Below are 72,089 nucleotides of genomic sequence, written 5' to 3' on the forward strand. Positions count from 1 at the left end.
GTATGTGAACTGAGAACTTCAGATGTACAGCCTGGGTTTAGGAAAGTCAGAGGAACCAGAGATCAAATGGCCAACATGTGTTGAATCATGGCAAAGCAAGGGATTTCTAGGAAAAAAATAAAACATCTACTTCTACTTCAGTGACTATGCTATGACATAGCATAGTCATAGGTGAATGACAACAAATGGTGCAAAATCCTTAATGAGATGGAAATACCAGGCCACCTTACCTGTATCTTAAGAAACCTGTATGCGGGTCAAGAAGCAGCGGTTAGAACCTTACACAGAACTGACTGGTTCAAAACTGGGAAAGGAGAATGACAAGGCTGCATATCGGCACCCTGTTATTTAACTTCTATGCTGAGTTCAGTTCAGTTGCTCAGTCATGTCTGACTCTGAGACCTCATAGACTGTATCACACCAGGCTTCCCAGTCCATCATGAATACCCAGAGCTTGCTCAAATTCATGTCCATTGATTCAGTGATGCCATCCAACCATCTCATCCTCTGTTGTCCCCTTCTCCTCCTGCCTTCAGTCTTTCCTAGCATCAGGGTCTTTTCCAATGAGCCAGTTTTTCACATCAGGTGGCCAAAGTATTGGAGCTTCAGCATCAATATCAGTCCTTCAGTGAATGAATAGTCAGGACTGATTTCCTTTAGGATTGACTGGTGAGATCTCCTTGCAGTCCAAGGGACTCTCAAAGTCTTCTCCAGCACCACAGTTCAAAAGCATCAAATATTTGGTGCTCAGCTTTCTTTATGGTTCAATTCCCACATCCATACTTGACTACTGGAAAAACCATAGCTTTGACTAGACAGACATTTGTTGCCAAAGTAATGTCTCTGCTTTTTAATATGCTGTATAGGTTGGTCATAGATCAATGCAGATGTAGGACTCTGCATACATCTATGCAGAGTACATCATACAAAATGCTGGGCTAGATGAATCACAAGCTAGACTCAAGATTGGCAGCAGAAATATCAACAAACTAGAATGTGCAGATAATACCACTCTAATGGCAGAAAGTGTGGATCACAATAAACTGTGGAAAATTCTGAAAGAGATGGAAATACCAGACCACCTGAACTGCCTCTTGAGAAACCTATATGCAAGTCAGGAAGCAACAGTTAGAACTGGACATGGAACAACAGGATGGTTCCAAATAGGAAAAGGAGTACGTCAAGGCTGTATATTGTCACCCTGCTTATTTAACTTATATGCAGAGTACATCATGAGAAATGCTGGGCTGGATGCAGCATGAGCTGGAATCAAGATTGCTGGGAGAAATATCAATAACCTAAGATATGCAGATGACACCATCCTTATGGAAGAAAGCAAAGAAGAACTAAAGAAACTCTTGATGAAAGTGAAAGAGGAGAGTGGAAAAGTTGGCTTAAAGCTCAACATTCAGAAAACTAAGATCATGGCATCTGGTCCCATCACTTCATGGCAAATAGATGGGGAAACAGTGGAAACAGTGGCTGACTTTATTTTTTTTGGACTCCAAAATCATTGCAGATGGTGACTTCAGCCATGAAATTAAAAGACACTTACTCCTTGGAAGGAAAGTTACGACCAACCTAGACAGCATATTAAAAAGCAGAGACATTACTTTGCCAACAAAGGTCCGTCTAATCAAGGCTATGGTTTTTCCTGTGGTCATGTATGGATGTGAGAGTTGGACTGTGAAGAAAGCTGAGCGCCAAAGAATTGATGCTTTTGAACTGTGATGTTGGAGAAGACTCTTGAGAGTCCCTTGGACTGCAAGGAGATCCAACCAGTCCACCCTAAAGGAGATCAGTCTTGGGTGTTCTTTGGAAGGACTGATGTTGAAGCTAAAACTCCAATACTTTGGCCACCAGATGTGAAGAACTGACTCATTTGAAAAGACCCTAATGCTGGGAAAGATTGAGGGCAGGAGGAGAAGGGGATGACAGAGGATGAGATGGTTGGATGGCACTATCCACTCAATGGTCATGAGTTTGGGTAAACTCTGGAAGTTGGTGATGGACAGGGAAGTCTGGAGTGTTGTGGTTCATGGGGTCACAAAAGGTCGGACATGACTAAGTGACTGAACTGAACTGAATGACAGAAAGTGAAGAGGAACTAAAGAGCCTCTTAATGAGAGGAAAAAAGAGAGGGAAAATGCTGGCTTAAAACTCAACATTAAAAAAGCTAAGGTCCTATCACTTTATGGCAAATAGAAGGGGAAAAGGTGGATGCAGTAACAAATATTCTTTTCTTGGGCTCCAAAATCACTGCAAATGGTGACTGCAGCCAAGAAATTAAAGACACTTGCTCCTTGGAAGGAAAGCTATAACAAACCCAGACAGTGTATTCAAAAGCAGAGACATGGCTTTGCCAACAAAGGTCCGTTAGTCAAAGCTATGGTTTTTCCAGTAGTCATGTACAGATGTGAGGACTGGACCATGGAGTGCAGAGTGCAGAAGAACTGATGCTTTCAAATTGAGGTAATGAACAAGACTCTTGAGAGTTCCTTGGACTGCAAGGACACTGAACCAGTCTATCCTAAATGAAATCAACCTTGAATATTCTTTAGAAGGACTGATGCTGAAGCTGAAGCTCCAGTCCTTTGGCCATATGATGTGAAGAGCTGACTCTTTGGAAAAGACCCTGATGCTTAAAAGATTGAAGCCAAAAGGAATGGAGGGTGGCAGAGGATGATATGGTTAGATAGGCATTCTAGACAGAAAATTCAGTCGACATGAATTTGCAGCAAATTTTGGGAGATAGTGAAGGACGAGGAAGCCTGGTGTGTTGTGATCTAGGGGGTCACAAAGAGTTGGACATGAATTATCAACTGAACATCAACAAAAAATAATTGACTTGCAATATTATATTAATGATTCTATATTTCTATATATTATGAAGTGATCACCTTGCTATGTCTAGATACCCTTTGTCACCATACAGAGTAATTGCAGTATTATTGACTATATTCCCTATGCTGTACGTTACAACTCTGTGACTTTTTTTTAATAACTGCTAATTAGTGCTTCTTACAGGCCTTTCCAAATTTCTCCACCTCCTCACTATCTTCCCCTTTGCCAATCATAGTTTGTTCTCTGTATCTATGAGTCTGTTTCTATTTTGTACTATTGGCTCATTTGTTTTGATTTTTAGATGTGATGTATAATTGAAAACATACAGTATTTGTCATTCTTTTATTGATTTCACTTAGATTCCTCTAGTTCCACCTTGTTGTTACAAGTGATAAAATTTAATTTTGTTTTTTAGTGGCTGAGTAATATTCTGTTGTATAGTATCTATGTGTGTCTCTCTGTGTGTGTTCAGTTCATTCGTTCAGTCGTGTCTGACTCTTCGAAACCCCATTGACTACAGCACGCCAGGCCTCCCTGTTCATCACCAACTCCCGGAGCTTACTCAAACTCATGTCCACCAAGTCAGTGATGTCATCCAACCGTCTCATCTTCTGTCATCCCCTTCCCCTGCTTTCAGTCTTTACAGCCTCAGGGTCTTTTCCAGTGAGTCAGATCTTCATATCAGGTGGCAAAAGTATTGGAGTTTCAGCTTCAGCATCAGTCCTTCCAATGAATATTCAGGAGTGATTTCCTTTAGGATGGACTGGCTTGATCTCCTTGCAGTCCAAGGGGCTCTCAAGAGTCTTCCCAACACCACAGTTCAAAGGCATCAATTCTTCTGTGCTTTCTTTATAGTCCAAATCTCACATCCATACATGACTACTGGAAAAACCACAGCTTTGACTAGATGGACCTTTGTTGGCAAAGTAATGTCTCTGCTTTTGAATATGCTGTCTAGGTTGGTCATAACTTTTCTTCCAAGGAATAAGTTTCTTTTAATTTCATGGCTGCAGTCACCATCTGCAGTGATTTTGGAGCTCCCCACAAAATAAAGTCTCTCACTGTTTCTGTTGTTTCCCTATCTATCTGCGGTGAAGTGATGGGACTGGATGCCGTGATCTTAGTTTTCTGAATGTTGAGTTTTAAGCCAAATTTTTCACTCTCCTCTTTCACTCTTGTCAAGAGGATTTTTAGTTCTTCTTTACTTTCTGCCATAGGGTGGTGTCATCTGCATATCTGAGGTTATTGATATTTCTCCCTGTAAACTTGCTTCTTATATATTTACATCTTCTTTATACACATATGTGTATGTATGTATATATAAAGAATATGTAAATATATAAGATATGTAGATATGTGTATAAATATATATAATAACTTTTTCCTTATAAAATCATCTATCAGTGGACCCTTAGATAAGTTTCATATCTTAGCTACTGTAAATAATGCTGTAGTGAACATGGGGATATATATATCTTCTCTGTCATTAAATAGAATATATATCATTATATTTTCTAATGCTAAATGCTCAGAAGTTTTATTGCTGGATTGTATGGTAGTAGCAGTTTTATTTTTTAAGGGATCTACATAATGTTTTTTATATTGGTGTACCAATTTACATTCCCACCAATGATGAGTTCTCTTTCCTCCACATCTTTGCCAATTTTTGTGTTTTTTTATAGCCATTCTGACTGATGTGAGGTGATATTTCATTGTGATTTTGATTTATATTCCCTTGATGGTTAGAGAAGTTGATTTATTCATCTATTTATTTGATCGTGCTAGGTCTTAGTTTTGGCACACGGAATCTGCAATCTTCATTGCAGTGTGCAGTATCTTTAGTTGTGGCATCTGGGACCTGAGCATCTTTTCAAGTGCTTATTGGCCATCTGTATATCTTCTTATGAAAAATGTTTATGTCCTATACTAATCTTTTAATCATATTGGTTTGCTATTGAATTTTATTCTTTATATGTTTTAGATATGAACCCCTTATCAGATATATCATTTGCAAATATCTTCCCCCATTTAATAGGTTATCATTTTGTTTCATAGATCACTTCCTTCACTATGAAAAGTCTTTTAGTTTGATGTTGTCAGATTTGTTTATTTTTACTTTTGTTGCCCTTGCTTGTAGAGACAGATTAAGAAAAAATAGTGCTTAGACCAGTGTTAAAGAGCATACCACCTACATTGTTTTCTAGAAGTTTTATTCTTTTAGGTATTACATTTAAGTCTGTAGTCCACCTTGAGGTTATTTTTGTATATTGTATAAGAAAGGGGTAAGTTTCCCTCTTGCACATATATCTGTCCAGTTTTCCCAACACCATTAATTGATGAGACTTTCTTTTCCCCATTTTATATTACTACCTCACTTGACATAGACTCTTTGACCATGTAAATGTGAGTATATTTCTGAACTCTTCATTCTGTTTCATTGATCAATGTGTCTGCTTTTTGTGCCAGCACCATACTGTTTTGATAACTGTAGTTTTGTAGTATAGTTTTAAATCAAGACACATGATACCTCCAGCTTTGTTCTTTTTTCTCAATATTCCTTTGGCTATTTGGAGTTTGTGATTCTATACAAATTTTAGAATTATTGGTCCTACTTCCATGAAAAAATCATGGATATTTGCAGTATTTAAATTTAAAAAACATATTTTTTTATCCTCATTAAAAGCTTTGTTTCCATTCCCATACTGGTGTGTTGGTAGGTATATCAAACTTTAACATGAAAGTGAAATTTGCTCAGTTGTGTCCAACTTTTTGTGACCCCATGGATTGTAGACTGCCAGGCTCCTCTGTCCATGGAGTTCCCCAAGCAAGAATACTGGAGAGGATAGTTTTCCCTTCTCCAGGGGATCTTCCCAACCCAGGAATCAAATACAGGTCTCCCATATTGTAGGTGGGTTCTTTACCATCTGAGCCACCAGGAAAACCCAAGAATATGGGAGGGGTTAGCCTATCCCATCTCAGGAAATCTTCCTGACCCAGGAGTTGAACAGGGGTTTGCTGCATGGCATGAAGATTCTTTACCAGCTGATTTATCCTAACATAGGGAGGGATTAGGGGCAGGTCCCCAAGGGGGATGACAGAGGATGAGATGGCTGGATGGCATCACTGACTCAATGGACGTGAGTCTGAGTGAGTTGGTGATGGACAGGGAGGCCTGGCGTCCTGCGATTCATGGGGTCGCAAAGAGTCAGACATGATTGAGTGACTGAACTGAACTGAACTGAATCAAGACAGAAATCCTGTCTACCTTCTTCCTCCCCAGATTTGCTTATTTTGAATTCCCTCCTCTTTTTCAGTTCATGGTTCCTCTTTCTTTTTCTCTTTGTTTCTTTCATGACTTTCTTCCTCCCTCCCTCCCTCCTTCTCTCTGTCTCTTGCTCTCTCTTTTATTTATTTTTTTGTGTGTAATTACAACCAGAGATACAATATAAAATTTTATATGTCTATATCTACCAATATACACATATTAGAGTTTCTTTAGGGTTTAAATCAGGGCTGTCCAATAAAAGCTTCCTGTGATAATAGAATTATTCCATAATCTATACTGTCAAATAATGTATTCACCAGCAGTTGAGATATATCTAGTGAGACTGAGGAATTATACTTTCAATTTTATCGATGTTATATAAGTTTAAATTATTTAAATAGTTACATGTGGCTAGTATTGGAGAGTTCCAGTCTATTCCAATAAATGGAGTTGCTTGGGAATCATTTATGCACATTTAAATGTGAGCTAAAGTCAACTTGCTCTCTAAAACAGAGTTTAGTTTCTGTACTCAATTACACATACAATTTCTTATGGATGCAACTATTCCTTTACTTCCTTGATTATATTTAGTATTAATAGGTTTTTACACTTTTTGTGTACTGCAGTGGGTGACATTAGTATCTCATTAACCATTTAACCTGTATTTGCCTTCATCATCTTATATTGCCCATACCTTTATTTGCCAGTCATGTTTTTTTCTATTACCTTCTTATTTTTCTGTTGAAGTATTTATTTACCAGCTTCTGATTAAAAGGTATGCTCATATTATGTTCTTCCAGAGAGGAAGTAGGTCTCTGTTAGTTTAAGTAGTCTTTAATGATATTTGAACTTGAGCAATAAAAAATTGATGTACTTGTCTTTAATTTTAATGAATTTGAAATTTAATTTTAAATGAATCTGAAAATATTTTTTTCATGTCCATGAAAAACTGAACGATGATCTTAGTTTCATAAAAATATAAATAATTTGACACAGAGCCATCTTATCTAGAAAAATGACATATGTCTCAGATGATTGATTTTTCATGTTTGTAAATAGCTTTTGTACATTTCTCCAGGTTTATTTCCCAGTTAATAAATATATTTGCTAATGTAGATCATACCTTTTTCACTTACTTATATTTTTAATTAATTATTATTGGTGGATAGAATGATGTTCACTTTTAAAATATAGATCTTCAGATCAGTAAACACAGTGAGTTGCAAACTTCTGAGCTAATACAGGATTATTGTTGTAAGCCACTGAGTTAAGGACAATTTGTTATGTAGCAATAGAAAACTAATATGATTGAGATGTCTTTAATTTTAATGTAAATATTTCTAAAGCTCTACAAGTATATAAACTATTTTCTTTATGCTCTTATCAAATGTATTTCATCAAATTAAAGAATTTCTTTTCTTCTCATTTATAATTGTTTAAAAGTGAATGTAGAAATATATTTAATAATTTTTCTGTGACTAATATAATCACAGAATATAATATAAATAATGGTGTTTCTCTACTATAGTAAAATTACTCTGTAACTTTGGATTTAGTATTGTTTTATTATCTAATACTGAATCTCCCTTGCATTTCTGAATTATGACTACCTGTTTTATCATTATTTTATACTAAGACAATTTGTACTTGTAACTAATCTGTGAAATCTATGGTGTCTGTTTTCTCTCATTTTCATATTCTACTGGATATGCTTTGAATCATTTTAAGGTGATGGGCAGAGGTGCTTAAAGGAGTATGCGTATGTTGATTTCCTATCTGGAAGCTGTAACAAAATGCTTTTGAAAGTACATCATTGCCCAAGGATCTTGAGATAAATTAAAAATGGGGAGGTGTAGTCATGAGCAGGTCTCCCCAGGAAGCAGATTTGGAGAGAGTTGAGCATGTAGCTAAGGCACTAACATCCATGGAAGGAAAAGGAAGAAGGCAGGAGTGGGCTGTGGGCAATGTGAAGCTACTGTACAATGTCAGTCTGGGGAGTTCTGGACTTGGAGTGTTTTTTTGGAGCTGTCCTGTGTTGGCCTGAGATGACTCCACTTTTATGTATCCATGTTGTGTAGTCCTAGCTCATGGGTTACCCAGGACAAGAGTATGAGATTGAATAAGGCAGCTCTCTGCAGCTAAGACTGTCCCTGAAGGAGCTGATCATATAAAACTGTCTACTGTCAGCACTCGGAGAAGCTGGAGCAGTGTGCTCATTCTTAAAGTGAGAGTTTGTTACACCCTTCAGTCTTTGCCATGGGTATGTATGGATAATGAGAAAACTGTTAGGCCTGAATGACCTGTTTAGATAGGGTCAGCACTGATTTTAGCTGACTTATATGAGATAGTTAGGTACTCCAGAATAATCCCAGGTACACTAAAAGGGACCTTGTGTATATTGTAGATGTAAAAATAGTATGTGTTGCTTTGTAGCTCATGCCTCTAAATTAATTAGTGGAGGTACTTGAAGAATGACTGTTCGACATTTTCAGTGTTTGTAATTTCTCACTTCTCTAAAGCCTATGAGTCACAGTGATGGTCAAAATAACCTTCTAGGTAGTGAGAATTGGAAAATTGGCAGATATCCTGAGCCACAGTTTCTCAAACTGCAAATTTGTGAAAACAAAATAAGCATTTGGTGTCCGAGGTTTTAGCTGCAACAGTGCCTGCCCCCCTCCAACTTTGTGCCACATGGGTGGTGTAGACAGGGCAATGTCAAGTTTAGTTCCCTTACTTCTTTCCTAAACTTCACTTTATCTTTGTTCCAGCCTTCCTCAAATGCCTAGTTGATAAAGAGATTGTTTTATTCTGCTCAGCCTAAGAATTTAATTTGTAGAGAAGATCAGAAACCAGGGAATATTTGATTTATGCTAGTGCTACATCCAAGGACTCTGTAGAAGAATAATATGCTCTTTTATGAGACAGTAGTGATATCAGTTGGGGTACAAAATGGGAATGGTTTATGGTTTGGCTATAGGCTTATAGTCCAGAGACCAAAGACTTAAGTCTCTGCTCATTTGTTAGCAGACTTCACACCAACTCATTTCACTTGTATTGGATTTATTTTTCCAGTCTCCCCAAATGGAAATGATAAACTATATTATGGGGATTTATGTCACAGTTTCACACTGTTTCTTCCATTTATTTAATTCAAAGAACTTCCCATATACCATTTCATTCATTTGTATCTCTGTAAAAGCAGCATGTCTTGCATTAAAACCCTTCTGCAGGGTAGGAGGTAGATGAATGACCTAGGGTCATTATTTTAATGGATGATACAGTGTATACTGAAAACCCAGTATTTTGAAGTAAGATACAAAAATGCTTGCCATACTGCAAACATTTATGTTGTGGCTGGCAATGATATCCTTAATAGGTGGTCCAATTCTAAGATAAAATCTGGCTTATTTCATCTGTTTTGTTTTTATAGTTTTCTTATCAAATATTTTTGATTTGGTAACAGATAATTTATCCCTTCCAGGAAGCTTTAATCCTTGTTTAGTTCTCAGATTTAAATATTAAGCACACTGAGTGCGAATTTTACCTAAAGTTTATCTTGTTGAAAAGACATTCTCTTTACTCATATATAGTCACTCCTGTAAACATCCGAAACTATCAAGAGCCCTATAAATGTTATATCTCAAATAGACTTTATGTGAATTAGATTTACTAAATGTGTAAATAAGCAATAAGTTAAAACAGGGTAAGTTGTTATTGATATGCATAGCTTCATATAAATATGACAATAAATGATTTCTCTTGTATTTCCTTTTTAAAGAGAAATAAGATATACAGGAGACTCAATATTTTTAGCAATCAGAACAGCCTTGGGTAAGATTTTTTAAAAGATAAAAATAAGATTCTAAGAAGACCACTGATCTGAGAGTCTGAAGACTCTCAGAATAAGCAGGACTTTAAGTCATTACATTTGCCTTTAGGTAAGTACTGTGTATTGAGAGGATGTTGTAATCTTATGTGGATTAGAGTTAAAAAACTCTCAGTCCCAGGTATTTGGAATAGATTAGATTCTTAGTTTCCACTTAACTAAATCATAATAAATCATATCACTCTCTCTGGATTTTATTTGGCTTTAACTTTAAGGTATATACACCTCTTTCTAGTGTCACGTCTTTAAACAGTGGCCTCAACCTTTAGACTCAAATGAGAGAATGTATATGAAAAACATTCTGTGTATAAATCCACAAATTATTTTTATTATTTTTATTGTCTTCACATATAATGCAACCCTGATAACTCCCTTTAGAGGGGAACATTCATTAATAAAACATAATTCTAGAGATAAAGATAAAAGTTTTATTCCTGCCTTAGAGAATTTCTTTGATGGTCAGCTGCTCACCTAGTTTTGCCTTCCTAGAAGTTACAATTCTGAATTTTAGAGAGAAAAACAGTGCTGTTATTTCTTAATGAGTACTCACTGGGCATTAAATTAAGGGCAGTAATTACAACAACAACAAAAATCTAAGAAAATATGACAATCCCTGCTTGAATTCTAAGACAATATGTCATCTCTTTATTTTAATTGTTACCTCTATGTCAGTTAACTGTTTCCCCCTTGGCACTTGATATTTTTCCTTACTTCATTGTAGGATATATTTTGATTTGTGGAATTTTCTAAATGATATGGAGGAAGTCTTTCTGCAGCTTTGTCAGAATCCTTCCCTAACCTATTAAAATTGATTAAAATTGGAGTTTGAAATATCTACTGGTGGGAACTGGCTATCCATTTTTCTTTGGGTGACTTAATATTAATGAAATTAATTACTAAGCTGGAGGACCCACCAGCATACATGAAAAGCCTCCAGCCTACCATTCCAAGCATAAACTATTTCAGCTTGGTTTTCCAATCTATAGTATCAAGATATGAACCAAGTCCTTTGCCCATTTCTTTCTCCAGTAATAACTGATTTCTAGTAACAGTTACCATTTTGGTTAGTTTATTTGATTTTTATTTTTCTATGTTTATTCTTCATACCTCTCACCTCTGATTCCATTTTTTCATAATTTACAGTTCAGTTTTAAATATTTAATACTAAAATATTTCATATTTATATATTTAAAAGAAATTAAACCACACTTTTTATTCAAAATAGATAAACATACACTTAAGCTGAAAATATGGCCTGGCTCCCAGTTCAAATCATCTGACTTTGGGGACATAATTATAGGCAGAAACTGTGACTTAGGTCCAATTATGTACTGGGCCCAAGTTGGGTGCCTCCTGTTTTTCAAAGATGAATAGCCAAAATTAGAATTTAAATTGTAAGTTCAAAGAAATTCAAGGTATATCTGGTTTCTACTAGTTAAAGTGTCATATGGGAATCCAGAGGGGAAGACTCCTATGTCTTTCACATCCTTCCCTGACTTGACCCAAGCCTAGGTGTCTCAGAAGCTGGTAATTAAACACAGTTCTTCTCAATTACTTATCTTTGTTCTTCATGAAAACACTTTATTGCTGTAATGTATTGATGTTCAGTTTAAATGAACATAACTCTATTCTCCTACCCTGCATATATGGATGGGAGTGGAGAGGGAAGGGAAATGGAGGGGAAATGAAAACCCCTTGAAATCATATAGTAATTAGTTTCTCTATTTGAAAGATCTAAGTTTAATTAAATAGCAGTGATAGCCAGCAGTAAACTGCTACCCCTGGGAGAGGGGAAAATGTCAAATTTCATTCTGGAAAGACTTTTACAAAAACACAGACACAACATTGATTCAGTTTTATTTTGAAGATTTATTTCATACCAGTTCAAGCTACTCAAGACTAATTCAAACCTGTCTCCCAGATGCAATAAGTGAGAAGAACTAAAACTCGCTGTCAGATGAGTTTTGTAACATCTCACCTTATCTAAATATTGTATACTGATGTAAGAAATAATACTACCCAAATCTTTGTTAAGAAATTTTTAGCTCAAGAAAATACATATGCTATTATGACATTGTATGGGTATATTATATGTGTATGTGTGTGTGTGAGTGACAGAGAGAGGTTTTTGTTTAGAATGATCCATTTGTGTATATAAGCTTCTCAGATGGCTCAGTGGTCAATGTGGCCTGCCAGTGTAGGAGACATGGGTCAGGAAGATCCCTTGGAGGAGTAAATGGCAACCCACTCCATTATTTTTGCCTGAGAAATCCTATGCACAGAGGAGCCTGGAGGGCTACATGACCATGGAGTCACAAAGAGCTGGACACAGCTTAGTGCCTGAATGCAAGCAGTGACTCCTTACTGCTCAGGACATATTTGTGAACACATAAATCTCCTTTTCTTACCACATAAATGTAACAATGGGGAAAGTTATTTTAGCTTTCTTAAAGGAAAGTCTTGCTGCTAAATGCTATGTTAAATGTTTTCACTCACTACAAGAGGAGAAGCAACGTGTTTGAAAAACTATACAGCAGTTCCTCTGAAACTATACTGAGTCCCAGAATTAATTCAGGGGATAAAGAACTGATTATAAGGCCAAACCACAACCTACATGTTGCAACTAAAAAGTAAACAATCACTTCATTCACTATCTAACTTTTCCTTGTGAACTGACAAAGATCCACCATAGAATGTAATACCAGGGAACCTATTACATACATACCTAAAAAATATTTATAGAACCTTTGATTCCTTTCAAGGCAGATTTGAATCAAAAAATTTTGAACTAAAGGCAGTATATCTCAAAGAAAATATACGAATGACAAATAAATATATAAAAGATGGCCCACATCATATGTCATTAGGGAATTACATGTTAAAACAACTGTGAGGTATCACTATACATCTGTTTGGCCAAAATTCAGGAGACTGACACCACTAGATGCTCAGGAATGTGGAGCAACAGGAACTCTGATTCAGTGCTGCTGAAAATGCAAAATGGTCCAGCCATTTTGGAAGATAGTTTAGTATTTTCTTACAAAGCTAAACATGCTCTTACCAAGCTAAACATGATCCAGCAAACACTCTCCTTGTTATTTGCTCAAAGAAATTGAAAACTATCATCCACACACAAACCTATACACAGATTTTTATACAAGATTTATTTTGGCTTCCAAAGCTTATAAGCAACCAGGATGTCCTTCAATAGCTGAATGGATAATTGAACTGTGATACAGTCTAGACCATAGAATATTGATCAGCAGTAAATATGAATGTATTACCAAGGCATGAAAAGATATGGAGAAACATTAAATGCATATTACTAGGTGAAAAAGGCCAATCAGAGAGAATTATGTACTGGAGGATTCCATCTATATGACATTCAGGAAAAGGCAAAATTATGAAGACTGTTAAAAGCCTGTGGAATTGAGCTGCATAAGTTGCTTGTATATTTTTGAGATTAGTTGTTTGTCAGTCAAAAAATGGGCCAAAGGACTAAATAGATGTTTCTCCAAAGAAGACATACAGATGGCTAACAAACACATGAAAAGATGCTCACTTCAAAACCACAATGAGGTACCATTTCACACCAGTCAGAATGGCTGTGATCCAAAAGTCTACAAGCAATAAATGCTGGAGAGGGTGTGGAGAAAAGGGAACCCTCTTACACTGTTGGTGGGAATGCAAACTAGTACAGCCACTATGGGGAACAGTATGGAGATTCCTTTAAAAAATTGCAAATAGAACTTCCTTATGACCCAGCAATCCCACTGCTGGGCATACACACCAAGGAAACCAGAATTGAAAGAGACACATGTACCCCAATGTTCATTGCAGCACTGTTTATAATAGCCAGGACATGGAAACAACCTAGATGTCCATCAGCAGATGAATGGATAAGAAAGCTGTGGTACATAGACACAATGGAGTATTACTCAGCCATTAAAAAGACATTTGAATCAGTTCTAATGAGGTGGATGAAACTGGAGCCTATTATACAGAGTGAAGTAAGCCAGAAAGAAAAACACCAATACAGTATACTAACACATATATATGGAATTTAGAAAGATGGCAATGATAACCCTGTATGCAAGACAGCAAAAGAGACACAGATGTATAGAACGGATTTTTGGACTCTGTGGAAGAGGGAGAGAATGGGATGATTTGGGAGAATGGCATTGAAACATGTATAATATCACGTAAGAAACAAATCGCCAGTCTATGTTCAATACAGGATACAGGATGCTTGGGGCTGGTGCACGGGGATGATCCAGAGAGATGATATGGGGTGGGAGGTGGGAGAGGGGTTCAGGATTGGGAACTCATGTACACCTGTGGTGGATTCATGTCAATGTATGGCAAAACCAATACAGTATTGTAAAGCAAAATAAAGTAAAAATAAAAATTAAAAAAAAAAAAAAAAAGCCTGTGGCTGCCAGAGGTTTTACATAGGGAGAGAGGTTGGAGGGGAGAGGGTAATAAGAAGAGAAGGTAGTGAGGGATGACTAGGCAGAGCATAGTAGATTTTTAGGGCATGAAAATGCTCCATGTGATACTATAATGACAGATATAGATAATCGTACATTTATCCTTACCCATAAAATGGATAACACCAAGAGTGAATCGTAATGTAAACTGTGAACTTCGGGTGATTCTCATGTTTCTGTGTAGGTTCATCCTTACTAATCTGTTAAGTGATTTTGTTAATGGAAGTTATATATGTGTAAAGGCCTAGAGTATATGGGGCATTTCTGTACTTCCCCCTCAATTTTGCTGTGAATCTAAAACTGCTCTAAAAAATTAAAGTGTTTCAGCAAAAATTCAGCATTTTGCCTTTGGTAAGGCAGATACCTCTAACTCTGCTACCTAAAGTTGATACAATATAAAATAGGAGCAAACACCAAAATCATGAAATGATATGATTCACATATTATAATAAACAATAATGTTAATGACATCAAAAGCATACGCCTGCTAATTATATGAATTGATTTCCTTCTTTTGCTTGGCACTAACACAATAGCAGCAACCAAAATCAAATTTACCAAAATCAAAAAATCAGAATAACAGCAACCAAATTTTTCTAGTGTTATCCATTATACTAAAGGAGTATCTGGTGAATACACAGATGTTCTTTCAAGTGAATGTGAATTACCCTTGTTTGAGGCCTCAAAATATCGTCTGACAAGTTGGCAACATTTGACCTTTAAGAATTTATACTAAGATGTTAATTTCTTTTTACCCATTATATGGCAGTCACTTCTTTCTACCTTCCTCTGCCAAAGTTGCCACACAGTACATGTTCTGTCTCTCCTTGGGAAGTCTTGTGCATCTTTGGAATCAGTAAACACAAGTTTACTATCCTCAGTTCTCTCATGAGTTCAATGAAGTCATGATTCAACAGATTATCTGGATTTTTCTTGGTACAAGTAAAGAAGACAGTCTTTTCAGTTTCCTACAAATTATGCAGCAGAAGTAGTGACTTCAAATACATTTGTTCATGGTTTTAATAGGTGTGTACTATTCATTGCAAATATTTTACCATAATTTATTAACAATACTGATGAACATTTTGTCTTTTTCCAAAAAGTTTTTTTTTACCATTAAGAAATAATATTATAATAGTCACACTTATGTACACAGCTTAACTTTTTTTATTTAGAATTGTTTCCTGAATAAAATTACTTGGTTAAAAGAGAATAGGGTCAAACTGCAGGCTGCTGGGTTTGAATTATGTTCTGCCATTGATTGCATTATTTTCAGGTAGTTATTAAGCTCACAAAGCATTTTTTGCAAAATGTTTTCATATTTTTTGGAAAACAGGGATAATATCTATAAAATTTTGTGATATGTAAATGAGATAATCCACATGTAGTGCCTGAGAGTAGATCATCATAAGCTAAACATGCAATTATGGTTAGTTATTATAAACCAATGATGAATCTTTTTGCAGACTCTGCAAATGTCTTTCCAAAATGATTGTGGCAAATCACATTGTACTAACAATGCATAACAACAAAGTCCTGCACATTTAAGTGGTTGATTTTTTATTTCATCTAGGAAACACAGTTTTCATATATATATATTGTATGGTATAACATGAGCAAATCACCAGAGTTTGTATGAAGACAGATATGAAATACCTGGGTTCAGATCCTGATCCTATATTTGTTACCAATGTGGACTTGGAAATTTTTCTTAATTTCACCACTTTTCACTTTTCTCAGTCTTAAAAATGAGAATAATAATAATTACTTTTAGTCATAGCAGGCATTAGAAATAATATAGGCAAATTAATTAGCAGATTGCATACTCAAAGTGAGATTCTCACCTTTAAGTATACATTAGAATTACTGGGAGATCTGAGGATGTGCAGTTGTATACCAAACTAGTCTCATCAGGATTTCTGGAGGTGGGTTTCAAGTATAGGTATTTTTCCACAGCTCCCCACTGGGTGTTAACGTCCTTACCCATGTTATAGCAACTAATATGTATAAATGATTTCACAATTTATAAATAATTTCATTACCATAATTTAATTTGACTACTATAAAAGCTTTGTTTGTATTGAGAATTCCTACATATTTAAAAAAGTAAGTAGATTCTGAGCTATGATAGCTAGCAAATTTGACACAAAGTCCTTTGCCTTGCTCTGTCTTAGACTTAGTGTATTGCATATATTGGCTTATATGATGGTCCTGAATCTGTATATATCTCTTGCTACATTTATATTGTGTATGGCAGAATCTGTAGCACAAATTCTCCTTACCAGAGCCAGTCAAATTCTTTTACAAAATCTTTGAAGGTAATGCTCAGGTTTTTATTTCCTTCCTAGTTGGTGCCATGATCTTATATACACAGAATATCATCACATTGCTCATAACCCTGCTTTGTCTGTAAAAGCATCCCATTCTTTGTTTATGAACACCAGGAACCTAAGTCCATAGACACCCAAAAAAGCTAAGTCTATAGGGTCACAAAAAGCTGGACATGACTGAAGCAACTTGGCATGCATGCAAGAGGAAAATAATTGGATGGGGTTTTGGAACGGGAGACTTTTACACAGAATCCAAGAGAATAGGCTTGTTGATGAGTAAAGAGGTAGTCTTCTGGATTCTGCCTTAATGCAGGGATCAGACTAACAGGCACTTGGACATAATTCCAAAACCAAAGAAATATTTTTTCTGCATAGGTGACTAAGCTAAATCTCTCTTTTTCTCCAAGCTACTGTGTGCTAGTCTGTGCACCATTAAGGTAGCCTAAAGGAAGGATTTTTGTAAAGCAGTGTCATATGCCACTTGCCAACACTACCTAAAAAGCTATATGCTTTTCGTGGCCCCTCTATATATTCTTGATTGAAACTTGCTCATGTGGTCCAATAAGTTTGTGCAGCTCAGTTCTGAAATTGATTTCGTATCATAATCTCTCTTAAATTAAAAAAGAAAAGGTCTTTTTTTGGACTGCTGAAAAATTATGTTTGGGACTCTTTCAAAGATATGTGGGGTTCCAATATACTGGTTAAAATAAGAATATTGGTGATATAATGAAATAGCTTGAAAGGAAAATAATATACACTTAAAAGAAATAATATATCTTTGATAGAAAAAAATACATCAACACTACTAACCAAGATTTAGCTTATGTAATGTAAAAGCTCTAACTGAATTTATGACCAACCTAGACAGCATATTAAAAAGCAGAGACATTACTTTACCATCTAGTTAAGGCTACGTTTTTTCCAGTGGTCATGTATTGATGTGAGAGTTGGAATATAAACAAAGCTGAGCACCAAAAAACTGATGCTTTTGAACTGTGGTGTTGAAGAAGACTCTTGAGAGTACCTTGGACTGCAAGGAGATCCAACCCATCCATTCTAAAGGAGATCAGTCCTAGGTGTTTTTTGGAAGGACTGATGTTGAAGCTGAAACTCCAATACTTTGGCCACCTGATGGGAAGAACTGACTCATTGGAAAAGACCCTGATGCTGGGAAAGATTGAAGGCAAGAGGACAAGGGGACAACAGAGGATGAGATCGTTGGATGGCATCACTGACTCAATGGACATGAGTTTGAGTAAATGCTGGGAGCTGGTGATGGACAGGGGGTCCTGGCATACTGCAGTCCATGGGGGCACAAAAGAGTCAGACATGACTGAGTGACTGAACTGAACTGATAACTATTTTGATAGTCAGCTACCCATAGGTGTCCATATATCCTTTTTGGAGATGTGATAATATTATGAAACACCAAAGACACAGGCAAAAAAAAAAAAAAATTCTGCTGTTGATTCAGTTTCTTTTACATTTTAACTTAATAGTGGTACATTGAAAATGAAGACTCTGTATGCTATAGTATATATTTTAATTACACTTTTATAAACCTGAGTGAAATATAATTAAAATGCACTTATTATAGAACTATAATATGAAAAGTCTATTATATTCAGGCACATATTATAGAAAATGTAATTGATTTCTTAACCAAATGAGGAACTCCTCTACAAAATCAAGAAAATAATTTGTTTGCTGGGTAGATTTATTAGCAGTTATTCTTGTCCTAGGTTAAACAGTTGAAAAAAATAAAAGTTTTATAAGATAGCAGTATTAATAAACATACAGCGATTCTGCTTCCTACCCCCAGAATTGTTTTTACCCACAGTTCACTTCAGGAAAAGCAGGTTGACTCTACTGTTTATTTTAATAGTTCTCACTCAATATATATCTTGTTTTAATATAAATTTATTTATTGGTTTTGCCATACATTGACATCAATATATATCTTAAATGTACCTTGTAGGTATTGGCTCTGATATTTCATGCTGGTACACTGTAGTACGATCATCACTTTAGAACAAAAAAAACAAACACAAGACAGAATTCAGGATGGTGCTCCATGACATGTCACTTCCAAAAAACATAAAGTTTCCTTTAGCAGGAACGTAATATACTTGTTATTGTGGCTAGATTCTCATTGAATAAGACAAGAACAGTCTGCATTCAACACCATCTACAATTAGTTATTTAAGCTGTACCTAGACAAGGCAATTATTTAATACTAATACAAACAGTTCTCTTTTTCTTCTTTTTCACTCTACCATTAAAAATCCAGAGAAAGATTAATAATCTTTCTTCAGAAGTTTTCTTAATGAGTCAGACCTTCTTGGTTAAAAATATTTTGATGAAATATTTAAGTATAATTCAATAATAATAATAAAAGCTAGCATCTATGAGTGCGTGTGTGTGTGTGTATATATATGTATATATGTATATATATATGTATATATATATATGTGTATATATATATATATATATAGAGAGAGAGAGAGAGAGAGAGAATGTATATATGCTTCCCAGGTAATGATAGTGGTAAAGAATCAACCTGCCAAAGCAGGAGACACAAGAGACGGGGTTTTAATCTCAGGGTTGGGAAGATCCCCTGGAGTAAGTAATGGCACCCCACTCCAGTATTCTTGCATGGAAAATTCCAAGGGCAGAGGAGCCTGGTGGGTATAGTCCATGGGGCCCCAAAGAGTTGAATATGACTGAGCAGCTGAGCACACCTTGTTAAATATAGAGAGTATATATGCAGTTTCCTTTTAAAAAAAAAGTAGACCAATCATTTGATATAAAAATCTGATTAACTACTTTCATTTGAGAATAAAGTAAGATAAAACTAATTCCATGCTCAAAATAGATTAAATGATGAGGTTAGGTTTCTCAGGAGAGATATTTATCAGTATTATAACTTCTAAATCTATAATCTTTGCATAAATATGTTAATCAAATAGGTAGGCTGCCTGTATTTTTCAGCATAGATGTGATATTTTACACTTGAAATTTTCCAGTTAATATCAAGCAAAATATTGCTGGTCTGAAGTCTCTAGGAATAATTTGAGTTCAAGTTTTTACTTTCCTTTCTAATACCTGACAATTTATGATATGGACTTTACCCTGGAAATTTCCTCATTATCTCTAGAATGTCTGCCTCAGGGAGCATGGAGTGGCTAACTTAGTCTACTGTCAGTAAATTTCCAGGACTTGGTTGTTTTCAGAATAATGTTTTGTGTGTGATTTAGTCAGTGATGATAAGCATGCTAATTCAACATCCCCAACCTATTTGGCACCAGGGACCAATTTTGTGGAAGACAATTTTTCCATGGAGCGAGGGTCTAAGAGAGAGTTTTAGGATGATATAAGCACATTACATTTACAGTACACTTTATTTCTAATCTAATACTGTCACTGATCCGACAGGACAGACATACCAGTCTGCGGCATGGAGGTCAGGGACCCCCACACTAATTGGTCACTTTGAGGTCAGAATACTACAAATGTAGTCTAGTTCCAAAATTGATATTACAATCTCAGAGAAAACTTGCTATATTCATAGAATCTGGTAATCTCTGAAGAGATGATGGCATCTTTGAAGCCAGTGAGGGGATGGCTAAGATCTCAGAAGTGAGTTGATAATTCCCAGGGATTCCACAGCACATTTTCTCTTCCCTCCAGAGACTCATAGGCAGAGGAAGAATGTTATTTGTAAAAACTATCAGTTTGTCCTCAGCCAAGGTCATGAGCATTTCAGCAATAAAGCACCAAACAAATGTACTGTATTCTGCACATTTTCATGTGCTAGAGACACAGACATAATTTACTTGGCAATAATAGCAAATATCACAGACAAGGCAGAAGTGCTTTCAAGGAGATTGAATCCATGCTCTGCACAATTAAGCAGTGCTACCCACCCAGTGAGGATGGTTTATAGTGTCTCATATTTTCATAACAGCCAGACTGTTGGTAAATTTAAATAAAAAGTTTAGTGCATAGAACAGTGACTGACCCAGCTAATGAGATGTTAAATGAAAAAAGAAAGAAAGAAAGGATGGAAGGAGAGAAGGAAGAGAGAAAGGAAGGGGAAAGGAAAGGAAGAGAAGAAAAAAGATAAACATAAATCACAATTACAGTAAGACATAGAGCTAGATACATAATGATTTAGACTAATCCAAAACTCTGCTTTGATTTACAAAAAGAACAAAATCTATAAGATAAGCAGCAATAAATGTGTCCTGTGGTTCTTAGGATATAATATTACAGTAGCTTTACGATAGGGCTTTCCAGGTGGTTCAGTGGTAAAGAATCCACCTGTCAATTCAGGAAATGTGAGTTCAATTCCTGGGTCAGAAAGATCCCCTGGAGAAGGAAATGGCAACCCACTCCAGTATTCTTGCCTGGAGAATTCCATGGGCCAAGGAGCCTGGCAGGGCTACAGTCCATGTGGTTGCAAAGAGTTGAACACAACTTAGCAGTCAAACAGTAGCAGCAACAGCTTTGCTACTGTTTCAGACAAAATGCACAATATTTTTTACTATATTGTTCCCATAGAACTTTAGCCAAAAACAAGTTGAAACTATTCAGTAGCAATGGCTAGAACTGCCATGATGAACCCAAGTTTGAAAACCATGGTATAATGTTAAAAACCTAGAATTGAGTATTATGATTAAAGGCTTTTGCCCAAAATATTGGTACTTTTGCTTGTAGATGTATTTTTCAGGTTAGAAGATAGAAGGAAGGGAGTGAAGGCCTAGTATGTGTCTTGGTGTATTCTGTTTTTATGTACACTAAACATCACCTAGACAGCATATTTAAAAAACAGAGACATTACTTTGTCAGCAAAGGTCCGTCTAGTCAAAGCTATGGTTTTGCTAGTAGTCATGTATGGATGTGAGAGTTGGACTCTAAAGAAAGCTGAGCGCAGAAGAATTGATGCTTTTGAACTTTGGTGTTGGAGAAGACTCTTGAGAGTCCCTTGGACAGCAAGGAGATCCAACCAGTTCCTCCCAAAGGAAATCAGTCCTGAATATTCATTGGAAGGACTGATGCTGAAGCTGAAACTCCAGTACTTTGGCCACCTGATGTGAAGAACTGACTCATTTGAAAAGATCCTGATGCTGGGAAAGATTGAAGGTGGGAGGAGAAGGGGACAACAGAGATGAGATGGTTGGATGGATCACCGATTCAGTGGACATGACTTTGAGTAAACTCCAGGAGTTGGTGATGGACAGGGAGGCCTGGTGTGCTGTACTCCATGGGGTTACAAAGAGTTGGACACAACTGAGCAACTGAACTGAACTTACTGAACATCATAGTGATTTTGCTAGATAGGCCAGTTGATAAAAACTGAGATTCAGATAAGTTGTCTAACTTTTTGCTACTAGATAAGTAGGATTTACCTTTAATTTATTTTTTTCACAGATATGTTGATTTATTATTAATGGAACTGCCATCTGGTCACCAAACCAAGATTAACCAAAAATATTTTAATTCATGTGAAGTATTTAGTGCAATAGCTAACACAAAGGAAGTTCTCTATAAAGTTTAATGGTGATAATGATCGTATCAGAATTTTCCTTTGTATCCAAGTAGTCCTACACATTTCTCCATATTATCTGCCTAACAGTCTCTCTTAGTTCCTTTCTTCAGCTCTGTATTCTAAAGCCTTGATTCAAGCTCCTGTCATCTCTTCTTTTGATCATAAATATTGTCAAATGATTTCTTATTTACAGTTTTGCCACCTCTTCCCAAAGCTACGTCCATTCTTCATATTGTTACCATGGTTTTTCTAAAATGAAATTTATATTATTGCCTATTGCTTAAGATCCCTCAGTCATTCTCAATAGAAGGTATGAATCTTTCTTTTCAGGGTATATAAATTGTCCTATCGTATATCTAAAATATAACAGCTACTGTTTACTTAACACATTATGTATTATCTCAACATTTCTATTTCCTAATAGACAAGTTAAAATTCTTAAATGGTATAAATAATTCTGTGCTATCTGACAACCTGCCCTATTTTTAATTATTAAACATTAGCTCTCACCAGTCCCATTTAGCTCATATTCTAGGACCCTAAAATTCAACTATCAGTTTCTTAGTTCTCCCGGAATATATCATGGCTTCATGCTTTACACTGATACCTTTGACAATTAATTTATTGAAGGAAATGTATACTTACATATAAATATTATTGTTATTCTGTTGCTAAGTCATGTCTGACTCTTGGACTGAACCCCATGTCTGAACCCCATGGACTGTAGCACGCTGGATCTTCTGTCCTCCACTATCTCTTGGAGAGTGCTCAGATTCATGTCCATTGAGTCAGTAACGCTTTCTAACCATCTCATTCTCTGCTGGCCCCTTCTCCTTTTACCTTTAATCATTGCCAGCATCAGGTTCTTTTTACAAAGAGTCAGCTCTTTGCCTCAGGTGGCCAAGGTATTGGAGCTTCAGCATAAGCCCATCCAGTGAATATTTAGGGTTGATTTCCTCTAGGACTGACTGGGTTGATCTCCTTGCAGTCCAAGGGACTCTCAAGAGTCTTCTCCAACACCACAGTTCAAAAGCATCAATTCTTCAGCACTCAGCCTTCTTTAAGGTCCAGCTTTCAAATCTGTACATGACTACTATAATTTTGACTATATATACTTTGGTCAGCAAAATGATGTCTCTGCTTTTTAATATGCTCTCTAGGTTTGTCACAGCTTTTCTTCTAAGGAGCAAGCATCTTTTTTCATGGCTGCAGTCAGCAACCACAGTGATTTTAGAGCTCAAGAAAATAAAATCTGTCACTGCTTCCAGTTTTTTCCTTTCTATTTGCCATGAAATGATGTGACCGGATGCCATGATCTTAGTTTTTTGAATGTTGAGTTTCAAGCCAGCTTTTTCACTTTCCTCTTTCACCTTCATCAAGAAGCTCTTTAGTTCCTCTTTAGATCCAGCCCAGCATTTCACATAATGTACTCTGCAGAGAAGTTAAATAAACAAGGTAACAATATACAGCCTTGTCATACTCCTTTCCCAATTTTGAACTAGTCAGTTGTTCCATGTATGGTTCTAACTGTTGCTTCTTGATCTGCTTAAAGGTTTTTCAGGAGACAGGTAAGGTGGTCTGGTACTCCCTTCTCTTTAAGAATTTTGCACAGTTTGTTGTGATCCATACAGTAAAAGGCTTCCACGTAGTCAATAAAGCAGAAGTAGATATTTTTTTATGGAACTCCCTTGCTTTCTCCATGATTCATTGTATGTTGGCCATTTAATCTCTGGTTCCTCTGTCTTTTCTAAACCCAGCTTGTACATCTGGAAGTTCTTGTTTCATGTATTGCTGAAGCCTTGTTTGAAGGATTTTGAGCATAATCTTGCTAGAATGTGAAATGAGTTCAATTGTATCATGGTATGAGCTCTTCCAAAGAGTGATAAAGAGGTAGAAGGGAACAAAGACCACGAGGGTGAAGTTCATGATACTTTAGTATCTGAGTTGTTGTGTCACATTCTTTGATGATAGAAATAGGTTCTATGCCAAATTTCAGGCTTTACCCTATGCAGGCTGCTAATGTTAAGTAGTGTCTGGAGAGGAAATAAATGCAATAGCACTCAGGATTCTCCAGTAAACACAAAGCCAATTTCTGAAGAGGCAGACAAACTGATTCTGGTATAGTCCATCTCTTGTGGCTTTCAGATCATCTTGCAGATTCTAATGATATCTGGCTCTCATGTGAGAATAGGATATCTTTGTACCTTTTCTAACAGGGACTGCACAGGTTCTATCTCTAAAGATAATAACAAACTTTAGCAAGATGAAACTATAGTCTAAAAAGCTGCAGGGAGCCCCAGAACCAAGACTGATTTTTATCATCTCCCTCTTCTGCCACCCATTCAAGATTGCTCTGTTCCTTGGGCATTGCTTTCTCTCATCTGGTTTGCTTGTTTGCTGAAATGTCCTAGATATTAAATTCAAACTGGGTGTCTAGTTTCTCAGTTGGGCAAATATCATAGTGGTCATGGAAATATCAAATGAAGTCCTGTTGAATCAACTGGGTTCCTGATCTACTTTTCCTTCCTCCAGTGCAGTTTTAACTATAGGTCTCTCTGGTAATCAAAGTCAGTTTCCATTTCTAGTAAAGTAACTCCATTTTTGTCTACTAGTATCTCTGCATGAGAAGCCAGAAGTAATGAAGCGATAGTTTCAGCTATCAGCAGAGTAAAACCTTCATTGCATTATCTGGTGGAAATACTCCCCTGTGCCTTACAGAGAATCAAGGCCTTTATCCAAGGTGAAATGGAAGATTTGGGAATAGAAAGTTTAAAATCCGTGAGTAAGGTTGTTAACTATGATAAAGAGGTCAGTCATTCCTCTTGTACCCATAGGTTTTTAATTTTTAATTTTTATTTTTACTTTATTTTACTTTACAATACTGTATTGGTTTTGCCATACATTGACATGAATCAGCCACGGGTGTACATGAGTTCCCAATCCTGAACCACCACCCCCCCGACCTCCCACCCCATATCATCTCTCTGGATCATCCCTGTGCACCAGGCCCAAGCCTCCTGTATTCTGTATCAAACATAGACTGGTGATTCATTTCTTACATGATAGTATACATGTTACAATGCCATTCTCCCAAATCATCCCACCCTCTCCCTCTCCCACAGAGTCCAAAAGTCCATTCTATACATCTGTGTCTCTTTTGCTGTCTCGCATACAGGGTTATCATTACCATCTTTCTAAATTCCATATATATGTGTTAGTATACTGTATTGGTGTTTTTCTTTCTGGCTTACTTCACTCTGTATAATAGGCTCCAGTTTTATCCACCTCATTAGAACGGATTCAAATGTCTTCTTTTTAATGGCTGAGTAATACTCCATTGTGTATATGTACCACAGCTTTCTTATCCATTCACCTGCTGATGGACATCTAGGTTGTTTCCATGTTCTGGCTATTATAAACAGTGCTGCGATGAACATTGGGGTACACGTGTCTCTTTCAATTCTGGTTTCCTCAGTGTGTATGCCCAGCAGTGGGACTGCTGGGTCATAAGGGAGTTCTATTTGCAATTTTTTAAGGAGTCTCCACCCATAGGTTTTAGACTCATCCATTCTAGCTGTCCAAGACACAGATTCATATATAGGTCATTGATTTAGATCATATACCACATCCTAGAAGATAATATTCAAGATCTTATTTTCAAGCTAAGCTGATACAACAGTTGTATCTTCAAAGAACAGCTCAAAGCATCTATCTGGTTACTTCTCCAGTAGATCTTTTGGTCATGTATCTGTTAATATTACATCTTTCTTATTTAATGTTCCTTGAACTGAAGCAGCATTATAGAATATTATGACTTAAAAAATCTGATATTTTGTATAATCTTAGGTGTAGGTGTGGGTGCTGGCAATGAAAATAGAAAAGAGTATGGAGAGTATGTATCTGGTATAGTAAAGAAATGGTGTTCTCTCCACCATGGTGGAAATGGTCCAGTGTAATTAGCCTGCCACCCGTTAATACGACTTTATGGAAGAATTGTACCAAATCAAGGGTTCAACATCAATCTCTGCTGCTAGAGGTTTGGGTATTCATCAGTGGCAGTGGCTACATCACAGTAGGTAGGGGAGCTCATGTTGCTAGATTCATACATAGTTTCCAAGTATGCCACTATGATCAGTCTGTTCACAGATCCATTCACACTAAAGAGCCAGGGAGTAACTTCCAGAGTTTCTGTCCATCTGATTGTTGAGAGTTTACTCTATGGTGGCTGCTTTCTGGTAGTCATTTACTCAGGATACAAAGATCTGAAGTCTTTCTGCATATTTATATAGGTTTATCCACATACTTTCCCTTCTTTAATACTTTCCCCTTCTTTAATACTTCAGTAATTTTTTTCATACTTCTGACCAACTAGACAAGGTATTAATTTTTATCCAGAAGTTAATACATTATCTATATCTATTATTTTTCTTCAGTATGAAGTGGATGTTCAAGCATCCGGCTCACAGATCTAGCCACTGGAAAAATATTTCTTTGAATGTGGTTTAGAAAATCACACTTTAATGGGATTATAATCTAGCAACAGATTAATTCCAGCTAGTATCATCATATTATGTGAAATTACTCAGTGTCCCATTCTCATAGTCTCTACTAGAGCACAAGATCTGCAGCTTAATACATTTCATTTAATGAACATTTTTTAGTTAAACAAAACACTACTAAATAATCTCCAATTAAAAGACAAGGTCCCAGACAAAATATTAAAGATACATCATATAAAGGAAAATACAACATATCAAAATTTATGGGCTGTATCACCATCAGTGACAAGGAGACTTACACTCCCAAATATAAAAATTGTAAATTAGAAAATAATCTAAACTCCTACATCCTGGACATAGAGAAGAACAGCAAAATAAAAGTAAACCTAGCAGAAAGATGAAAATGATAAAGATAAGGGCAAAAGTCAATTAATTTAAAAACAAAAAATAGAGAAAACCAATACAACAAAGACCTGTTTTCTTTATCAATAAAAGTGACAAATGTCTAGTAAGACTGAACAAAAAAAGAGAAGGAGAAACACAGTGTGCCAGTATTATCACTGAAACAGAGGATATCACTATGGAACTGCAAGACATCAAAAAGATGAAGGCTTCCCTGGTGGTTCAGTGTTTAAGTATCCACCTGCCAGTTCAGGGAATATGGGTTCCATCCTCGATCTGAGAAAAGTCCACTTGCTCCAGAGCAGCTAAGCCCATGTACTCTAGAACCTGTGAGCTGTAGCTATTGAGCCCAAGTGCTGCAACTACTGAAGCCTGTGCACCTAGAACCTAAGCTCCTCAACAAAGAAACATACACAATGAGAACTCATGCACCACAATGAAGAGTAGCTCCTGCTCATCACTATTAGAGAAAGCCTGCATGCAACACTGGAGACTTCACACAGCCAAAAATAAATAATTTTTTTAAAGATATGAAAAGCTCTATACATGTAAATTTGACAACTTAGATTGAATAAGCCTTTCACTGAACTACACAAATTACTATAACTCCCTTAATATGATTGAGTAAATTTAATTTAATTCATATAGCTATCATTGATTCCCCCAGAAAAAAATCTCTAGACCCTAGATAGTTTCACTGGAGAATTCCTCAAACTTTGATGAGATTTTTTAATAGTTCAGTTCAGTCACTCAGTCGTGTATGACTCTTTGGGACCCCAGGAATCACAGCACGCCAGGCCTCCCTGTCCATCACCAACTCCTGGAGTTCACTCAGACTCACGTCCATTGAGTCAGTGACGCCATCCAGCCACCTCATCCTCTGTCGTCCCCTTCTCCTGCCCCCAGTCACTCCCAGCATCAGTCTTTTCCAATGAGTCAACTCTTCGCATGAGGTGGCCAAAGTATTGGAGTTTCAGCTTTAGCATCAGTCCTTCCAATGAATACTCAGGACTGATCTCCTTTAGAATGGACTGGTTGGATCTCCTTGCAGTCCAAGGGACTCTCAAGCATCTTCTCCAACACCACAGTTCAAAAGCATCAAATCTTCAGCACTCAGCTTTCTTCACAGTCCAACTCTTACATCCATAAATGACCACTGGAAAAACTATAGCCTGAACTCTCTTGCTTTTTCCATGATCCAGTGGATGTTGGAAATTTGATCTCTGGATCCTCTGCCTTTCTAAAACCAGCTTGAACTTCTGGAAGTTCATGGTTCATGTACTGCTGAAGCCTGGCTTGGAGAATTTTGAGCATTACCTTACTAGTGTGTGAGATGAGTGCAATTGTGTGGTAGTTTGAGCATTTGGCATTGCCTTTCTTTGGGATTGGAATGAAAACTGACCTTTTCCAATCCTGTGGTCACTGCTGAGTTTTCCAGATTTGCTGGCATATTGAGTGCAGCACTTTCACAGCATCATCTTTCAGGATTTGAAATAGCTCAACTGTAATTCCATCACCTCCTCTAGCTTTGTTCATAGTGATGCTTTCTAAGGCCCACTTGACTTCACATTCCAGGATGTCTGGCTCTAGTGCTATACATAGAAATGTTCTAAACCCCAGAGATTCTATACAATTTAAAAAAGATTCCAAATGAAAAAAAAAAAATCCCAGTATGATATTGACTCACAGATTATGATCAAATTCAGGTCTAGGTATAGGATCATAAGGTTATCAAACCTTCATGGATATTAAATTAGCAGCCTCTAAAGGTTTTTGATGTTAATGCTAGCATCATGATAGAAACATTGATTAGATTTGGAAAATGCAAGTGGGTAAACCTGAGATTCTTCAAATTCTTCTTACCCCTCTTGCCTAGTACAGACAGTCCCTTGCCACTTACCATAGCTTCCCCTTTGCATGGAGATCCTTCAAAGACCTCACCTAAGCACATGTCCAGTAAAATACTGTTCTCCTGAAATCCATCACCACCTATTGCCTCCAGCCCAATAACCAGAATCAGCTTTCAGCACATTCCAAATGGACTGGAAAGTAATCCTATAGTAAACCAGGACACCTCAAAATATGAACCACCAGCCACTGAGCACATATGTGTGGTCATGGATCATAAAGAGCATCAGATGAAAAGATAAAGCTAAGCAAAAGAGAATTTATTCAGGAAGGTATTTAGCCATTACTCAGGATATGAAATATTGGCAAAAATAGCTGTAAATTTACCTAATAATTTTATGGAATGGCTCCTTGAAGCCTGAGCATGACAACAGTTGACAGTAAATGAGATTGAGATATTGTACATTTATTAGACAGAGTGTTGAAGGACTCAGAAGCCTTAGGAGTTGGAAAGTTAGAATGAATTGATTCTGTAATACCTAGAAGAAAACAATCTTTCTATTTTTATGAAATAAGCCCAGAAGACATTTAAAAATTATTATTGGTAAGGTAAAGAATGCCTTAATAAGTGAAACATCTGAACTTTGAAGAAAGAAGTGATGGCTAGTGACTGCAGTCCAGAGACAGTAAGAAGTGTTGCTATGTAATTAGGTACCCACTCTCAATGGGAAGGATGGGAATCCAGAATGGCATAGCTTGAGGAGCAGAACTTAGCTGTGAGAAGTAAGGGAGGCATAATTACTGTACTAGGCAACAGTGTTTCTTCCAATTGGAGACTAAGGTAATAGATAATAAATCATGACATCCTTAGGGATTTGACTGATGTGTACCTGACGAGGCTATTCCTCTATTTATATAACAAAACAATTAAATGCTGGCAAAAGAGTGGAAATTAGAATAATCTCAGAGTACATGAAATTTTAAAAAGCACTCTGCATTTTGATAATCATTAGTAGAATCCTCCTTTGGATGACTCTTAGGGGGAAAGTGTGTCATTTTATACAGAAAGGTGATTTTTATGGTCATTAATAAATAATAAAAATTTCTCAAATTGTTTTTTTTTTAATGATCAAGTTTAAGGTCTCACCAATTTATTGAGTCAACTGAAATCATTTTGAAAGTCTTCAGTATATTAAGAACAATGGGATTAATAAAAATTATTATTGTTTAATATATTTAGGACAGCCAGACTGTACAGTTAGCTCTCATTTGAGAACAAATACAGCTCATCAGTGCTGTGGACAGTGATCCACAGAAACAGCAATAAAAGGGTCATTTATCCTGGCATCCAACAAAGTTCAGGTTTCAGTCTCCAAGGGGAAACCAACACATTTGACTGTTCACCTCAAGTAAACTGAACCAGCAAAGTAAATCTGCTTTGAAAATACAGTGTTCTCAAGTTGAGTCTATGTGACATAGACTATTCTTGCTCTTCTGGACAATCTCTGCTGTCACTGTACTCCATTAGCAAGGGGAAGGGAGAATGGCCTGAAATCACATCTTATTCATAGACAGACTTTTAAATCATATTTGTCAAAGGCTTCACTAAGTTACCTTTAGAAATTGTCAGGCATATTAATTTATATTCACATATGAGGCTGAATTGAATAACAGTCTAACTATCCATTGCTGACAGGAACACTATGTTTGTATGCAAATGAGACCAATGTGCACAAAATAGACCAATTGTGGGAAATCCCCAGGTGCGGGAGTTTGTGTCCCTGCTCTCACTTGTTCTAGTTCACATTTATGCAAATGGAATGTTAATCTACTTTGGATTATGTCTCAGTAGAAATGTTCATCTCTAATCAAGAGTATAAAGTGTACTGATATTTTTCTTCATTATTTTCTTTGTCTCCTCTCAGTTAGGATTTATAACTGGTTGATCATTCCAAAATGTTGAAGTTAGTATCCAGAGAGGAAATAGAAATATGATATACACTAGAACACATGAAATCAACATGTGAAAATATGATCAGAATACTATAAAATATTCTGGCCAGAAAGACTCTAGCCAAAGAGATGTCAAACCAACAGAATCCTATGCAATTAAACGTAAACTGCATGAAAATCTATTAGTAAAAATTAAATTGTTAGCTCTGTAGTAAGTTGAGAGATTGACTTAAGTTACTGTTTCTCTTATATTAATTTTGCAAATTGAAGCAAAACGAACAATTTGTGCTGTGAAATTCCTTTGTTACTATGCACTGTACCACTAGATAGAGAAATACTACACCATGCGAAAAATCCTTGAAGTTAATTACTTGCTCAGCTGTAGCCTGAAGAGGGATGTAAGGATGAGCATCAGGGGCTTCAAAAGTCTTCTCCAAGACTTCGAGCATCTCAAGACAAAAACTCAGTCAACCCAAACAAAGTTCTCTCAGACATTTGAACTTTGTGGCAGCAAGAAGCAAAACATTTTAAACAACATCTGTGCTCTGTAATTGGCTCAACCTTAATGGAAGATATTCACTAACAGAATAAAACATCAAGGCAGGATTTCAGCAAATGGCAAGTTATTTCATAAAGAGCTCTGCTCAAGATAATTTATAAGAAACAGAAAGGCTTACTTAAGGCTTCCACTTAAAATTGAATGAAGTCAAATCAATTTCATAGTTCCTTTAAATTTTATTGATCTTTCTTCAACTTTTGTATTTCACAGAGTTGAAATAACAAAACATCTCTAAAGGTGCCTCAATTTTAAATCCACTTTAAACTCAATTTTTATCTTCTTAATTTCTTTGTTAAGAGAAAAGATTTGTTTCCATTTCAAGGACTCTGAATACAGCAGTAGAAACCATTGTAAAGAGTGTTCTGACAGCTTTTGGTATTTAACTGAAGTGTGGGCAGAAAGCCAAAGAACCTGTTCTTTCTCTGTGAAGGTTATAGATTATAATATTTGGCACTTGGGTTTAGGGGTGCAGAAGAAAGGAGGGCTCTACATATGTATAAAGCAAGCTGTGCTGGAGAGTATTGCAGCAAGTTGTATGGTGGAGTCTGTCACCTGACTTGGCTCTGCTCTAGGCCCTGTGGACCAGATCAGCTTTGCAGCCCAAAGTTTTCCACATTTCCATTTGTCACCATTAGGCAATCATTGTCCTGCAACTGATAAATTCTAATCATTTTCCTTTACTTGTAGCTTCAGAATATTTTCAAGCAATAATTGTATTTATGCAACTGTAAAATAGCATTTTGCTTTTTAAAAAACTTTTAATTGGAGGATAGTTGCTTTACAGTATTGTGTTGGTTTCTGCTGTGCAACAATGTGAATCAGCCATAATATCCCCTCCCTCTGGGAGTCTCCCTCCCACCGATCCCCCACCACCCTACACTTCTATATAAGCACAGAGCACTAGGCTGAGCTCCGTGTGTTTTACAGTAACTTCCCACTATCTAGCTGTTTTACACATGGTCATGTATATATTTCAGTGTTTTGTCAGAGTCTCCCTCACCAAAAAACACCTTTGAGAGACTTGTTGCTCTCCTGGTAGAATTAAAACTCAGAGAAGCAATGTAACAAAGTCTATTTCCAAAATTTGATCTTCACTACTCAGACAACTCCATATTATTACATTGTAATATTGATATTTTAATGTGTGTCTACATTTTAATTTCCCCCCTCCCTTGAGTTCAGTTCAGTTTAGTCACTCAATTGTGTCCAACTCTTTGTGACCCCATGGACTGCAGCACACCAGGCCTCCTTGTCCATCACCAAATCCCGGAGTTTATTCAAACTCATATCCATTGAATCAGTGATTCATCCAATCATCTCATCTCTGTCTTGTCCCCTTCTCCTCCAGCCCTCAATCTTTCCCAGCATCAGGATTTTTTCAAATGAGTCAGTTCTTCACATCAAGTGGCCAAAGTACTGGAGTTTCAGCTTCAGTATCAGTCCTTCCAATGAATATTCAGGAACTGATTTCCTTTAGGATGGACTGGTTGGATCTCCTTGCAGTCCAAGGGACTCTCAAGAGTCTTCTCCAACACCACAGTTCAAATGCATCACTTCTTCAGTGCTCAGCTTTATAGTCCAACTCTCACATCCGTACATGACTGCTGGAAAAATCATGGCTTTGACTAGAGGAATCTTTCTTGGCAAACTATTGTCTCTGCTTTTTAATATGCTCTCTATGTTGGTCATAACTTTTCTTCCAAGGAGCAAGTGTCTTTTAATTTCATGGCTGAAGTCACCATCTGCAGTGATTTTGGGGCCCCCCAAAATAAAGTCTCTCCCTATTTCCCCAGCTATTTGCCATGAAGTGATGGGACTAAATGCCATGATCTAGTTCTCTGAATGTTGAGTTTTAAGCCAGCTTTTTCACTCTCCTCTTTCATTTTCATCAGGAGGATCTTTAGTTCTTTGCTTTCTGCCATAATGGTGGTGTCATCTGCATATCTGAGGTTATTGATATTTTTAGTGGCAATATTGATTCCAGCTTGTGCTTCATCCAATCCAGCATTTCTCATGATAAACAGTGCATATAAGTTAAGTAAACAGGGTGACAATATTCAGCCTTGACGTACTCCTTTCCTGATTTGGAACAAGTCTGTTCTTCCATGTCCAGTTCTAACTGTTGCCTCTTGACCTGCATGCAGATTTCTCAGGAGGCAGGTCAGGTAGTCTGGTAGTCCCATCTTTTAAAGAATTTTCCACAGTTTGTTGTCATCCACACAATCAAAGGCTTTGGCATAGTCAATGAAAGCATAACAAGATGTTTTACTGGAGTTCTCTTGCCTTTTTGATGATCCAACAGATGTTGGCAATTTGATCTCTGGTTCCTCTGCCTTTTCGAAATCCAGCTCAAGCATCTGGAAGTTCAGGGTTCAGGTATTGTTGAAGCCTGGCTTCGAGAATTTTGAGCATTATTTTGCTAGTGTGTGAGATGAGTGCAATTGTGCGGTAGTTTGAGCATTCTTTGGCATTGTCTTTCTTTGGGACTGCAATGAAACCTGACCTTTTCCAGTCCTGTGGCCACTGCTGAGTTTTCCAAATTTGCTGGCATAGTGAGTGCAGCACTTTCACACCATCATCTTTCAGGATTAGAAATAGCTCAACTGGAACTCCATCACCTCCACTATCTTTGTTCGTAGTTATGCTTCCTAAGGCCTACTTGACTTCACATTCCAGGATATCTGGCTCTAGGTGAGTGATGACACCATTGTGATTATCTGAGTCATGAAGACCTTGTATTTGTAAGGCCTCCTCAGACAACCATTTTGTCTTTTTGCATTTCTTTTTCTTGGGTATGGTCTTGATCCCTGCCTCCTGTACAATGTCATGAACCTCTGTGCATAGATCTTCAGGCACTCTGTCTATCAGATCTAATCCCTTGAATCTATTTGTCACTTCCACTGTATAATAGTAAGGGATTTGATTTTGGTCATACCTGAATGGTCTACTGGTTTTCCCTACTTTCCTCAATTTAAGTCTGAATTTGGCAATATAGATTTCATGATCTGAGCCACAGTTAGCTCCAGGTCTTGTTTTTGCTGACTGTATGGTGCTTCTCCACCTTTGGCTGCAAAGAATATAATCAATCTGATTTTGATATTGACCATCTGGTGATGTCCACATGTAGAGTCTTCTCTTGTGTTGTTGGAAGAGGGTGTTTGCTTTGAGCAATGCGTTCTCTTGGCAAAATCTATTAGCCTTTGCCCTGCTTCATTCTCTACTCCAAGGCAAATTTGCCTGTTACTCCAGGTATCTTGTGACTTCCTACTTGCCTTCCAGTCCCCTATAATGAAAAACGACATCTTTTTTTGGTGTTAGTTCTTGATGGTCTTAAGTGAAGTCACTCAGTCGTGTCCGACTCTTTGTGACCCTATGGACTGTAGCCACATCTTTTTTTGGTGTTAGTTCTTGATGGTCTTAAGTGAAGTCACTCAGTCGTGTCTGACTCTTTGCAACCCTATGGACTGTAGCCCTCCATCCATGGGATTGTCCAGGCAAGAATGCTGGAGTGGGTTGCCATTTCCTTCTCCAGGAGATCTTCCCAACTCAGGGATCAAACCCAGGTCTCCTGCAATGCAGGCAGACTCTTTAAGCTCTGAGCCACCAGGGAAGCCCAAAAGAAAACATAAAGCCTACAGCACCCGGTATTCCCAGCCGGTCTCCCATCCAAGTACTAACCAAGCCCGACCCTGCTTAGCTTCCAAGATCAGAGGAGATCAGGTGCATTAAGGGTGGTATGGCCGGAGACTAGGTCTTCATAGAACCGTTCAACTTCAGCTTCTTCAGCATTACTGGTTGGGTCATAGACTTGGATTACTGTGATATTGAATGGTTTCCCTGGAGTGTTAGTGTTCAAATTATTTCTGTGTATTGTTTCCTGATTAAACTACAGTTGTTTTATTTTTTTCTGCATGGATTTAATTTCATATAATTACAATAATATATATATTTTTAGTTTAATGAGATTATATATTGTGTTTTCCAATGTTTTTGCATCATTTTAATAAAACATAGTGCCCAGTGGAGTTTTTCCCTTCCTACTTTTTTTTCTTGTTGTAGCCTTTTCTTTTTCACTTAAGGAGAGGTTTTAAGACTTCTTATAAGATTAGCTTAGAATTAATATTGATGAATTATTTCACTTTTTGTTTGTCTTAGGAGCTCTTTATTTCTCCAAGTCTGAATAATAACCTTGCTGGGTAGAATATTTAAATTGTAGGTTTTTCCCTTTTAGTACTTTAAATATATCATGTCACTCTGCCGGCCTGCAAAGTTTCTGCAGAAAAACCAGCAGTCAGTCATTTAGTGGTTCCCTTGTGTGTGTCTGTTTTTCTCTTGTTGCCTTTAGAATTCTCTGTGCTTTGATGTTTGCCATTTAATTATGATAAGTCTTCATTTTGTCTCTGGGTTAATCTTGTTTTGGACTCGCTGTGCTTCATTTTTCCAGCCATCTGTTTCCTTCTTCAGGTTGGGGTAAGCTTTCAGCCATGATTTCATCAGATATATTTTCTAACCCTTTTTATGTTTCTTCTCTTTCTGGGACACTTATAATGCAAATGTTAGTACCATTGATGTTGTCTCAAAGGTCCCTTAGACTATTTTTATTTTTAAAAACTTGCTTCTTTTGGATATTCTGATTGAGTGATTTGATTTCAGGGATTCTATCTTCCAGATCACTCATGAATTCTTCTATATCACCTAATCTTTGCTATTCATTTCACTAGATAGAGAAGAAAAAGTAGTCCAAAGTGGCACTTAGAGGAAGTGGCAAAGCCCGCAAAGGGGACAAAGAAAGAAAGCCTGTGAAAAACCGCAGCTCAGAATGAGAGCCTCTGATGTGAAAACACACCCAAACACACCCCTTTCCCTGATTGGCCTTGAACATACACCCTATTTGCATCCCCTCCCCTGATTGGTAATGGATACAAGCCCCAATTTGGGGAATAGCCAGTCAAGACCCAGGAATGTCCAAAAGGAAGAGACAAAAAGTATAAAGAGGGAAGTCAAATGAGTTGAGACCACTACTATAGGGTTTATTCTGCTTTCGCGTCTTGAGAGTGTATTGCATGCTGTCTGCTTAATAAATCCTGCCTGCTGGAGCTGTAACTAGTCTGTCGTTCCAGTTCTTTGCTATGATGAGGCAAGAAAAACTGATTTGACAATTCTCCTAGTGTTTTTATTACAATTACTGTATTCTTTTTTCATATATTCTAGTTTTTGTTAAAATTATCACTAGGTTCATCTATTCTTTCCTATGTTTAGTTAGCATTCTTATACTATTACTTTGAACTTTCTATCAGTTGAATTATTTATCTCTATTTCATTAGGGCTTTCCCCCAAGTTTTTCCCTATTCTTTCATATGAAATATATTCCTCTGACTTCTCAGCTTAATTTTTTCTGTCTCTGTGGAATTATGTGAAACAATTATCTATCCTGGTCTTGAAGGTGTACTTGTGTGGAAGTGCCCCTATGCAATCTGAGTAAGCCCAGTGGCTTTGGTGGGAAAGCTGGATCTGAAGTAAGTGCAGGCTGTGTCTTCCCTGGAGGTGTGCTGGCAGCTGCAGCCTTGGCGTGACGTAGGGCTGAAGTTGGAGAGGATAGATCTAGAAGCAGGTGTCTAGAACCATAGGCTTCCTTTACGCTCAATGGCCTTATCAAGGACAGAGGTGAGTCCAAGGGCATGAAGTAGAAATCTTGAGAGAATTGGGTTTCTCCCTATTTTCATGAAAGTCTCTGCCTTGATTTGGAGCATGGCTGGTATGAGGGCTTGGTGCTGCACTTCTGTGCTGGTTTCACTTTTTCCCCTAGTGTGCATGTCTTGGTTAGAGGCTGTGGTGTGGCAAGAAGACTTGAATCACACTACTGAATTGGGTTTGCATCCATCCAAGTGTGTGCAGGGGCTGATGCTCCTGCTGTGGTGTTTATTCTTTTCTCATATAAGCATTTAAGATCAAAGGGTTTGATGAAACTACAGCTTTACCTATATTTAGCAAGTATGGACATATTGTATTTTCATTATTAATTTAATTCTTAATATATTTCAATCTCTATTATAGCATATTTGGGATCATGAGTTATTTGCAAGATTCTGTATGATTATTTTTTAGCTAGATATTTTTGGATGTGGATATTCGTTTCCTACTGTTCATTTCCAGCTTTTAAATTTAGCTGACCTTTGCTCAGTTCTGTGTAATTCAGTTCATGTAATTCCTCAGTTCTGTGCAATTCCTTATGATATGTTGTAGAATCTATTAATTGATAACTTTTTATAATGTTTCTTTTATATGTAGTAGTCAGTAGTGCTATTTAACAAAATACTTCCAATTCTTTCAAGTTGTTATGAAGCTTGTATTGTACTGCTAAGTGTCTAATAATCACTGTGGCTGAATGCTTAATTGCACTGTTATGTGGCACCAGCATGAAGTACATTTTTGTTGTGTTAACCCACTGAGATTTGATTCTTTTTGTTACTGCGGGATTATAAACCAACCCTGATTTGTGGATAGATGATGTTAGAAGCCTGGAAGTGAAAAAAGGTGGTAATCCATGTTATACATTATCAAAATGCTTAATAAAACTACCACCTGTTATAACTTGGAGGCCCAATCATGCATCTAATGATTGTGTAGCATTAGGAGAAGTAGTTGAAAATCCACACAATATTGGCATGTATCAGCTGGCAGTAGCTGTTCTTATGAAGCTATTATGAAAGAGACTTAAAGAATGTATGCTTATAAAACATATTTTATCTCATCATTTGGCACAGGGTTTCTTTCTAGTCTATCAGATCAACTTGTTAATTGTTGAAATCTACTATATTAAATTCTGTCTAGCTATTACTTTCTGAGATTATTTTAAAATCCTTTACCATGCGAAAGGTAAACATTTCTTGAACAGAGCCTAAAATATATTAAGTAAAACATTCTTCTCAAATTTGTTGTTAATAGAATTACAAATTCCTGTTGCTCAAAAGACACAAGTAAAATTAATGAAAAGGCAAACCAGGAAATAGAAAAAGGTATTTTGAGTAAAAACAGCAAATAGCTTAAGTCTATAGTAGACTTAAGAAGTATAGAACTTCCTGCAAATCAGTTTGAATAAGAAAAAGGTCAAACCAAAATTTAAAAATATATATATATATACACACACACACACACACACACACACACACACACACAAGAAGTATGGACACTTCATCAAAAAGCGAATAAACCTTTGAAAAGATTCTTAAGGAAATGCACATCAAAATCTCAATAGGAAACTGATATATACCGAAAACTATTCAAGTGAAAAAATAAAAAATACTCTCATATACTGCTGCTGGGAGTGTAAATTTGTATAACCCCTTTGCAAAAGTGTTTTGCGGTATCAATTAAAGCTCAAATTGATAGCTTTGTCCTAGCTATCCCAGTCATACAATAAAGATCTTTGAGGATCCCAGCTTTATGTTAAGGAAACCCACTGAGCTCAGTAAGCTAGTCTAGCCATAGGACTCATCTCATTTTTTTGGTCTTCTCTCAGAAAGAACTGTTCTGTGCTGCCTATTGCCCAATATCTTAAAATGATTGTTTCAACTACTTAACTGGTTTTCAGTATTTCAAGGCAGGAAGTTAAACTGTTTCATCGTGCTCATCCATCTTGGTTGAGAGCTGATGTTGTGTGACTTTTTGTTGACTTTCTACTCTGGCCATTTCATCCCCCTGCTGGCACAGAACATGCAGCGGCAGTTGCTTTAGTGGCATACCTGTGCTGTGATGTCTGTCTCAATTCCAAAAATTTTTGTCAATAACCTGAAACACTTTAAACTCATGCATACTTAGTTTGTGATTTTTTTTAACTTTTCTACCCTTTTTTTCAGGAATTTAACAGGAAATTAAAATTTTTACTTTCCACATACTTTGATTTTTTTTTTAATCTCTTTATTACAAACATATGTTCACATTTTCCCAAAAAGGAAATGTAAATCCTAGCTGATAATTGTATTTCAGTTTGGGGGTTTGCAATGAGATCACCTATCTGAACTTGCTTTTCTGTGTTTTCATATGTTGATGACAGCAGAAAATGCTATTCTTATGTATTATTAAATTTTATGATAAAACTCTCTAAAATGCTTGGAATTGCTTATTAAGATGCTATAAAACTAAAACTATTCTTGAACTTAAAATTTCTATGAATATGGATAAGCTACTAAAATGTGTGACGGCCCAAGTGTAAAACAATGGTAGTTAAATTTCTCTTTAAGTTCCTTTTTTTGTATCTTATTTTATTCAACAGAGAATGAAAAGGTGTATTCTTTTTGATATTTTGTTGTTTCTCTTGATGTGGAAGAAGTATGCATGTAATCAGGGTACCACTAAATAGCCATAGTAATTAACAGTGACTCAAATTTACTAAAGAACCTGTATTTGCACAAAGACAGAAATATAGATCAATGGAACAAAATAGAAAGCCCAGAGATAAATCCACATACATATGGACACCTTATCGTTGACAAAGGAGGCAAGAATATACAATGGAGTAAAGACAATCTCTTTAACAAGTGGTGCTGGGAAAACTGGTCAACCACTTGTAAAAGAATGAAACTAGATCACTTTCTAACACTGTACACAAAGATAAACTCAAAATGGATTAAAGATCTAAATGTTAGACCAGAAACTATAAAACACCTAGAGGAGAACATAGGCAAAACACTCTCCGACATAAAACACAGCAGGATCCTCTATGATCCACCTCCCAGAATTCTGGAAATAAAAGCAAAAATAAACAAATGGGACCTAATTAAAATTAAAAGCTTCTGCACAACAAAGGAAAATATAAGCAAAGTGAAAAGACAGCCTTCCAAATGGGAGAAAATAATAGCAAATGAAGCAACTGACAAACAACTAATCTCAAAAATATACAAGCAACTTATGCAGCTCAATTCCAGAAAAATAAATGACCCAATCAAAAAATGGGTAAAAGAACTAAATAGACATTTCTCCAAAGAAGACATACGGATGGCTAACAAACACATGAAAAGATGCTCAACATCACTCATTATTAGAGAAATGCAAATCAAAACCACAATGAGGTACCACTTCACACCAGTCAGAATGTCTGCGATCCAACAATCTGCAAGCAATAAATGCTGGAGAGGGTGTGGAGAGAAGGGAACCCTCCTACACTGTTGGTGGGAATGCAAACTAGTACAGCCACTATGGAGAACAGTGTGGAGATTCCTTAAAAAATTGCAAATAGAACTGCCTTATGACCCAGCAATCCCACAGCTGGGCATACACACTGAGGAAACCAGAATTGAAAGAGACACATGTACCCCAATGTTCATCGCAGCACTGTTTATAATAGCCAGGACATGGAAACAACCTAGATGTCCATCAGCAGATGAATGGATAAGAAAGCTGTGGTACATATACACAATGGCGTATTACTCCGCCGTTAAAAAGAATACATTTGAATCAGTTCTGATGAGATGGTTGAAACTGGAGCCGATTATACCGAGTGAAGTAAGCCAGAAAGAAAAACACCAATACAGTATACTAACACATATATATGAAATTTAGAAAGAAGGCAATGATGACCCTGTATGCAGGACAGCAAAAAAGACACAGATGTGTATAGCGGACTTTTGGACTCAGAGGGAGAGGGAGAGGGTGAGATGATTTGGTAGAATGGCATTGAAACATGTATAATATCATGTAAGAATCGAATTGCCAGTCTATGTCCGATGCAGGACAGGGCACGCTTGGGGCTGGTACACGGGGATGACCCAGAGAGATACTGTGGGGAGGGGGGTGGGAGGGGGGTTCATGTTTGGGAATGCATGTACACCCGTGGTGGATTCATGTCAATGTATGGCAAAACCAATACAGAATTGTAAAGTGAAAAAAAAAAACAAAAAAACCTGTATTTAATTTTTAAAGTTTTTGTATAATTTTAAACGTTACTTTCTGTTTACAGTTATTGCAAAATATTGTCTATATTTCCTGTTTTGTATAATATACATTTGAGCCTATCTTACAGCCAGTAGTCTATACCTTCTGCTGCTGCTGCTGCTAAGTAGCTTCAGTCGTGTCCGACTCTGTGCGACCTCATAGATGGCAGCCCACCAGGCTTCCCCACCCCTGGGATTCTCCAGGCAAGAACACTGGAGTGGGGTGCCATTTCCTTCTCCAATGCATGAAAGTGAAAAGTGAAAGTGAAGTCGCTCAGTCATGCCCTACTCTTAGCGACCCCATGGACTGCAGTCCTTGGACTTCACTTTGACTTTTCACTTTCATGCATTGGAGAAGGAAATGGCAACCCACTCCAGTGTTCTTGCCTGGAGAATCCCAGGGACGGGGCAGCCTGGTGGGCTGCCGTCTATGGGGTCGCACAGAGTCGGACACAACTGAAGCGACTTAGCAGCAGCAGCGGCAGCAGCAACAGAAGGTATAGACTACTGGCTGTAAGACCTTCTACTCCCCCACTTTTTAACTTTGCTGCTTTGTTTAGCAAGGCACTGATTGGCAAAATAAATAGCTAAAGTTGATTTTTTTTTTTTGGTGTGAAAAGTGAAAGTCGCTTAGTCATGTCCGACTCTGTGCGACCCCATGGACTATGCAGTCCATGGAATTTTCCAGGCCAGAACACTGGAGCGGATAGCCTTTCCCTTCTCCAGGGGATCTTCCCAACCCAGGGATGGAACCCAGGTCTCTCTCATTGCAGATGGAATCTTTACCAGCAGAGCTACAAAGGAAGTCCAAGCATACTGGAGTGGGTAGCCTGTCCTTTCTCCCAACCCAGGGATCTAACGGGGTTCTCCTGCATTGCAAGCAAATTCTTTACCAACTGAGTTATCAAGGAATTTCCCTCCTCCCCGTTTTTTGTTGTTGTTGTTGTTGTTTTGGTTACTCCCATTGAATTCACCTCTACTTCCTTGTTTTACTCTGGGGTAGCCTATAACTTGGATGGAAGTCATATGCCTTTCCAGGATGTTAGTACCTACAGCCATGGATGTTGATATTGTCCTTTTAGGTTCTCTTTTGCCTGCTTCTCTGCAAAGTAGTATATATTGAATTTCATAAGCATAGTTGAAATTATTTGTTATTAATGCTTTAATACAGAGTCAGTAACTTTCTCTCAGTAAGGGGCCAGATAGATAGTAAATATTTTTCAATTTTAGGCCCTTCAGACTCTGTTGTACCTACTCAACTCAATCACTGTGACACAAAAACAGCTCTAAGCACGATGTAAATGAATAGGTGAGGCTGTTTCCCATTAAAACTTCAGGTACAAAAAGGCAGTGGGCTAGATTCGACCTGTGGCCATAATTTGCTGAATTCTAATTGAATATCTTCCCAAAGCAGAATGTTAGAATTTTGACAGAAACCTCTGGGAAACCCTGTAACTGAAGTTTTAAAAGTGGGCTTTCATATGGCAATAGAGCTGTAAGTCATACATTTTAAAGCCATTCAGCATCCAGAGCAAATCGTGTTACTAAACAGATATATATGCATATGAAGAGTACCTCATGAAATAATTTTTGACAGTTTTTCATATTTACAATACTATAGGCAGTATATGAGAGTTTAATGTCCACTGCAATTAAAGCAATACCAAAAAAAAAAAAAAAACCCAAGGCTGATTTTTATTAACTTTCAAAAGCATTGTCAACTGATGATTATAGTACTTGAGAAACATTTGAAAATAACAGAAATTATGCAGTGGTCAGATATGGAGTTTGGTAAATTACTTAGTATCCCATTTAAAAGAAGCCTCATTTTTTTTCAAAATTATTTTCTAATATGGATATATACTCATTGTTTTTCAAAATTATTTTCTAATGTGGATATATACTCATTTTCTAATATGGATATTTTAAGAGTGGAGGTCTACCCTTAAAAATATCCAAATGAAGATCCATACATAAGCTATAAGTCTCAGTGGGATGAAGGAACATAAGCATGATTCTGTTAACTAACTGAAAAATATCATCAATGTAATTTCTCTCTAACAAAGGAGCAGTTCTCTACTGGTTAATGTTTCTCTACTGCTATATGTAGACTGTGGAAAAGGCAATAGCACCCGACTCCAGAACTCTTGCCTGGAAAATCCCATGGGTGGAGGAGCCTGGTGGGCTGCAGTCCATGGGGTCGCCAAGAGTCAGACACGACTGAGCGACTTCACTTTCACTTTTCACTTTCATGCATTGGAGAAGGAAATGGCACCCCACTCCAGTGTTCTTGCCTGGAGAGTCTCAGGGATGGGGGAGCCTGGTGGGCTGCCGTCTGTGGGGTCGCACAGAGTCAGACACGCCTGAAGTGACTTAGCAGCAGCAGCAAATGTAGACTGTAGAGTTGCATTTCTTTCCTTTAAAAAAAAATCTAGTTTGAATAAATTTTTCTTTGGAACTTGTCAGAAATACCATGGGTTTTCAAATAAAACTTAAATGATTTTACTAAAAAGTTGTGTGATGGCTTTGAAGACTACATCCATGGTTTCAGGTGATTTTGGGGAAAAAATTAGTCAAGCAGTGTTTTCTGCCATACTATCATTTCTAGCTCTTTAGCTGTCTTTTGTGTTGGTAGCTTTGCTGTAAAATATTCCAGCTGAGATATATTTGGCCATTGTAATGACATTCTTTTCTTGGCTAAATCCAGGTGACTTAATAAGTTTCTTGAAACTACATACAAGAATAGAAAGCATTATTAAACCATTTAGAACATTTTTAAAAAGCATATTCAAAGATTACAGTGGTCACCAGGTAGGAACATTCCATTTCTTATGCCAGTAAGAATTCGATGAGCTTTTATAACAGATAGGTCAGGATCTCAAGTAATTTTTCAAGTCATTTCACAGTAATTCCAAAGTTATACATTTATTCTTGAAATTAATAGTGTGCCATAAATCTTGACTTTCATTTTTACTTAAAAACCCATACCTTCACTTAGTCAACAGATGCATCTTGAACCTACTACCTGCTAAGATTTAGGAAGTGAAAGATGAACAAATTAGGTGTAATTTCTGCCCTGATAAAATTAACAGTCAAGCTGGCCAAATCAGACACTAAACACGTAGAAGTCTATGTATAATAATTTCATTATATACTAAACTGATACATATGCATACAAGTGCTTCATGAAAGAAACTGTCTTTTCACATAATTACCATGAATACTGTATGGGGATTCAATGGAAACAGTCCTGTGACATTGAAGAGTGACAGGTTATTGTACCCTGTACCAACCAACAGATGAGGATCCCAGCAATTCCTCTGCCAAGGAAGAGTGCCAAAGAAGCAGTATGTCACTGTTACTCTGTTTTCTAAAGAGTTTTCTAAAGGAACAGAAACGTTCTAATAAATCAGGGCTACTTTATGATAGTAGTAATCTGTAGAATGGAAAACTTATTTCAAGTTTGTTAGTGCACATTACAATGATTTATGATTTCCTTTAACTTTAGTTTCTTAAACTTCTCAGCTCTCTAATCCCATGGACATACCCATGATAACCCTTTATTCTTATCATTTCAATTTTGAGAAACCCTTATGTCCCTCACTCCAGTGCTGTTCTAAGTGGAACGCTGCAAGTTAGGGGAGAGGAGCCACATGACATCTTCTTCTGCTAACACCCTGGTTTGGTTCTGATTGACAGGTGGTAAATTCTTGGTCAATCTGACATCACAAGATGGAGCCTGAGCTCCCACAGAATTGTTTCTTTTGAAATGTCAGGCTTCTGTGCAACCAGGGCACTCTTCTGAAATGGAGTCAAGATTCAGGACCTTCATCTCACTTCTGATTTAACTATTCTCCACATTAGTCTGTATTTGGAAAGCTGTGGTCACACTAGAGAGTTTATTCTTACTGTTCTCCTGAATATCTAAACATCTGCATGGCACTCTCAAATCTAACTTAATACCTTAACAACTAAAAGAGAAAAGCACTGTGAAAAAGTCACACCTGTGCAAGAATCTGAAACACAGAATGGCAAATATATTAAATAGGATTACATTTTTCTACAAGTAACAGACAAGCTGAAAAGCAATGGCTTAAATTACTAACCATCTATCTTCTTCTTGTAAATAAGAAGTAAGCAGTCCACTGTTGATCTCGTGGAGTCATCAAAATCCAGTTTCCTTCAAGCTTTCAGCTCAGCCTGTCTTAGCATGTGGTTTTCATCCTCAAGTTTCCTTTTCAGTTATTCTCAACATTTCAGAATTTTACAAACATTGAAGAAATGTAACCAATATTTGCTTCCTCGTGACAGTAAAATGGCATTGGACGCTATATAGTCACAAACCTTTATAAAATCCGGGTGACTACAGGGAGCAGAGAGAAAGGAGGTACTTGTTTATACTTGATATCAGTGTTGTCTGAAAGCTGACAAAGCATAGCACCAGCTTCTGAGGAACCAAAGGGCAAAGCCTTGAAAGCTTGCAGGACTAGAAATGAAGGAGAGGGAGGCAATGTGAGAGGAATGCTGCCCTTAAAAGTGTGTGATGACAAACCAAGCAGGGCAAATGGCCGTAACTTTTTAGGATCCTTGTATGACTGACACACTGTATATGGTGGGGGAGCCTCATCTTACGGAAGGAAGGAAAATCCTTCGTCTCTGCTTCTTCCCTAACACCTAGTCAGGGGCTTGAGAGGCACATTTTACCACTCCATGTGTGTGGAGGTTGGGCTCACTACTTAGTCTTTGCTGGGGTGAGTAGAGGTGGGAGTCCACAGGTTTCTTCTGCAGTGTTTGGTCAGAGTAAAGTGGCTATTGTCTTAAAGTTTTCTTTGGCCTGACTGCCCTAGCCTGTTCCTTTGGACATGGAGCAGACTTCTCTGGTGCTTTTGTAGTGTACACTGTTAACATTCTAGACTGTGGCTTCTTCAGCTCCCAGTCTGGGATTATTGTTATTCCATCGCCCAGACATGTTTGACTCTTTGCAACCCCATGGACTGGAGCATGCCAGGTTTCCTTGTCCTTCACGATCTCTCAGAGCTTCCTCAAACTCATGTCCATTGAGGCAGTGATACCATTCAACAATCTTGTCCTCTGTTGTCCCCTTTTTCTCCCGCCTTCACTTTTTCCCAGCATCAGTGTCTTTTCTAATGAGTCAGTTCTTTGCATCAGGTGGCCAAAGTATTGGAGTTTCAGCTTCAGCATATGTCCTTTGAATGAATATTCAGGACTGATATCCTTTAGGATGGACTGGTTTGATTTTCTTGCAGTGCCAGTGACTATCAAGAGTCTTCTCCAACACCACAGTTCAAAAGTATCAATTACGTGGCACTGAGCCTTCTTTATGGTCCAACTCTCACAGCCATACATGACTACTGGAAAAATCATAGCTGTGACTGTTAGGACCTTTGTTGGCAAAGTGATGTCTCTGCTTTTTAATATGCTGTCTAGGTTGGTCATAGCTTTTCTTCCAAGGAGCAGGCATCTTTTAAGTTCATGGCTGCAGTCACCATTTGCAGTGTGGAATATGGGAGGCAAAAGGAAAGTCCAGGGAACACATCACTACATCGTTCCTCAGGCTGGAATCAGCCAATCTGGCTTGTTTCCACTACTTGTTAGTATCTTCTCATGACTGTTTCATATATAATGTCCAGGATTGCCAGATATATTTACTGGGAGAAAGAAAAGTATGTTTACCACACCTTCTTGGAAACAGAAGTTGACTAGAGCCAAGGGCAATTTTTTATTTCTAGAAAGTAGATTTACTAAATGTTGGGGAAAAAATTTAAGTGAAATCTTTTATTTAACCCATTATATTCAAGAAGGCCTCAGCAATTCGAAATGTTAATTTTGATGTACTCTGCCAGTGTAACTTGCATTCTATGTAAGCTGAAAAACTTATCTCTAAACATATTTCAGCTTCAAAAGACTTTCCTCCACCCCCAAAGCTAAAGGCAAATCCTGGAGATAAATATATTAGTTGAAACAGATTATTTATATTTAAATAAAATAGCCATTTAGCATTTAGTATTTCTTACAGAATATCTTTTATTTTGCCTTCAAGTTGACTCCCTGAAAGATAAATTCTTTGTTATTAGGCAGTGGATTGAAGAGTTGAGGATAAGTTCAATAAAGGAATGTCTTCTCTTGTGGCTCAGAGGGTAAAAAATCTGCCTGCGATACGAGAGACCCAGGTTCGATCTCTGGGTCAGGAAGATCCCCTGAAGAAGGGAATGGCTACCCACTCCAGTATTCTTGCCTGGAGAATTCCATGGACTGAGGAGCCTTGCAGGCTACAGTCCATGGGGTCACCAAGAGTCAGACACGACTGAGTGACTAACACTTTCACTACACTAAAGGAAATTTGCCATCATTCCTTTGCACACTTGCTGATTTCAGAATGTCTCATCAAAGGTTAAAATATCCTCATTCTAATGCCATGCTTGACCTTTTAAAGGAATGATGTGCTTTATTTGTTCTGGGTACATTTTTCCTCCACATATTACTATCTCTTGAAATCCAAAGCCTCTTGAGAGTGTGATGGGACGATTGTCCTTGCTGCCTGCATGCAATGCAAGATAAAAAGGTGCAGATTGGGTGCCAGTGTCTTAGAGGAGAATCTCAAAGACAATACTGCAGTCTTCTTTTATTTCCTAGGAAGCAAATGGCTGTGAGTTGGTAGGATGTGGTCAAGCAGAGGGCTTGTGCTTTATTCCTAAACCCAGAAAGCAAGCAGACTGACTGTATTCAGTTACAAATCTCCTCGGGAATTATCTCTAATGACTTTTAGAGCTTGTTAGATTATTTTAATAAATCCTGTGCCACCATCACTTTGTTGGAACCAAGGTTACTATTTTGCAGAAAAATATGGATATTTATGACTGAAATAGAAAAGTACTTCCAAATTCCAAACTCTAAACATGAAAAATGTTTTAGGAAAATGTTAGCCATTTATTCACTTATATTTTTATACATGCACAGAAGTAATATGTGATAAATTTCCATGAAAACATCTCTCTCTATAAATTTTTTGTGTTAAGAAAATGTGTCATGGTTTACTTGGCAGTGGGTTTCTTTCATAGTTCTTAATATTGGACATGTTTCTTTAATACCTTCTTTTTTAAATTTTTATTACAATGTAGTTGCTTTACAATGTTGTGAGCAGTACAGCAAAGTTATTCAGTTAAATGTATGTGTGTGTGTGTGTGTGTGTGTGTGTGTGTGTACATCTTTTTTGGATTTCCTGCCCTTTTAGGTCACCCAGAGCATTGAGTAGAGTTCTGTGTGCTATACTATAGGTTCTCATTAGTTATCTACTTTACTAATAGTGTATATATGTTGGTCTCAGTCTCCCAATTCATCCCACCTGCCACTTTCCCCCTTGTTATCCATATAGTTATTCTCTGCATTTGTTTGTTCTCCTCTTCTGCTTTGTAAATAAAATTGTCTATACCAATTTTTTCAGATTCCACATGTATGCATTAATATACAGTATTTGTCTTTCTCTTTCCAACTTACTTCACTCTGTATGCCAATCTCTGGGTCCATCCTCATCTCTCCACATGACCCAATTTCACTCCTTTTTATGGCTGAGTAATAATCCCTGGTGCATACGTACCACATCTTCTTCCATTCCTCTGTTGATGGGCATTTAGGTTTCTTCTATATCCTGGTGTTTGTAAATAGTGCTGCAATGAACATTGAGGTGCATGTATCTTTTTAAATTAGGTTTTCTCTGGATATAAGCCCAGCAGTGGGATTGCTGGATCATATGGTAGTTCTATTTAAAGTTTTTTCAGGAAAGTCCATACTATTTTCCATAGTGTTTGTATCAATTTACATTCCTGTCAACAGTGTAAGAAGATTCGCTTTTCTACACACCCTCTTCAGCATTTATTTTTTTGCACATTTTTTGTTGATGGCCATTCTTACCATGTGAAATATAGTTTTGATTTGCATTTATCTAATTAGTGATGTTGAGAATCATTTCATGTGCTTCTTGGCCTTCTTATGACTTCTATGGAGAAATGTCTATTTAGGTCTTAAGCTCTTTTTTTTTTTTACTGTTTTTTTTTTTTCCCCTTAATATATTGAGATGCATGAGCTGCTTGTATATTTTGGAGATTATTTGTCAGTTGCTTCCTTTGCAGATGTCTTGTCTCCTAATCTGAGGCCTGTCTTTTCATCGTGTTTATGGTTTCCTTTGCCGTGTAGAAGCCTTGAAGTTTGATTAGGTCCCATTTGTTTATTTTTTTTAAATATTCATTATTTTAGGAGGTTCGTCAGAAAAAGATCATGCTGTGATTTATATCACAGTGTGTCCTGCCTGTGTTTTACTCTAAGAGTTTTTATAGTGTCTCGCCATACATTTAGATCTTTAATCCATTTGCAATTTATTTTTGTGTATGGTGTTAGATAGTGTTATAATTTCATTCTTTTACATATGGCTATCCAGTTTTCCCAGCACCACTTATTGAAGAGGCTGTCTTTGCTGCCTTCTGTACATTCTGGCCTCTTTTTGTCATAAGTGCATGAGTTTACCTCTGGGCTTTCTATCTTGTTCCATTGGCCTATACTTCTGTTTTTGTACCAGAACCATCCTGTCTTGATCACTGTAGCCCTGTACTATAGTCTGAAGTTAGGGAAATATATATATATTATGTGTATATATTTATATATATAAACACTAAAATATATATTATATATAGAGAGTAATATATGTGTAATTTATTATATGGGCTTCCCTTGTGGGTCTGCTGGTAAACAATCCACCTGCAATGTGAGGTCCGATCCCTGGGTCAGGAAGATCCCCTGGAGAAGGGAAAGGCTACCCACTCCAGTATTCTAGCCTGGAGAATTATAGTCTATATATATATATATATATATATATATATATATATATATAGGACTCTATAGTCCATAGGGTTGCATAGAGTCATAATATTATATATTATATAGTGCAAGCATATGCACTTTAGATACCAGTGAAGTGAAGTCGCTCAGTCGTGTCCGGCTCTTTGCGACCCCACAGACTGTAGCCTACCAGGCTTCTCTGTCCATGGGATTTTCCAGGCAGTAGTACCAGAGTGGATTGCCATTTCCTTCTCCAGGGGATCTTCCCAACCCAGGGCTTGAACCTGCGTCTCCCGCATTGTAGACAGACGCTTTACCATCTGAGCCACCAGAGAAGTCTTTTAGATACCAGTAGTTACAAATATTAAATATTAATCTGAAGCCATTCTCAAAGGCTTTACTATATGAATGCATATGTTGACTTTTTAAAATAATGCTATAGTATTCAGATTTTTCACTCATTTAGTCATAAGATTTTTTTTTTCTCATATATCCTTTTACTCACACACCTGGGAATATGGTTTGGATAACATCTGTCTAGCTTCTTTTATGTCACAGTGCTCCAGTGTATATTCTAATTTTCTACACAATGTACTACTTTACATAGTAAGGTCATATTACTTAACAGCTGCTACAAATGTACTGTTACTTTTATGTTAGAAATGTTTTTTAAACATATTAACTTATAAGACCTTAGTGTGCCTAGATACTTAGTAATTGTTCAATAAATGCCCATGAAATAGAATCACACATAATAGTTTCATTTCCATAGTTCTTAAAAGAGGAACCTATGAAAGGAAGGTTTGTGGAGGGAGGGTCATTGCTGGGACTGTTACGCATATCATATTATATATATATATATCACCCTTCTATATTTATCACTTCATTAAGTCTGCGGAAAATCAATCCTGTATCTACAATAATTAGTAAAATAAAAAATCAAATCTAGGCCCTTGGAGTGCATATCTGAATCAACTGTCTACTCTTTCATCTTCGCACACAGGCAAAAATCCATTTTCTTTCCAAATTATATTGATTATCATTATTTTAATCTAGCACTTTTTTCCATGTTGCTAAAGTATTCTGAATCATGTATATTTATTTTCTTCTGGCATTTCTTAGTCATTCTGTAGGTGAGTGTTTCTTTTAGTCACATGTCTATTTCCTTTGGACCCAAATTCCCAGACAGTGGAATCTGTGGTTTATTATTGCAGCACATACCAAATACTCACTGCGTGCATACTCAACATACTACATGCATGTTGAATGGCAAAATGAAAATCTGACATATTTATAAAAGAATCATGAGAAGAGCAGTTAAAAAGAAAAATTTTGTTTGCATAAGATAGATGTCAGATGCTCTCCAGCCTCATGATTAAATTTTTCATGTTTAAAGAAGATTGAAAGGGACTAGACAAAAAATATTTTGTACAAGGAAGTAGTCACCTCTTTGAAGCATTTTTAAATGAAAATTCTTTTCAAAACATCTTTTAAAACATTTCATAAAAAATATAAAATTGTAAGTGATTGACTTTTTGTTGTTATCTTCATCGTGCTGAGATGTCCAATGGTATATGACTCTTTGCTACCCCATGGACTGTAGCCCGGCAGCCTCCTCTGTCCTTGGGTTTCTCCAGGTAAGAATACTGGAGTGGGTAGCCATTTCCTTCTCCAGGGGATCTTCCTGACCTAGGATTATACCTATGTCTCTTATGTGTCTTGAATTGGCAGGTGGATTCTTTACTATTAGTACCACCTGGGGAGCGCTTTTGTTGTTATAAAGGGTACATTTTGGTCAACAGTAAAAGTACTGAGATTCTTTCCCCTCAAATGATAAATTCATCATATAAAGTATTTTATTTATTCACAGTGGCTCATTATGGGACTCAAGTTATCCAGCTATTTTTCCAGAAAAAGTGACCAATCATTTATTTAAAACATGGGGTTGAGTAGATTAAGCATGAAAAAGAAGGGAACTACAGGCAGCGAAGCCCTCAACTTTTAAAGCACCGGATTTTCTCTTTCGTTTCCCTCTCTTTCCCTGTCTCCTTGTCCCCTCCCCCTTGGTATTTCTGCTCTCTACCATTCATTCTGAGGAGTGCTCATTATTCTTTTTTAAATGACAAGGGCCATTCCAATCTTATTAAGTGGAAACTTGACCAATAGCAATGAAAAGGTCACTTGTGATTCAGGCTACAAGTGATAAAAATTTAGGAGTTAAGATCAACAGAGACTGGGAGGAAAATTGAAAAAAGAGAAATAAAGATTTATAGACATGAGGCTATTCAAAGAAGACCAAGCCCTGCCAGTTGCTGAGAAATCAAATTGATGACCAGAAAATAATATCAGATTAAGAAATATGAGGTTGGTAGGGCCTCCTGAAGCACAGACAGGGGACACTGAGATATATTTTTAGCTGATTATGAAGGATCCGGGAATGGATAACTCTGAAATCCTTTTACACTACATCACAATGTGTCATATATTCCTTGAGAAACTCAATTACCAAGCATCCCAGACAACATGAGTGGCTCTTGTTGAAGTGAGAAAAACTTTGAAAGTGACATGAAATGCTAAATTGGCTTTCAGGGTTCAAGAAAGTATTTTATAAGTAGCCTAAACCCTGATTTTATTCAGCACAAGAATCTCATATCTATAGGCAACTACTCATGACCTGTGAAAGGTAGCTAAGTAGATTTTTAGAAAATTTAAGATTGTTCTGAGCCCTTAAAATGAGCACAGACATGCTTTTTCATTTATAATTATTTAAGGTCTCCTTTTTAGTTTACCCTTCCTCAGCTTCAGTTCACCCAGGAGAAGTGCTTAGGAATTACTCAAAAGTAAACAAATACAGGAAGTTTTTATATATATAGAAGGATTGCTGATGAAGGAAAATGGGGAAGAGGTGGATTTTTTTTTGTTGTTTTTTAGTTTTGTTTTTGTTTTCAGGGATGGAACAAAATAGAATTTTTGAAATAAATACTACAGAAAAGAAATTAACTCATTCTAAGAGCAATAATGTACTTAAATAAATTAACACATTAACAAATGCTTCTCCCCCAAACCAAATTAATTGATGGGGTAATAATGGTAGGTAGTATTTAAATTCAATTCTTGGTATGGGTTAGTAACTAGTCTAACTTTTGATGTAGGGTCTTTCATTAGTATAACCACTTTACATATGAGATAACAGGGCTGAGAGAGAATAACCCCTAGATCTGAGTTGACCCAGGCTTTGAGTTCAGGCTATGTAGGTCCTGGGCCTTGAACAACTATGTTGCACTGCTTTATAAGTTCCTTCTCTTAATAAAAAGAGACTGGAAACTACTAACTGTAGTAAAAATAGCTGCTGAAAAGGGCCCTTGTCATTTTCTAAGTTTTACCTTTGTCACAGTAACTCCCCAAATGACTATAAAAGGTACTTACAGTCATTATTTCTGTTTGACAGAGGATGGACCTGAGTTTCTATATAAAGTTAAATAATTTAACCTAGGACAGTGGTTTTCAATGTTAAATGTACATAATCATCACCTCCAAAGTTTATTAAAACACAGTTTCCTGGACCCCAGCTCTGGAGCTTCTGATACATTAGGCCCAGGGTATGGCCAAGATTTAGTGATACTCCTGGTCAGAGGACCACATGTAGAGAACTACCACTCTACATAATAATGTTAGCAATTGAATTCGAACAGTTTATGTTCTAAACCCTTACTTTTACCAACACATGAGTCTATAGAGGTTTTGTGATGTTTGTCAAGCACATAGTGGCTAATACATACCTTTTGGATGAGAACATCTGCCAACTGACCCCTAGATTATACTCCAGATACCACTAGAGCATCCCTGATAGCTCAGTTGATAGAGAAACTGCCTGCAATGCAGGCGACCCCAGTTCGATTCCTGGGTTGGGAAGATCTGCTGGAGAAGGGACAGTCAACTCGCTCCATTATTCTTGGATTTCCCTCAGCTGGTAAATAATCAGAAAGTAATGAAAGAGACCCAGGTTCAATCCCTGCATTGGGAAGATCCCCTGGAGAAGGGAAAGGCTACCCACTCCAATTTTCTGGCCTAGAGAATTCTATGGGCTGTATAGTCTGTGGTGTTGCAGAGAGTCAGACACAACAGAGTGACTTTCACTACCACTACTACCACTGGGGCTAGGCTTCAATAGTACATTTAAATTATGCTTCAATAGTAAGTGAACCAAAAACTTCCAGATGTAAAAGTTGGATTTAGAAAAGGTACAGGAACCAGAGATCAAATTGCCAACATCTGTTGGATCATAGAAAAAGCAAGAGAGTTCCAGAAAAAAAACAAAAACAAAAACATCTACTTCATTGACTACACTAAAGCCTTTGACTGTGTGGATCACAACAAACTGTGGAAAATTCTTAGAGATGAGAGTACCAGACCACCTTACCTGTCTCCTGAGAAACCCATATGAAGGTCAAGAAGTGATAGCTAGAACTAGACACAAAATGACAGACTGGTTCAAAACTGGGCAAGTAATACATCATGGCTGTATATCATCATCCTGTTTTTATAACATATATGCAGAATACATCATGAGTAATGCCAGGCTGGATGCAGCAAAAGCTGGAATCACAATTATCAGGAGAAATAACAATAACCTCAAACATGCAGATGACACCACCCCAATGGCAGAAAGTGAAGGGGAACTAAAGAGCTTCTTGATGAAAGTGAAAGAGGAGAGTGAAAAAACTGGCTCAAAACTCAACATTAAAAAACAAAAACAAAAACCCTAACATCATGGCATCTAGTCCCATCACTTCATGGCAAATAGATGTGGGAAAAAAATGGAAGCAGTGACAGACAATTTTCCTGGGCTCCAAAATCATGGTGACTGCAGTCATGAAATTAGAAGACACTTGCTTCTTGGAAGAAAAGCTTTGACAAACCTAGACAACATATTGCAGAGGCATTACTTTGCTGACAAAAGTCCATATAGTCAAAGCTATGGTTTTTCCAGTAGCGATGCATGGATGTGAGTTGGACCATAAAGAAGGCTGAGTGCTGAAGAACTGTGGTGCTGGAGAAGACTCTTGAGGGTTCCGTAGACTGCAAGGAGATCCAACCAGTTAATCCTAAAGGAAATCAGTCCTGAATATTCATTGGAAGAACTGATGTTGAACCTGAAACTTCAATACTTTAGCCACCTGATTCCAAGAGCCAACTCATTGGGAAAGACCCTAATGCTGGGAAAGATTGAAGGAAGGAGGAGAAAGAGTGACAGAAAATGAGATGGTTGGATGGCATCACTGACTCAGTGGACATGAGTTTGAGCAACCACCGGGAGATGGTGAAGGACACAGAAGCCTGGTGTGCTGCAGTCCATGGAGTCACAAAGTCAGACATGACTGAGCAACTGAACAACAGCAACCACTGGGGCTCTAGCTCCTTCCTGGCTTCATAACATACCTTCCTTTATAGTCCATTTGGCTCTGGAAATGGCAAATCTTACCATCTCAGGTTAATTGCATATGTTGATACAGTTTCTTTGTTATTGCTTTGCATCAACATATCTTAGTTTGAGCCATCCTGATGCTGAATCTGGCCTTTGTACCTTGACATCAAATTAAATCTCAGAGACAGAGTTTTGGCTGAAGCAGAAAAGAGAAGTTTTACATCTTTGCTTGGTAGAAGAGACCAGAGTAGGCTAGTGCCCTAAAAACTCTGTGTCCTGACCTGGAGGGTATTGTGAGGAGTTTTATAGTAATGGGTCAAAGAGGAGGGCATGATCTTTTCATGAACATTCTTCTCATTGGTTTGTGGTGAAGAGATTGGGAGTCAGGATTGTCAACTTTCTGATTCCAGCTAGTCTGAGGTCTAACTGCTTGCAGGCAGTGTACAACTAACTTCTCCCACCTGGTGGGGGTTTCAGTATCAACAAAACTGCTCAAAGATATTGTTATTTATATCCCTGGAAGGACAATCAGGACCCTGCCCAAAGGCTGCACTCTTGTTTCTTAACTGCTCTTCCCTTGTCTTCACTTAGCCTCCCTTCCCTGATTAGCAGCTCTTTGAATCTGCCCTGTGAAACTCAGGGAAGGTTATGGAGGCTGAGTGAAGTCAATTTCCTGTAATCAAGAAATGAGAGACACAAACACTTTTGTGCCCAGGAGTCCCACAGAGTCCTGCTTGGTTTCAATCCTTTTCCTACAGAGACCTTAATAGACAAAAATAATCCCTGCTTCATAAGTTTGTTATAAAGTTTAACTGAGTTGATAAATATAAAATGTGTAGTATATAGTGCCTAGTTTATAATAAACTTTCAATAAATCATAGTAATTTCTCCATCCAAAACATGTAAATAGTAAGGCATTATTCATAAGAATCTTCTGTGGACTAAAGAAGCAATGAGTGAGTGAGTGAAGTTGCTCAGTTTTGTCCGCCTCTTTGCAACCCCATGGACTGTAAGAGCCTGCCATGCTCCTCTGTCCATGGGATTCTCCAGGCAAGAGTACTGGAGTGGGTTGCCATTTCCTTCTCCAGAGGATCTTCCCAACCCAGGGATTGAACCCAGGTCTCCCACATTGTAGGCAGATGCTTTACTGTCGGAACCACCAGGGAAGTCTCTAAAGAAGCAATAGTTGTAAAATATTTTGGAGAGTTCCTGGCATACAGTTGATACTCTATGCTTTACCTTATAACTTTTAACAAAGGATTAAATTGAATTCATGTACAGGGGGTTTGGAGAAGGAAATGCCAACCCACTCCAGTATTCTTGCCTGGAGAATTCCTTGGACAGAGATGGGCCACAGTCCATAGGGTCGCAGAGACAGACATGACTGAAACAACTTAGCACACAGGCACACGGGGTTACTTTGTGTGAGCTTTTTAGCAAGATAAATTCAAAGCACAAGAGTGAGGCATATGTTTCACCAAGCAGATAGATGTTGTTTCCTGAAACTGGCATGTGAGTGAACTTGGTTTTGCTCCCAGTGGATGCCTGAGAACTTTCTGGTATGGCAATAAAAGGACTAACGCTGCTCACAACATGGCAGACTTGTTCACATAGGGGCAGGAAGGAGGGATGCTGCACAAAGAAGAGCACAAAGCAACCCTGAGAAAAGTGCAGAGAACAGAGAAACTGTCAGCCCAGCCCTCCTTACCAGAGGTAACCGGAAGAGAGGGGAATGAGAGTTTGAAATAGCACCTCCTTGGCAGGTGGGATTGATTTCCTAGCATGTTAATTTTAAGGTGATTCAAAGGCAGTTACTGGGCTCCAAAGCCGAGTAGCTGCCTCAGGAAGACCCGCTGCCTGAGGTTCGTTGAAGAATGAGATCCAAAGCTAATGAAGGTTAACATGCTGCCTGGAACTGATGAGGTCAGGAGAACCCAGTTTCAGCAGCAAGAAACAAATGAGTAAGAGGACCCAATCTGGCGATGAGACACAGGGAAGGCAAAATAAAGGCCAAGGAGAGAATTCTTGGAATAACAGGGTCAGTTATTCTCAAATGTGAGTCAGAATTGGTAATTCAGAATTTTGTCTTACATCTAGGTTTTGAAAGGCTCTATGCTGGGAGGGATTGGGGGCAGGAGGAGAAGGGGACAACAGAGAATGAGATGGCTGGATGGCATCACTGACTTGATGGATGTGAGTCAGAATGAACTCTGGGAATTGGTGATGGACAGGGAGGCCTGGCGTGCTGCGATCCATGGGGTCGCAAAGAGTCGGACACGACTGAGCGACTGAACTGAACTGAATTGAACTGACTGAAATTTCCCTTCTTTGATGATTAGAAGTGTTAAAGTGCACAGATTGGTTGAACCTTAAATCAGAATATACCATGGGTTGAATCATGCCTTCTGTGAAATCCTAAGCTCCACGATCTCAGAATGTGACAAGAATGTGATCGGGTCTTTCATAGAGGAAATCAAGTTAATGTGACGTTATTAGAATGATCTTATAAATCCCAAACGATTTCATTCAGTAATTTCTTTCTGAATAAAAGAACGTGTGATTAAATGTTTCCTACTTTTTAAAAGTATAATTGACTTACATTGTTGTGTTAGTTTCAGGTGTGCAGAAAAATTATTTCTCAATGGAAAAATCATTTAATATTTTTTCTATTCATTTTACTCATCTGTTAGAAAAGCCTTATGGTCTGATCTTAATAAATTATGATTTCTGTGATTTATATAGTAAAGGACCCCATGGATCTGACACAGTCATAATTTTTGGTCATGTGTAGGTTAGCTTTCTTTTTTAATAACTTACTTATTTAAATTTTAAGTTAAAAATTATTCATTTAAAAATATATTGATCATAAAAGTCTTGTATACTCATAGTTAAGCATTTTTATGCAGAAATTATGGAGAGGAAAGGTAAAATTGTTGACATAACTATGATTCATAGACAACTATTGTCAATATTTCTATGTGTTTTATTCAATCTATTTTTTTAGAACATATGTAATTTAATAAGAAGATACAATATTGGTTTATTGTTTAACCCTTGTTTAATACCTCTCTTATTGTGTCTTTTAAGTTGCAACATATTTGTAAGAACGCAGAGATTTAATAATTAATGCATAAGGAGAATTCATTTGGAAAATGTCTTTTGCAACTACTTTATCAGATTCAATTAAATGCACAAGTCACCTTCCTTTAAATTAGAGAGTTGCTTATCTAATGTATTCCCATAAGAAAGTCATTCATGCAAATTAAATTATCTCTTTCTAAAGGTCTTAGGGGTTAAAAAAAGTAACATATCTTATCAGTCACACAAAGATGTTGGGAAACAAAGAAAAATTGTATACTTCAAACAAAAGTGACCACCAGAGGAGCGTGACTGGGCATAAGTGTTTTGTACAAAGACAAGCAGATAGTTTGATAAACATTGCAGACACCTGATAAAATAAATGGCTGATGACATGACATAGTAGCTTCTCCCTGTAGACACTGCTTGCTCTCTTAGGGGAACAAACTCTAGCTCTTTGAACATGACACACGTATCTATTTATGAAAAGATATAATTCTAATATAAATTGCATTTATATTGAAAATATCATTGTTTTCTTGAAAAGTGAAAGTGAAGTTCTCTCAGTATTGTCCGACTCTTTGTGACCCCACGGACTGTACAGCTTGAATTCTCCAGGACAGAATACTGGAGTGTGTAACCTATCCCTTCTCCAGCAGAACTTCCCAACCCAGGGATCAAACCCAGGTCTCCCACATTGCAAGTAGATTCTTTACCAACTGAGCTTTGATTCTTTACCATCTGTATGTGAAAGCAGTGGCTAAATGATACCTCTTTCAAAGAGAACATACAGACACATACATCCACAAACACACTCTTCCAGAATGCTGAAACACATGAAGCAACTGAAATTTAATATAAGTTAACTGGTAAAATTCTGTAGCACAATCATAGACTCCCATTGAAGATCATTTATATGCAAGAGTATTCATACATGTGGATACTCCTTAATGGCTAAACCCTATTCTGATTACTTTTCAATCTATAAGGGTTTGTATATGCTATTCAGCCTACCACTGGAGTCTGTATTGAACTTGTATAGGAGACATCCAAAGGAAAAGTGCTCTGTGGCCACTCACCAGTCCTGTAATGAAATTAAGTTCTGATGACAAAGCGAGATATTACTGGAAATTTTCTAGGCAAACATAATCTATCTAAAACTCACCAACTCATAATTAAAAAGCAGTTGGCCTGGCCATAGGGATGTGGATTGAAACACATTAGAATAAGAATAGAAAATTATGGGAAAACAGCAGCTTCCTGGATACTACTTACAGGAAACGGATTAAAAGCTTCAGTGAAAGCAATACAAGCAAGCTTGAGTCTTTAGAGAAGAGAAACCATAAAAAGAGAAATTGACCATCAGGCTTGAGTAAAAGCAGGTTGACCTTTGTATAAAAGAACTAGGATATTTCAAGATTTTAAAATAAGGAAAAGCGTTTCACTGTTCACTAAACAATATTACCCACATCACTTCTAGCATCCATCTGGGATATGTTTCATAGAGAAGGAGAGCCCTCTTAGGCATTTCCCCAGTAGCCAAGAGGGTACTCTAATTTCATTTATCCACTGTGCCAAATCCAACTCAAAAAGATTGAGAACATGGGCGCAAAAATAAGATAACAGTAGTCTTTGTTCATTTCAACTTGATCTTTTAGGTAAAAAATGAATTTTTCTAATTTAAAACATGAATCAATAACAGCGCTTCAGAAACTTGGCCTTCTCTCCTAATTCCCATAGCTCTCAGTCCATCATAATGATAGCAGAAGACCTGCCACCTAAAGATTGAAATTTCCAAAGAAATACTACATCCAAGAGTGTTTATGAAATAAAACGGTGATATTAGCTTGAGAGGCTTGTTCTTGAGTGAGAAGTTGTAAGCGATAGAAATGGAAGACTTGTCTACAAATTATGTTTAACAGTTATTAAAGCATTTTCAATGAATTACTTCATAACATCCTGAAAACTGTGCTGAGCTAGTGAAATAGGTGTTATCAGCATTTCAAAGGCAAGACAGTGAGGTTAATGAAATAACCAAGGGCAAAGTTTTTTGTTGTTGTTTTTTCTTAATACTGTGACATCAACTAAGATTCAGTACTCAAGTATTTCTATTGTGTATTTTATATATAACCATACAAAATAGCCATGAATCCTCTCCTACTACTTTTGTCAAATGAAATCATCAAGGCTACATTGTATTGGTATATAATCCTTTTCTATTAAAAGTCAGAAGATAGCACTCCTTTATTTTCGAACTTGTCACAGTGCCCATTGATCACTTATATGTTTACTGGAGTCATACTTCTCTGGAAACATTTTACAGTCTTCTGTTTTTTTCTTACCTTTGTACTCAGAAGCTTTTACCAATAGGTAGGATTGACTCTTCTACAGATGGTTGGAGAACCATCTAATCTAAGAGATCCATGTTCTTTTTTTAAGATTTGTTTGTTTAGTTTTATTTTTTGGCTGTGGTGGGTTTTTGTTGCTGCACACAGGCCTCGTCTAGTTGCTGCAAGCAGGGACTGCTCTCTAGTTGTGGTGTTCAGGCTTTTTATCACTGTGGCTTCTCTTGTTCGGAACACGGGTTCTAGGCATGCTGGTTTCAGGGGTTGTAGCTTGAGGACTCAGTAGTTATGGCTCATGGGCTCTAGGTTGTGGGCTCAGTAGTTGCGGTGCATAGTTGCGCTGCAGCATGTGGGATCTTCCCACACCAGGGATTGAACCTGTGTCTCCTGCATTGCAAGACAGATTCTTAACCTCTGGACCATCAGGAAAGCCCCTGGTGTTTCTTAAACTATGGGAAATTGATTCAATTATTTCTTATAAAATATTCCTCTCAATTTTTTTCTGATATTTTATCTTCTATTACAATTATTTTTCCCATTTTTATTCAGTCTTTGCATTCTGGAAAGTCTCTCTGTTTCTCCCTTCCCCTCCTTCCCTTTTCTCCCTCTTTGCCTTTCTACCTCTCTCTGTGTGTGGTTTAATTTCAAAGGATTCTTCCCTGGTTCCTGAATGTTACCTTTTCAAGGCATTTGCTTCTGATTTCATGCATTTGTCTGTGTATAACATGCAGAATTCTAAAAATCTTTTACTTCCTGAATTACCTCTATAATCTTTGGTCTTTGGGTCAGTAGTTCTGTTATTCATTCTTTATGATGTTGAAATCAACATTTCATGTGTCTAATTATCATTGACCATTTATTTATATCTAAAGAATTAAAAATTGGTTTAATCTAAATAGGCATGCATTTCCTCCATTGTGTGCTTTGGTCTCTTTCCCTCATCAGCTACACACCAAAATGGAAAGATTGGCCTGACATGCTATACAAAAGTAGTTTGTAATAGGTGTAGGTTGTAAGTTACTATGTTCTGCTTCAGGTCTAAGTGGTGAGAATATTAGTTGGAAAGCCACAGATGCCAGGATATGAAGGATTTTAATTTAGGATAGTTACAGCCACAGGCCTATTTCTCCTTTAAATAAGCATCAGTACCTCAGTTAACACTCCAAAGGAGAGAAATAAATACCTATAGCTATAATATTTAGACTTCCCATGGCTATAATTCTATATCTTCAAATATTGGCTGGTAAATATCTTAGAAATCAGTAATCCTTTTGAAATCCATTCAGTTACTCTGTTTTTGTGTATAATAATTTGTGGTTGGGAGTATTAGGACGGGAGGGGTACAGGAAATGCAATAGGGTTTCATTAAAAAAATATATCTATTAGCCACATGATACTATTTGCTTTGTGATGGTGATCAAAGAAATTCCCAAATAAAACAAATGTGAGGATCCATCACTGATGAAAGAATTTTCTCAAAACAATATTCTAAAAACAGGGGATGTGTGGTTCACTACTTATGAGACTTACAAGCCACAAGTGGGCAAAAAGCCGGACTTTTAGTTTTACCCCCATAGTGTGAAAAAGTTGTTAGTCAATTCATAGCACAGAGCAAATGCATGCTGAAGTCAACGTGGAACAGTAAATAAATAAAAAAGGACAGCTTGAAAGAATCTCATTCAGAAGTGAAATTGCAGGATAGGCTTTCATCCTGAATCAACACAACAGTCTTCACAGTCCAAATTGCCAGGTAATAGCCTGAGCAGATGATCACCAGAAATTAAGCATGAAGTCCCAGCCACCCTTCCTGAATGGCAATCACAGGACCCAGATGCCAACCTTTGAAAGACCTCTCACTAGCAGCAGGATTTGACATGTTGGCAGGCTTTTCAAATAGTTTTCCTGGCAGCTTTGAAGTTGCCTCTAAGTCAGTTATGTGATTAGATTCTTCAGGAAGCCTGGATTTGCTTATCTTCCTCTGTGCTGTATCTTTGGACAATGCAGCTTCTCATAAAGACAGGTAACTGTGCAGTTCCCATCAGTTTGGGCTGCTGGTTTTCCAAAAGTGAATATTTTGTTAAACTAACTAAATAGTCAAGCCAATTTTCCAGGAAATACTTGCCTAAGCAAAAATTCCTGAGTGGCCAGAGAGAAAATATGTTGATGATGTTTTCAATCTGGCTGCTGGTCTTTCTTTCTTCCTGGTCCCCATTCCTATTTGAGTTTCCAAAGATTCTTCTTCATCTTCTTTTACTATAATAACCAGCTACTTCCTCTTGGATCACTCTAAAATTTTATTTTAGGACAGAATTAGAGAAAAAGGAAAATTAAGAATGGTCATTGGAAATGTCTTCCTGGTTTATATCATTATTATGTGTTTTGCCAATGCATGCAACCTGAAGACAGATAAATTTATTTAATTAAATCACATACAATTAAGGAAATAACATAAACTTTCTCAGTAAGCATGTCAACCAGTGAAATGAGGTCCCTAGGGCACTCGTACCTGTACACATGGGAAATAAAGGCATCTTCTTCAAAAAGTGAAGTGCATCACATGAGAATTTGATCTCCTTTGTATTTTGTTAGGACTGAAAACGGCAATGTTTGAGTTATGCTCTAGTAGCTTGCAAGGTGGAATCAAGACTGCCAGGATAATTATCAACAGCCTCAGACATGCAGATGATACCACTCTAATGGCAGGAAGTGAAGAGAAACTAAAGAGCCTCTTGATAAGGGTGAATGAGAAGAGTGAAAAAGCTGCTTTGAAACTCAACATTCAAAAAACTATGATCATGGTGTCCAGTCCCATCCCTCCATGGCAAATAGATGGGAAAAAAAGTATAAAGAGTGACAGGTTTTATTTTCTTGGGCTCCAAAACCACTGCAGTTTTAATGAAATTAAAAGACACTTGCTCCTTGGAAGGAAAGTCAAGACACACCTAGACAGTGCATTGAAAAGCAGAGACATCACTTTGCTGGCAAAGGTCCATGTAGTCAAAGCTATGGTTTTTCCAATAGTCATATATGGATTTGAGAGTTGGACCATAAAGAAAGCTGAGCACCAAAGAATTGATGCTTTTGAACTGTGGTGTTGGAGAAGATTCTTGAAAGTCCCTTGGACACAAGGAGATCAAATCAGTCAATCCTAAAGGAAATCAGCCCTGAATATTCACTGGAAGGACTGATGCTGAAAAAGATTCAAGGCAGAAGGAAAAGGAGGTGACAGAGGAAGAGATCCTTGGATGGCATTGCTGACTCAGTGGACAGTTTGAGGAAGCTTCAAGAGTTGGTGAAGGACCAGGAAGCCTGGCGTGCTGCAGTCCATGGGGTCACAAAGAGTCAGACACAACTGAACGACTGAACAACAGGGCCCTGAGATGACCAAACTTATACATGTATTATTCTAATGATGTTCAGTGGAACTGTGATGTACCTTATTTTCAGGAAGATAAAAGCAATGCTAAATAATATATTTAGGATAAAAGTAGTATTCCTTTATTTTTTCCATTGTGCCAAATTCTAAAGAATATACTAAGGCTGCATATGATAAAACACCTCCTTAAAGTTTCACTTTGATAACATAATTAATTTATCATTTCTTTTACTAGTAAAAGTGATCTTCCCTGCCTCCATAGAATCTTTCTACATTTTAATGACTGTGCATATTTGATTTATTAAAGTATGGGTCACTGTGAAGTTAGAAATGAAATAATAATAGCATGTCATCTCTCTTCAGCTGTCTCTACCACAGCACTCAGTGACTTTCATTTTTTCTATATATTTTACTCTCTATTCCCATCTGTCAAAGAAGGTCTGACTAGTTAGAGCAGAGGTTATTCTCACTGGGTCTGAGGGTGGAGGCCTTCTTCCTTAGCCACGGGTACCAAGAAAATTACAAATGAGACAGGCTTGATCTTCAGCCAGGGGAGACGGTGCTCATCAATCTTAGCCATCAGACCATCCCCTGCTTGAGTTTTCAGGCAGCTTGAAAGAAGGTTAAACAGAGTTTTTTCCCATTTTCTTCTTTTCCCTCCTTTAATTATTTTTGCTGGTATTACAAGATGAAGGAGGGAGGAGATTTAAATAGATCTTCTATTCAAAAAATCTATTTTATGACTCCCAAAGTAAAGCTTTCAGCACTGCAATTGGCTGGGGAAATTAACAGAGTAATACTTAATGTGTGAACTACAAGTTTAACTTGTTTCTAGAAAACCTCGTTCTGTCCTCTGGCTGAAAAGGATATTTGGAAGCTATCCTCTTTAAAGAGTACAGAATACAGATACTGACCCAACATTTCAAATAGTATATTCTGGATTGACATTCAAAGACCTAAATATTTAAAGATAATGTAGTAAAAATAATGCAGCAATATTATATTATGGAAATGTGGAGAAGTAATTTTCTTTCATTTTTTAAAGCAAAATTTCATCTCATTTTGGTGGTGGCAATGTTAATGGCAAATGTATGTTCATTTTCTTCCATTTCCATTCTGTTCAATCTGCTTTTACCACTTTCCATTTTAGAACTTCTTTATTTTTTATTAAAGTTAGGACTGCAAGCTGCTCGGTCACATCCAAACTTTAATATGTAAAAACTCAAATTACTTTGGTATTAATATCAAAAATTTATGTGGTGCTTTACATTTTCATATATTACATACACCATGTGTCTTTTGAACCTCATGTAGTATACCAAGGGGGAAAGATTGTTATCTGAGTCTTACAGATGTGGCAACACTGATTCAGAGAAGTTAGCTGACATTACCAAACTAGTAAGTGATGCGGTCAGAATGTGGTTTTTTTAGATCTAAAGCCAGATATCTCTAAGCTGTGCATTCCACTATTTTGATCTCCTTAGCCTTTCCTCACCCAAGCAGAGTTTCCAGTTCAGTCCAGTTGCTCAGTCATGTCTGACTCTTTGCGACCCCATGAATCGCAGCACGCCAGGCCTCCCTGTCCATCACCAACTCCCAGATTTACTCAAACTCATGTCCATTGAGTCACTGATGCCATCCAGCCATCTCCTCCTCTGCCTACCACTTCTCCTTCTGCCCCCAGTCCCTCCCAGCATCAGGGTCTTTTCCAATGAGTCAACACTTCGCATGAAGTGGCCAAAGTATTGGAGTTTCAGCTTCAGTATCATTCCTTCCAATGAACACCCAGGACTGATCTCCTTTAGAATGGCTTGGTTGGATCTCCTTGCAGTCCAAGGGATTCTCAAGAGTCTTCTCAAACACCACAGTTCAGAAGCATCAATTCTTCAGTGCTCAGCCTTCTTCACAGTCCAACTCTCACATCCATACATGACCACAGGAAAAACCATAGCCTTGACTAGATGGACCTTTGTTGGCAGATTAATGTCTCTGCATTTTAATACACCATCTAGGTTGGTCATAACTTTCCTTCTAAGGAGTAAGTGTCTTTTAATTTCATGGCTGCAATCACCATCTACAGTGATTTTGGAGCCCAAAAAATAAAGTCTGACACTGTTTCCACTCTTTCCCTGTCTATTTCCCATGAAGTGATGGGGCCAGATGCCATGATCTTCGTTTTCTGAATGTTGAGCTTTAAGCCCACTTTTTCACTCTCCTCTTTCACTTTCATCAAGAGGCTTTTAGTTCCTCTTCACTTTCTGCCATAAGGGTGGTGTCATCTGCGTATCTGAGGTGACTGACATTTCTCCCGGCAATCTTGATTCCAGCTTGTGTTTCTTCCAGTCCAGCGTTTCTCATGATGTACTCTGCATACAAGTTAAATAAGCAGGGTGACAATATACAGCCTTGACGTACTCCTTTTCCTATTTGGAACCAGTCTGTTGTTCCATGTCCAGTCCTAACTGTTGCTTCCTGACCTGCATATAGGTTTCTCAAGAGGCAGGTTGGGTGATCTGGTATTCCCATCTTTTTCAGAATTTTCCACACTTTATTGTGATTCACACAGTCAAAGGCTTTGGCATAGTCAATAAAGCAGAAATAGATGCTTTTCTGGAACTCTCTTGATTTTTTGATGATCCAGTGGATGTTGGCAATTTGTTCTCTGGTTCCTCTGCCTTTTCTAAAACCAGATTGAACATCTGGGAGTTCATGGTTCATGTATTGCTGAAGTCTGGCTTGGAGAATTTTGAGCATTACTTTACTAGCATGTGAGATGACTGCAACTCTGCAGTAGTTTGTTCATTCTTTGGCATTGCCTTTCTTTGGGATTGGAATGAAAACTGAACTTTTCCAGTCCTGTGGCCACTGCTGAGTTTTCCAAATTTGCTGGTATATTGAATGCAGCACTTTCACAACATCATCTTTCAGGATTTGAAATAGCTCAACTGGAATTCCATATCCTCCACTAGCTTTGTTTGTAGTGATGCTTTCTAAGGCCCATTTGACTTCCCATTCCAGGATGTCTGGCTCTAGGTGAGTGATCACACCTTCATGATTATCTGGGTCATGAAGATCTTTTTTGTACAGTTCTTCTGTGTATTCTTGCCACCTCTTTTTAATATCTTCTGCTTCTCTTAGGTCCATACCATGTCTGTCCTTTATCGAGCCCATCTTTGCATGAAATGTTCCCTTGGTATCTCTAATTTTCTTGAAGAGATCTCTAGTCTTTCCCATTCTGTTGTTTTCCTCTATTTCTTTGCATTGATTGCTGAGGAAGGCTTTCCTATCTCTCCTTGCTATTCTTTGGAACTCTGCATTCAGAAGGGTATGTCTTTCCTTTTCTCCGTTTCTTTTCACTTCTCTTCTTTTCAGAGCTATTTGTAAGGCCTCCTCAGACAGTCATTTTGCTTTTTTGCATTTCTTTTCCATGGGGATGGTCTTGATCCCTGTCTCCTGTACAACGTCATGAACCTCCATCCATAGTTCATCAGGCATAATATTCCCTTAAGGAATAATGGATTTACATTGCTGTGTTAGTTTTTGTTGCAAAGCAAAGTGATTCAGTTATATATATATATACACATACACACACACACACACACACTATATATATATATATATATATTCTTTTTAGATCCTTTTCCTTTTTAGATGATTACAGAATGTTTTCTAGAGTTCCCTGTGCTATACAGTAGGTCCTTGTTGGTTATCTATTTTATATATAGCAGTGTTTACATGTTCATCTCAAACTCCTGATATATCTCCCCTCTTCTTATCATGTGGGTTCATGAAAATTTCTTTCTTCACACTACATACCAATCCCTGACCAGCAAATATCTTACTATTTTTCAAGAAGAGAACAAAAGAATATATGTATGTAAACATGAGGGGGAGGGAGAGAAAGAGAGAGAGAGGAAGACAGATAGTCAGGTACACTGGCATACCTCATTTTATTGTGCTTTATTGCATTCTGCAGATATTGTGAGTTGTTTATATTTTATTTTACAAATTGAAGGCTTCTGGTAACCCTACATCAAATAAGTCTATTGGTACCATTTTTCCAGCAGCATTTTCTTACTTCATATTTCTTTGTCACATTTTGTTTATTATTACAGAAATTTGAACATTTTCATTAGTAATATATTTGTTATGGTGATCTGTGATCAATGATCTTCAATATTAGTAGAACACAAAAGATTATGACTCTCTGAAAGTTCAGATTGAGGTTAGCATTTTTTAGCAAGAAGGTATTTTTTAATTAAGGTTCATATATTATTTTGTAGATATAATGTTACATCACACTTTATACCTTACCATGTAGTGTAAGCCTACATTTTTTATACACTGGAAAACAAAATTTTGTGTTGACTCACTTTATTGTAATATTTGTTTTATTTTAGTGGCCTGTAACTGAACCCACTGTATCTCTGAAGTATGCCTATAAATATAAACTGTATTTGTTGCTCTAAATCTGATTAATTCATCATTTTCTTCTCAAGGTGAAGTCCCACTTATCTCTAGAAGCCATAACAATAATGGAAGCTCATCCCCATTCAGTAAAAGTAACCAAAAAGTACTTTAAAATGTTGATTTGCTATTCACAATTTACCAGGTGCTTTTATGTGTGGTTTCTGTTTTGATTTCTCAAAACAAGTATGTGAATCAGCTATTATTATCCTTCAGTTTCAAGTCAAAGTGTTTGTGAGACATAATTTCTCCTCCAATTGCTTTAATCTGATGTTTCAGTCTAGCACTTCCTAGGAGTTCTGAGTAGTGAGCCTGACTCACTGTGTCGTATCAGTCAAACTGATGCTTCCGCTAATGTTTATCACTCAGTACCCCTTGTAATAACCCATGAAATTCTTGAAGTATTGCTTGTTTCCTCTTTCTTTGCCTGAAGTACCCTGGCTCTGAACAAGCTGACCAATTCTCCCTAGCAAGGTCATTAATTCTAGCCATCTCCTCACACCTTCAGGATCCTCATATCCATCTAAGATAAATGGTTTAAAGTGAACTACAAATTTCAATGTAAAGGTAGCTTAATATCACTGAACCATTAAGAGACATAATTTCCACCAAGGGAAGAAGATGGCCATTTCATCACAGAAAGTCTTCATAATTGGCATCTCCTGACTTACAGAACATTTGCCAGTGGTTGCCCTTAATATTAGAGGATAATCAACTCATAGCAGTGGAGGAGGAGCACAGAGCGTCAGGTGGGAGCTATGAAGCCAGAAAATCACACGACCAACACAGATTCAGAATCCCAGACGTCTTTATCTACTGCCAGAACATTCCGACTCTCAGCAAAAATAGTACCATCATTTGCTCCACAGCCCCAAAGCCACACTCAGTCTCCATCCTCACATGAATATTTCATATTATAAAACCCCTTCAGAGCCCGGTAACTCACGCAAGCTTCTTTCAAAATGACAAATGATCCTCTGCCCTAGAAAGACAGATTTCACTGACTTCCTCAATGTATGTTTCAGACAGTGTGTTCTATGATGAATTTCAGTAACAACAGTTATTCTGCCGCTCACAAGCCTAATAGCCAGACAGCAGTGAGGAGCCTTGACACCAAATTCCTAGCCTTAGGTTCAACGGTCTGGACAGCAATCTACTTGGCTGTCTGGTAGACAGTGTCTTCCCCCTTGGTGTTTGATATGTGGCAGATCATTAACTTCAAAATGCTCATACTGACAGCCTAGGGAAACTGTTATCTGAAGAGAGCCTGAGATTTGGAGTAACTTGTTTTTTAATATTAGCTAAGGACTCAAGCATATATATTCTAATTGACCATTATATAAAGATGACAGTAACAGTGACCTAAAAACAACAGTCTCAAGAAAGTTCTTTAGATAAAATTCCTCTATTATTGTACAAAAGCCAAATGATTTTCATCTTCACCAGCCTGTAAGCTTCTTCAGTGTTCTCAGACTCAGTGTCAGACACACTTTCACTCTGAACTCCACCAGACCAAACATGATGAGAAATTAGTGACAAGACAAGGATTCAGTGTTGACAAAGCATTTTCCTGTTTTATGCATCATTTCCCCTCATTCGTTTATTCATTCAGTTATCTACTGTGTTAACACAGTATCTACTATATTCTGGTCAGTGTTCCAGACACTGTTTATAGAGTGGCAAGTAAGATAAAAAATCAAGTTCCTGTAGCACTCATGAACTATGAATTCTATATTCTAGTGGAGTCATAGGGTGTATGTGGGTGTATGTGGGTGTGCACACATGAAAAACTGCTAGGGAGTAATATTAATAGGAACCCATGGGCCAAATAATATAGGACTTGTAGGCCACAGAAGAGAAAGTTTTGTACCTTTCTAAGTTTAATTAGAAGCAAATAAAGGGATTTGAACAGGAGAAGGACATAATAAGATTTACTTTGTAAGAATATCCTTTTGGCTACACAGTGGAGAATTTGAGAAACTACAGAAGTAGAAAGATCAGTTAAGGATCTAAGACATCAGTGCTTGATAAAGCTGAGGGTGTTTGGGTGAAACTAGCAAGGAGGAGAAAATGTTGACCAATTGTGAACCAGTTTTAAAGTTTGACCTAATAGGAGTGAATAGAAGGGTCTGAGAAAACACCCGTGAGAGGCTCTTAACTGTTCCTATAAGCTGCTGGATTTTAATCATAGGAGACTGGAATGCAAAAGTAGGAAGTCAGGAGATACCTGGAATAACAGGCAAGTTTGGTCTAGAAGTACAAAATGAAGGAGGGCAAAAGCTAACAGTTTTGCCAAGAGAACACACTGGTCACAGCAAACACCCTCTTCCAACAATGCAAGAGACGATTCTACACATGGACATCACCAGATGGTCAATACCAAATCAGATTGATTATATTATTTGCACCTGAAGGTGGAGAAGCTCTATACAGTCAGCAAAAACAAGACTGTATTTGCTTGTTATACGAAGCCAGGATCTGACTGTGGCTCAGACCATGAATTCCTTATTGCCAAATTCAGATTTAAATTGAAGAGAGTAGGGAAAACATTAGACCATTTAGATATGACCTAAATCAAATCCCTTACAATAATACAGTGGAAGTGACAAATAGATTAATGGGATTAGATCTGATAGAGTACCTGAAGAAATATGGACAGAGGTTTGTAGCATTGTACAGGAGGTGGGATCAAAACCATCCCCAAGAAGAAGAAATGCAAAAAGGCAAGATGGTTGTCTGAGGAGGCCTTACAAATAGCTGGAAGCTAAAGGCAAAGGAGGAAAGGAAAGATATAGCCATCTGAATGCAGAGTTCCAAAGAATAGCAAGAAGTGATAAGAAAGCTTCCTCAGTGATCAATGCAAAGAAATAGAGGAAAACAATAGAATAGTAAAGACTAGAGACCTCCTTAAGAAAAACAGAGATAACTGAGGGAATATTTCATGCAAAATGGGCACAATAAGGGACAGAAATGGAATAGACTTAATAGAAGC

General features: G+C 37.4%; 1 pseudogene; it reads right to left on the reverse strand.

The window, feature by feature from the left end:
* Positions 1–35,256: 35,256 nt before the first annotated feature.
* LOC120878285 lies at positions 35,257–35,375 on the reverse strand (annotated as a pseudogene).
* Positions 35,376–72,089: the final 36,714 nt, after the last annotated feature.

Source organism: Oryx dammah, unplaced genomic scaffold, assembly GCF_014754425.2.
Source record: "Oryx dammah isolate SB20612 unplaced genomic scaffold, SCBI_Odam_1.1 HiC_scaffold_18, whole genome shotgun sequence".
Taxonomy (NCBI): Eukaryota; Metazoa; Chordata; class Mammalia; order Artiodactyla; family Bovidae; genus Oryx; species Oryx dammah.